We start from the raw sequence: 71811 nt of genomic DNA, 5'->3' as shown, positions 1-71811 counted from the left end.
ATCATAAATTTTTATACAACACCATTTTTAATACCTAATAGAAGATATTTCTTAAAACTGTATTTTGGGGACAGGTCTGTTCTCTGTCTTCTTTCTTTTTATTTTTGCCATTGAATGTAAAGAGAAGAATATTTCTTATTCTTCCTCCCTCCTCCCCATCCCGATTTCTACCATTTTATTCCATTTCCTTAGTTCTGGTTTGGGGTTTGAGGGGGTTTTTGGCAACGTGAGCTTTTTCCCAAAAATTTGTAACCGGGTAAAAGCCACTACAAGGCAAGGAAACAGAGGTGGGTTGTTTGGGGTTTTTTTTAGAACACTGAAGAAGATCAGAGTGGAAAAGAAATACAATGCTACTCATGTTGGGGAAAAGTCCTAGTGAACCACTCCTAGCTGTAGTCAGAAGAAAGGTGCCTAAATCCTGACTCCATTGGTTGTTGACAGAGAAGGAAAGGAGAGACAGATCCAGTCACAAAAGAATCCCCAGACAAGATGATAAAAGTCTATGGCCTGACAGGGTCCTGATCTCAGCCTCTCAGCCTTTAGACCTCTTGTACTGTAGCTAGTCATTAGTAAACAGATTGCTAAGAAGAGGCAGGAAAGGAACACAACCAGAACAGGGTTGCAGGAGCCAGAAACACCATGATTAATGATGTTCTGCAGACATGCAGAAGCAAATGCACTCCATGTCCACGGCATCAAAATCAGATGCAGTCTAACAAAGATTTCTTAATTGTTTTCTTGGCATACGGCACATGATTCTTCTTCTAAAAATAATTTTATATTAAAATTCCTGGTGAAACTTTTATCCAGACTGGAGGGAACTAAGCAGTGAAGCTTGTCCTGGGGAAAAAAAGAAATAACTTTGAGCAAAATGGATGAAGTGATGAAGGAGAAGGGTCTGTCTGGAACAAAGACTAAATGCCAAGCTATAGCCAACTGCACCACTTAAATCACTTGAGGAGTAGCACAGTGAAAGAACAGTGAACTTCACACATGCCAGAGAAAATTTGCCTCTGGCAAGAGTGAAGTTTTCTCCTGAGGCAAGTGTGAAGGGTAAGGCTACAAGTGGTAGGGCAGAGCCTGAGGTGTTCTCCTGATCCTCAGCCGGTAGACGTGCTCCTCTGATACCAAACCACAACAACCTTGCTGCACTGCTAGGTAGAGGCAAGGTCTGCTTAGCTGCCCCAGGGTTGGGAGAAAGAATAAAATGGTTTAATTTTAAATGCACATTCACCCTTCCCCAAAACCAGAAGCATCAAAAAAATCTTGCTTTTTTTGTTGTCCTTTCAGCAGTCACATGCCAGTCTATTAAAAGTTGATGTTTATGGCAGAACATGTACTTCGTTGTTTTCCTGTCATAATCTTGGCTATCTCACTGTGAGTTTAAGGCATCTGAGTAGTTTCTTCTGAAAGAATTAGTTGATAGCCCTATCACGTAGCCCTCAAATTTGGAGCCATTTTTACCTTTTGCCAGCCTAGCTCTTGGAGCTCCCACCACCACAAGGTGCAATACAAAAAGTTCCCAAATATTCTGAAAACAATCTAGATGCAAAACAGTCAATAACTTAAACCTTCAACTGAATGATTATTCACTACATATTTTCAGATAATATAGCCCTGGTTAAAGACTACAAGAAAAGCTTGCAGTTCAATCTGTTGTGTTTGGAAGAGGTTTGCTTGGAACCTCTTGGATCTCTTCTGCGATACTTTGTCCAAAGATTGCTTTCAGGGTCTCTGTTCTACTGTTTCACCATAAAAGCTTTTCTGTAGGTTAACTTTTCCATTTCTTAAAGCATAATTTTGCATTGCTCTGCGCAAAACACAAAGTTTAAGAGAGTCCCTGAGTTGGATTACAGAAGTGACATACAGTTGCTCTTCCTGTGGGGTTGGTTACAGACGGAATGGGATAAAGTACATCTCCACCAGAAAGTGTGACCAAATGCTCATCTCAGAGAATGTTATTAATGGGAAGGCCGTAACTGTACCAAAGCTGTAACTGCAGGTAGCTGCAGGCAGCAGAGTTGGTCTCTCTCGCTAAAGTTAGACAGAGCTGCTCAATTCTCTGCTTCTTTGAGGTGGATGCTTTGTTTTGGCACCTGCCTCCCTCTTGGACTGAAAAGGCATTCAGAATCTACTTTCCAGGCATGCTGCAAGATCTGCCTAAGCTTTGGGAGGGCAGTGATAGGGTCTGGAATGTACGGGTGAAGATAATTACAGTTTGGGAGTGATTTAATCTCAGGCTCCTTTGTTTCTTAAACTCATTTGGGAAAGAATAAAGCAGATGACTTTTTCTTCTATGCTGTTTTCTTCTAGTAGTATATTATAGAAAAGGGCTTACAAGTCAAAAAAAGATCCTTTTTCTTATTGAAAAGAAAAAGGTAAAAAATGATAAAAAGGCAAAATTTCCACTCTATTAATTAGTATTTGCAAAACAAAGTGAAATACCAACCAGTCCTGCTGTAGAAACCAAATTTCCATCCAAAGCTCCTTAATGAAAATAAAATCCAGTGGCCATATACAACTTATCAAATGATATCTCCGAGCTGCAATCAGAAGTTCTACTTGGGTAGCACTTGGTGGCACACTGAGCATTTGTCTGAGATGTATCATCAGAACCTCTCATTTAACACACACACACACACACACACACAGAGACACACAGAGTAAAAAGCATTCATTAAACAAATAAGAGTAGAAATGGGAAGATTTATTCTGGAGACTGTTGAAAGCCCAACAGGAAAGCAGATTTTATTCTTATCAGCTGGGAAAACAATTGCAAAACATAATCTTGTTTTGTCTGGCATGCATTTTGCTCTCTTTCTGTTTGTTTTTAAGATGAGACCAGCTCTGACTTCTGTGCAACTTTTTCATTTGTTTCACGGTCCATTTTTTTCATAAACTCTTTCACTGGCAGCTACCTTTACATCACTTTTAATTTCAAAGTTGATGCTTAAAATCTCTTCTGTGTCACCAATACAATTAGTGGCATGTTGACTGATATTCCTTCTGGTTTTTAGTACTGTATCAGACAAATTTTACAGTCTTAACAAAGAATATAGAGCTAAGGATCTTTTTACAGTACACTGGAAGAAGCAGATTGTGAGCAATGTTACTGTGACAGCATATGTACTGTAATATTAAAGATGTATTTTAAACTGGGAGTAGTTTGCAACCAACATGAAAGGTAAATGTCTCATACCAGTGAATGTTAGTTGTATGTAATTTTAACTTCTGGAAAACATTTCTTAGATTATGCACAATGCAATTGCAAAACACAAAAAAAGAATCTCTTGAATAAGTAAAAGCTCATTTGAAAAGCTTGTTGCTGCTCCTTTGGCAAGTACTGCTAAAGCAAAAGCAAGACCCAGTGTGCCTCAATGTGCAGTTCATTGCACTACACTGTTCACAGCATTACATGCCTACCCATGTCTAGATCAGAATAATCATCTTAAGTTTAGGGAAAACCTTAGCAATGTTGGTTGAATTCCATCTTATCTGAATCAGGTGGGCAAGGATTTACATTTAAGATGTACCCTTGTCAGTGACTGCCTGCATGCTGATATCAGGGAGAAAGGCATGGGCTCTACAAACCAGAGCAGAAATCCAACCACTGCTGTAGCAGAGCTATACGCTGTTGACATTTTACTAAGGTCACTTATGGTGTATACCCTTATTGGTACAAGAAATGAGAATCATACTTTCTATAAACAAGAAATCCAGGTCGTGAGTTTACAAGTTAAATAAGGAGTAAAAAGGACTGGAGACCTCAGTTTGGCCTTGCTATGCTGAGAATTGACTAAAATTTCACTTACAATGCAGATCATCCCTATTCTGCCACAATCCTGACTGCCTCTTGATGCCAAATACTGTTTTTAGTGGTTTACCAACTTTCAAAGTACACTAAGACTGAACTATTAATCTAATTCCTATGCGTTAGTGTGAAAATAGACCTTCAAGTCATGTTTCAGTGCCTGAGTGACTCCACTCCAAACAGCAAATTGCTCCTAGGCTGGTAAACTTTCTGCTTTAAAAGGTCAATGTTTGTCGGCAGGTAAACAGGGCAGCAGTATTCACTTTCTGGTATTTTTCATGCTGACTGCGAGATAATCTTCTGTGGATGTAGTAGGCTTTACTGTAATTCAGTAAAGCCTTGGACACAGTTTCTCACAGCATTCTGCTTCAGAAACTGTCAGCCTCTGGACTGGACAGTCGCACACTCTCCTGAGTGAAAAACTGGTTGGGTGGCCAAGCCCAGAGAGTGGTGGTAAATGGAGTTAACTCCAGCTGGAGGCCAGTCACAAGTGGTGTCCCCCAGGGCTCAGTGCTGGGTCCACCCCTGTTCAGTGTCTTTATCAATAACCTGGATGAGGAGATCGAATGCACCCTTAGTAAGTTTGCGGATGACACCTAGCTGGGTGGAAGTGTCAATCTGTTAGAGGGTAGTGAGGATCTGCAAAAGGATCTGAAAAGGTTGGACCAATGGGCTGAGAACAATGGTATGAGGTTTAACAAGGCCAGATGCTGAGTCCTGCACTTGGGGCACAACAACCCTATGCAGCGCTACAGACTAGTAGGTTCAGTGAGGTTATTCTGCCCCTGTACTGGGAACCGGTGAGGCCGTATCTTGAATACTGTGTTCAGTTCTGGGCCCCTCACCACAAGAAGGATGTTGAGGCTCTGGAGCATGTCCAGAGAAGACCAATGAAGCTGGTGAGGGGGCTGGAAAACAAGTCTTATGAGGAGCAGCTGAGAGAGCTGGGGTTCAGCCTTGAGGAGGCTGAGGGGTGACCTTATTGCTCCCAAAACTACCTGAAAGGAGGTTGTGGAGAGGAAGGAGCTGGCCTCTTCTCCCAAGTGACAGGGGACAGGACAAGGGGGAATGGCCTCAAGCTCCACCAGGGGAGGTTCAGGCTGGACATTAGAAAAAAAATTTTCATGGAAAGGGTCATTGGGCACTGGCTGTCCAGGGAGGTGGTGGAGTCACCATCTCTGGAGGTATTTAAAAGACAGGTAAACAAGGTGCTCACGGACATGGTTTAGTGGCAGATAGGAATGGTTGGACTCGATGATCCTGGAGGTCTTTTCCAACCTAGTGACTTTGTGATAATCCTTAGGAATTTTTAGCAGGGTCTTTTAAATCTTGAAGCTATGCCAATGTACAGTTTACAGGTGGAGAACGGTTAGGAGTCCATGCAATGATGGCAGATAGCAAAGGAAGATACATCAGAAGAAGACATTTGGCAGCCATGCACTGAATATTGAGAGGTATTATGCAGTTAAATGAAGTGCTTAGCATATAGACACCGGAGATGTCAACTCGGGACAATTTCCGTTGTGTTTGATTGTCGTCAGTTCACATAACAAGCTTCAAATTTCAAAAACATAGGTTTGAAGTCATTGCAGGGGGGGGATTTCAGTTCATTTCCAGTAGAAATCATACAGTCAACTGGAAGAAAGCACTGATCGCTTTGGGTAAGCCAAATTTATTCATGATATCACATTAAGTATGTTAGCATAGTCTTGAGGTCTGTCTTAACATGGAGAAATTATCTACTTTACACGACTAATTGTTGTCACAATATCACTCTGAAGTTTTTTTTCAACTCATTAGAATATGTACTTGTCTGCAAAAAAATCTTATCTACCTGTGCCATGAGGACTGTGTTCAAACACACAGTTGATATTCTTCTTTCGTAAAATGCTTTCAGTGATTCCTAGGTCAAAGAGCCAGTTTACTTCATTCATTTTTCATGAAACAAAAATACCTTTGATCACAGCTAAATATGTCTGATTCAAAATACCCAGCAGTAGCCAAGAACTGTATAATGAGGAATTGCTTCTGCATTATTTAAGTATGCTTTTAGATCTTTTTATTCCTTTTTATCTCAGCCCTGAACAGAGATGGGAGGACTATCCAGAAAGCAGTTCTGAATCATTGATGATCAGTGCCTTCACTTTGTGCAAGGTAAAAATGTGAAGAACTGCTTACATTTACATCACTGCTACATTGTTCCCTTGAGGGAACATTCTTTCTGCCATTTTCTGCCTAGATCACTCTGAGAGCACTACTGCCAGGTATCAGCTAGGTGATAGAAGAGGTTGTTGTGAGGTAACAGAAGTTTACTTCAAAAAAGTCACAGCAGTAGAGATCCTTCCTGCAAAAAAAACCCCCATATTTTATGTATCTTAACAGTGTGAATCATTAGTATGCACCTGTCCCTTGACCACAAAGAATACTCCGTCACACTGTTATGTACACCTCTTTATATCTGCACAAAATGTTAAAAAAACAGATTTCTACCTACGCTATGAAAGTTACTGAAAGAATTCTAGTACATAATGACTAACTGACAAGTTCCTTATTTAAAAGGTCTATGGAGATCCTGAATTTCTTCCACATTCTGACTTTTAAGTGGTCTTTGATAACCTACCTTGAAAATAAAAACATATTATGACTTTTTTTTATTTTCAGCACCATATAGTACTAATACTGCTGGATATCTGCTGAAAGGGCAGCATAGCAGGGTGCAAGAATCCAGGGAATTTCTGAAGTTTAGTAAAATTCTTTAATACAGATGCTGGATGGGTCAAGCACTAGATGTGCCTCTGTTGAATTCCCTATTTATTGATAAGTAACTTCCAGCTGAAGATGTGATATTCAGTGACAATCTTGGCTGTGATTACCATAAGACAGGGCTTGAGATCCCATCAAGATGGGCAAGATGAGAAACGGGGCAGCTACTACCTGCTACTCAGCCTAATGCCAGCCTCCACAAATTTCATGGAGCAAATCCTCCTGGAAACCACATCCAGGCACATAAAGGCCTACCATGCGGTATCCCACAGTATCTTTCTAGTGAGACATAGACTAGAGAAGCAGGCTACTACATGGTGGAACAACAGGAGCCAAGGTTTGTGATCAATGGTACAAAGTCCAACTGGTAGGCTGTCACTTAGGTGTGTCCTACAGGAGGGACCTGAGGCCAATACCAAGATCAATACTATTTAATGCCTACTAAAGACTTAAGCAAGGAGATATCATGTACCTTCAGCAAGTTTGCAGCTGACAACGCATTGATGGGCAGATGGGGCAGGGAGGGAAAGCAGTCAATGCACTGGAGGGCAGGGCAGCCATTCAGAGGGGCCTCAATAGGCTGCCATAAAAGTCATGAAGCTCAAGAGAGAAGAGTGCAGAGTTCTCAGGCTCTGCAATACAGGTGCTGCAGAATCCTGGGTCTGGGCTGGCTGAAGAGAAGCTCTGCAGGAAAGAACCTTCAGGTACTGGTTGCAGCATGAGAAACAGGCATGAGTAGTGCATCAACATTATGATGGAGCATCATCCCTTAATGTGCAGTATTACTGTGCCATGGTCAAGGGAAGGGATTCTTGCCTTCTGCTTGAGACTTGGGAAATTATGCCTGGACAACTGTTCCTCAGTAGGAAAGCCAAAACTGAGAAAGTATCACAAAGGGGCACCAGGATGATTAAGGTGACAGACAGGAACAAGGGACCTGTGTTTATTTGGCTTGATGAAAGGAAGGCTACAGAAGTATTTAATTTCAGTCTTTAGTTACAGAGAAGTCAGCTCCATGCACTGTTGGAGTTGCCTATGGAGAGGCTGAGAGACTATAAATGAGTTGCAGGAAAAAGGAGGTAAAAATGAAACTGTATCTGCTATTTCTAAACCACTAGTGACATCTAGTTCTCAAGAAAAATACCAGCAGCTACATTAGCACTGTAACTGACAAAAATGCATCATTCTGTGTTTATGATGCTACAGATTCAGTAATTTGCAGGTGCCAGATAGCATAACCCCAAAGTAATAGATCCCAGTAATAAAAGCATGTTAATTAAATCTCTGCTCCAATGAAGAATGCAGAGCTCACAGGTGTGGCCTCTCGATATGAGGCACCAATGCTCTAACACATTAGAGATGTTTCCATGTCTGTATCTGTGCTATCAGGCTAAATCATTCATTTCTCATTAAGGACTGACTCTCTCATTGTCCACACACTGCACATGTTGATGGACACTGAGACAACCTCTGGAGTGCTACCACCTGGCTCCTCAGGTGGGAAAACTTGAACTTGGAAGTGGAAGCAGTTTATTCATGTGCAACTCCTACTCTCACAAGCAAAAGATATGCAGTGGAGTCAAATCTGGTTTGAGCTGCCCTGCTTACAGGACTCCAAAGACATTAGAGTACTGCAAAGGCCGTGAGCCTCCTTTCCCTCACACTGGCCCCAGTTCAAGTTAAAATAAAAGCAAAGCAAATGGTCACTCTGGCTACTGGAGGGCTATCCAGGAGCAGTCACATGCTCTTTTTTGGGGAAAGAGTAAATCTCTGGCAAGCATGTTGGTTTGGACATTCTGTTCCTTGCGGACAGAAAGTCACCGGTATGTGATACAGCATACAGGTCCTGACAGCCGGAAGAAGGGAAATACCAGACGACAAGCCTTTGGGCAGTCAAGATCTCCCAGAGTCGACAGAGGACTCTCAGTCACAGCATCTTTAACTTGCTTCCAAACTTCCCTGCCTCCTGCTCACCATCTCCCAAGAGAAATAAGAACCCGCTTCCATGGGAATGAGGGGCATGTCACAGGATAGAAACGTCTCCTAGCGGCAAAGCATATGGTGGCCTGAACCACTACCAGACAATGACAGCATGCCTCGCCACCACTTTATAGTCAACAGACATTTGAAGAAACATGGACTTTACATTGCATTCATAGCTAACTCATGCACACAACTGCTTATCCATCACCAACTCTGGAAAGGGAAGAGACCAGCATGGCTGAGTTGAGACCTGCTGGTTAAACTAAAAAAAGAAGGAGGAACTGCACAGGCAATGCAAGCAGGGACAGGGAACCTGGGACATGTATAGAGATTGGTTGAGTAGGGATGAAGTCAGGAAGGCCAAGGCGCAGCTGGAGCTGAACTTGGCAAGGGAAGTAAAGACTAACAACAAGGGAAGTAAAGACTATACATTACAGGTATGTCAATCAAAAGAGGAAGATCAAAGAGAACGTACCCCCACTGATGACTGGAAATGGGGATCATGCCCGATGACCTTTTCTGTGATAATTTTTTTCTTTTCTTGTTCCTGAAAATGTTCCCTTCATGCTTCTGAAAATGCTGGAAGAGGAAACTAAGAAGTCCTACTGCCTGCGCAACTTTCCTTTCTACATATGCTCTCCTCATTTATTGTTCCTTCCTCAAAAAGGAAACATCTCTGGTGAATTGCCACCCAATTTGAAAACAAACAAACATCTCTGGTGAATTGCCACCCAACACTCAGGCAAGTCTCTGGTACGCTTTCAGTGTAAGGAAGAGAAAAGAACTAGTATGCATCAAAAAATGCATGGACTTTATTATGGACTACTTATACATTTGGGGAAACTGCGGCTACTGAGGTAATTGATGTTTCTGACTACATAATTGATGGCTAACATGTAGAAGACATGGCTGATGACTACGTAGTAACAATTCTAATAGTAGACTTTTCCATCTCGCTCTGCCTGCTCACTGATTAGCAGGAGTTCAGGAATAAGGACACTCCAGAAGATAACAAGTACCCTCTGTACTGAAGGATCACACTGACATGCAAGTTAACCTGAAGTGCACTACATGATAGAAGAGGAGTAATGTTGCGGACAACCTCTCATGCTATTTGGATCCAACTGATACGAAAGCAAGGTAAGCCCTACAATGTACTTGCTTGTACAAGTATAAACCAAGTTGTACAGCAAAATGTGAATAGCATAGCATACAGACATAATGCAGAGCACTACTCCACCATCCTCCTGCTCAAAGCAGGATCACATATAAGGTCTGACCAGGGTGTTTAGTGCTTTATAACCAGCCAAGTCTTGAAAAGATGCAAGGACAGAGACTGCACAAACTTTCTGGGCAACCTGTCCATTGTCTTACCGTCCTTGTGGTGAAAACTTCTTCTTTGTATCTAGTTGGAATCTTCCTTTTCAGTCTATGACCACTGTTTGTCAGCCTCTCATCACGCACATATGTTAATGGCTTTGTTTTCTCAGTAACCTCCTCATGCGTATTGGAAACTGCCATTAGGCTGCCCCAAAGCTTTTCTTTCTACAAGCCAAACAAGTCTAATTTCCTCTGTTTCTCCTTCTAGGTTTTGTGCTCCACCTGTCTGATCTGGTGGCCTTGTGCTGGACTTGCTCAAGTTTATAAAGATTTTTCCTGTACGAGGTGAGACCAAAACTGAATGCACTGCGGTTTAACGAATAAAAAGGTGAATAATCGCTTCTCTCTATGCTCTTGCTACATCTGTGGTGGTACAGCACAGTTGCTGGCAGCTAACCCCTCCAAAACCATGAGCTGAGTAGACAGTAACAAAAACCAGAGTCTGCTTCCTACAGCTGAATGGTTTCTGGGACATCATGTCCTCTACTGGATCATAAAGGTGAATCAGCTCATTTCCTTTGATTTACAGTAAAATTCTAATTTGCATTTTCAGAAATTGCAAGAAAGTTCTTCATGCAGTGTATCAATGCATTGCAGGGTTTTCATTTTCCTTGCAAAGATAACACTATTTATTACTAGGAATGCGCTTTATTACTTTTATGCCGTGACTAAGAGATTTATACACTCTCGGGTATGTATTAATGATCCATTAATATACTGCTCAGATGCTTAAAATTACTCAGCCTTTCCGCACACCTGAGTTAATACATATCCTGGAGTGCTTTTTTGCCTAGTTGCAGCACTCTCTCTACTAAGGAAAACTGGGACTTGATTGCATCCGTATATTAATCACAGTGTATGTTTACATAGTACGACTTCACTTAATAGCATAAGGATGAAGAAGCCAGATGTACATAACTGCACTTAGGAAAAGGGGAAGGTTTTCTACAAACATCTTTACATCTCCACAGAGGGCCAAAGAAATCACAGAAAAGCTAGAGAATTTTTTTTTAGATTGTATAATCTGTCTTTCTGCATAAAATATGGGAATGCCTAGCTCGATATGTATACGCATCTCAGTAAGTGGGTTTTGCTAATCTCCTAAGTAGTAAATAATTTCTGCCTTTAATGAATTACATTAAATAGTGAAGTGCTCAGTGGCAGGAACTCATGTAAAAGAACCATTCTTCATCCTGAGGTTTTTGGCTCCAGTAGGCAGCTCCTGGAAGTGACTTCAATGAGCTTCTTCCTTCCATTTAATCTTTCTTCTGTTCTCTGCCTGCAGAACTTCACACTAATCTGACTACATTTTTATTTATTTATTTATTTATAATTTCTCCCAGGGATATGCCTTCTTTTTACACAGGTAACAAATGTTTCTGAAGAAATGACTCAGATGAACTACCATTTCTCAGTGAGGAATCATTTAACACTTGTGTTTCGGGATCTTCTTTTTGCATTTCTCCATTTTTCATGCCCTTATAGGAATATGGAAGTAGGATCATTTGCACTGAACTAAGACATAAGACACACAAGCATATTGTGAAAGACATAAAAATATTTTTAAGTATAAAGCTTCAGGAACTGTTATACTGGATGCATTAGATACTTGGAATAATAAAAAAGAACTCATATACCACTACTGGATTTTGGAGATCCAGGTAGAAATTGGTATGCTGACTAACACAAATTCTCAGACACAAAACAAAACTAGAGAAACCTCATTTCTCCTTTAATATCATTGCATCCCCTGGGTGGAACTCTTTGAGAAAGAGCGACAAAACAAAGATAAAAATTACAAAATGCTGGCCTCGTACCGAGAAATATCTGCTCTGTTCTATTGTAAGCACTGGCTTCAGCTCAAATCCCAAATGGCTGATGAACAATGTTTAGCAAACCAGTATATACACAGATTATTTTACTGCTCTTTGTAGTGGTGTAAAGTAAGCGTTCTGAAATAATTCCAGTGAAGCACAAAATATTTCTAAGGATAAATCAATTATCCAGTTACATCTCTGTGCTTCAAAAGAAAATGACTTCTGAAGATAACAGTATCAGACTGGAGTGCCCTGAAGGAAACAATTAAAGTTAAAATTGACTCTGCGACTAAGGTATGTCCACATCAACAAACCATGCAATGAGATATGCAGACTTGGTGAACAGCATGTAGTCAGGTGGTGTATATTTTTAATATAGTCTACACTTTTTTGACTTTGCAGGCAGAGTACTTTTCTGTAAAGCAATAGCAGCTAATTTACACTGAACTACATGATCACTGGAGCACAGACAATGGCCAGTTCAATAGGGCTTTGCCCATTTTGCCTCTCTGGGCACTCTGTTAACCAACACAAACTGCCACCTTTGCCATTCCTTTGTCTCTGTCTGAAAAATGAGGGATAAAGATTCAGTCTGTCTTAACACAGATCTCATTTTACATTTTGTCTTTTCTTACCAGTTCCAGAAAAAATACCTGAAGCTGTATTATCTTTCGTCACCTTTCCTTTAAAATGCTTACTGATAAAACAAACATGCTTCTCTCTTGTGGCAGTTTTCATTTTGATCACGACTGCAAGAGTACCAGGAGCTAAACCCAGCCAGATTTGCTGAAGAGCAGTACAAGAAACAGTATTCAATGTTCTGATGATCAGCTGGAACGGTTCAGGCAGAGAAAGAGTACTCATACAGGCTTGTTGATTGGAACAGATGCTTTTCAGTAGAGTCAAGCTGTTGTGTGCCCCAGCACCTCAGTAGCATCAAACCTCCTCTTTGAATTAAGACTGGATAATAGAAATGCTCAGATATTTGGCAAAAATAAAATAAAATAGAATAACTCAAAATGTAAAGATGTGGGTTTTTTTTTTCTTTAACCTTTCCCACAATGCACCATTTCAGCATTCTAGTGTTCACCTTTCTCTTACTTAAACACTTCCTAGGATTCCTTCAAGAAAACAGAACTTAAAAGTTTCACTCGTTACTAGGATTAAATTCCTTTCTTATGAAAGGTTTTATGTTGATGTCTGAGGGAAAAAGAGAAACAAAAAAAATCTGCAACCAGCACATGAAATGTAAGGGTGCTATACAGCCTCTCGGGGGCTGCAGTCTAAAATATAATTGCATCCTCAAATTACCTAGACCTTCCCAGTACTGTGTTCTACAAAAAGATCAACCAAGTAATTTATTCATATTGTCTAACACTTGCATGGGGCTCCTTTCTCCAGGAGCAGAAGAACACAGCAGACTACCGCTTACCCACAGTGGTCAGACAGAACTCTGCAGAATTCTGTCCTTAAAAGTTCAGAGAGAAGATGTCATTATAGCTTGAACACAGGAATAGGTGGAAGAAAACTTGCCGTCTGGTGGCACCTCCTCACCCCTCTGGATGTGGGTGAAATTTTTAAAGGCAGGTGAATAATGCATGAATTCAATCTGAATGAAAGCAGAGGTTTTCAAAGCTCCAGAACAATGAACTCTCCACTGTGAATACTTCCTGTCTGAGAGTCACTTCACTTTGACTAAGTCTCATGGTAAATTTCCACTCACTGACTGGATAAGCATAGCTTTTGAAATTAGATTACTGATGTAAACATCTATGATTACAAAGTTAAATTGTGCAAAAAAGATTTATGAGGAAAGTAAAATCTCAGTTTTCCTGTATATTATACACAGATGATAAATCACTCTCACTATTTAAATATATTTTTTTACGGAGCAAATACATATCGCAGAGGATTTATTTTTGTTTGTAAAATTTTCTGATAATCTGGGATGAAAGATGCAGAGGGAGCAGCAATGCATGTTTCTACAATCATTAAAAAATTCTCTACCAATTGTCTCTTTTTCCTTATCATTTTTACTTTAACATCTGCATTTCACCATTGGTACTTTTTAATCTAGTCTTATATACGTGATAGATGTTCCTTTTTTCATAGTTGCCCACAAGTTTCTCCTGCTAACATCAGACTATATGCCTCCAGAAAACGGTGTTTGAATGTTAGTTACTACATTATCATTCATATTTAATTTTCCTAACGCTTGCCTCGTGTTGGCTCTGTCTTAATTTTACTTCAGTGGCTAGTAGTACTTAAACCCAGAGTGTCCCCTGCTGTACACAGCAAAAATAGCAATATATTACAGGTTCTTCCATTCATGATGATCAAAATGCAGTGAATTGATAGCAAACGAGACTGTAGAGATCTGTGCAGCTTCTCACTTAAATTTCTCTGTCAAAGCATTTTCACAAAATCCTTTCTAGCTCTGCAAAATTCATCCATGCTACAGGTGATTTTGTAAACAGAAATCACAACAAAACCTACTAGCACTCCCACCTCGCCTTCACCAATGTTTTATGCTTCAAGAGAAGATTTCACTAAGAAACACTATTACAAAAATATTCTGTGAATGTCAGGCATGAAATACGGATAAAACTCTGTAAGATGTAAAAAACTTTACAGAAAACAAACTGGATGTGTGAAAGGTTATAGGAACATTCTGTTTAAAGCGTGGATACTTAACCACTGCCAGGATGTCTCAAGAATAAGGTATATGCATATTTTTCTAATAAATACACATGATTTTACAGAAATACTAAAAATACTATGATAAAAACATTAAAAGTGATCATAAGTATTAATTACAGAAATAGGATTCAGGATAGACCTGTAGGAGTCAAGGTGGATAGTTCTCTGAAAACGTTGGTTAGTTAATAATATTTAAAATAAGAAGTGATGTGTTTTTCAGAAAAGCAGCATGAAGGCTACTAATGCTCACATTAAGACTAGAAATGCTACTCACGTTCAGCAGCCTAGAGCACCTTCCACGCACAGAAAACTGATTTGGATCCTTCAGCATCAAAAATCACCAAAGGTGATACAACACAAAATCTGTGAAAGAATGCAAGGAAAATGAGCAGAGAATCATTTCTATTCACTACTTCCACAACAGCAGAATAGCAAGGTTTCCTTAAAGCTTTGAGGGAACAGGTTTGAAATGGCTAATAGAAAACACTTTTGCATATCATCTTGTCATTGAAGAGTAGAATTCTGACATAATTACTGTCAGCGTCAGATTTTTCAAAAAGAAGAGACAGCTTTTAAAATAAGGCCAGACACATTTGTGGAGGATGCGTCTATCTGCAAATATGAAACACCACTCTCTCAGCATCACACTAAGTTCTTTAATCCTCTACGTGAAAGAAACTTGTAGGCCAAATTGGGGACTTATTTGTGTCTGGTTTGTTACGGTAGTTCCCAGGACTGGAGGACCTCCTACATGAGGACAGGCTGAAAGCCTGGGATTCTTCAGGCTAGAAAAAGAGAAGGCTCTGGAAAGACCTTACAGCAGCCTTCCAGTTCTTAAAAGGGGATTGCAGGAAAGATGGGAAGGGGCTTTTTATCAGGGAGTGCAGGAATAGGACAAGTGGGGAACGGTTTTAAGCTGAGAGGAAATTTACATTAGATATTAGGAAGAAATGTTTTGCTGTGAGGGTGGTGAAGCACTGGAAGAGGTTGCCCAGAGGAATCATGGATGCCCCATCCCTGGAGGTATTCAAGGCCAGGCTGGATGAAACTTTGAGCAGCCTGATCCAGTGGAAAGCGTCTCTGCCCATGGCAGGGAGGCTGGAACTGGATGCGCTTTAAGGTCCCTTCTGACCTACACCATTCTATGATTCTATGAAAACACTGATGTAGCTACTCCTCTTGTTGTAAAGGCCCCATAACTGTTTCAATGCGCAACATTGAACATCATGCAGGGCTCATTAGGAAATCTCTCCAAAGCTACTTGGTAACGCACTATTGGCACTAAAAAAAGTAGTTACTATTACAAAAAGTGGAATATCCTTGATTTAAGCAGAAGTTGCATCTAAGCAATTGTATTTTTTTAAAGTTAGACAGAACGTCTGACAGCACGTTTTCTGTAAAACCATATTTTTCCAGACACTGTTCATTATTTGATGACGATTACACGTTGTGTGCAGTTGATCTGTGTTGAGCAGCTGGGCCTTCTGCTGTAATCACCTGTTTGCAGCCTCTCCCAGTCTCCAGTGTGAGGTCAGGCAGAGTCAGAGCCAAAGTTCCATACTAGAATATGAGCACTTTGTGTTGGAAGGGACCTTACCAAAAATTAGCAAGATAAATTAGCAATAAGTTTTGATTGTGGTGAAGCTCCTAATAACGTTAAAACTAGACCTTGGAGAATAATAGCATGCACATAAGGTTTCTGGGAAAACTGACACACATAAGTCGGATATCAACTCTGTCACAGCTCTCGTCTGGCTGCGCACATTGATGCAGATGGCTTCTCACGTTGCCCAGCCCTGACACGGGACGCTGCTTTCTACAACTCCAAAACAAGCCTTAGAGAGTTTTATTTGCTGCCCCTCTGGGTACTCTTGCCCCCCTGAGCCAGCCCAGCCGCAGGGAGCTGAGACCGGTCAGGCCCCCTGCGCCCCTCACGCCCAGCCACACGCCCGGGGCCGCGCAAAGGCTGCCGGGAGAAGCCACCGCCTCGCAGTGAGCCCGAGCCGGAAGTGAGCGAAGAAAGAGAAGGGGGCGTGCGGGCGGCTTCCCGCGAGGGGCGGTGGCCGCCATTTTGTTCGCGCCGGGCAGGGCCGGGGCGGACCGGGTGGGGAGTGATTGCGGCTCGGCGGCGCTCAGCGCGGCCCGGCAATGTCGGCGTTCTCAGAGGCGGCGCTGGAGAGGAAGCTGTCGGAGCTGAGCAACTCGCAGCAGAGCGTCCAGACTCTGAGCCTGTGGCTCATCCACCACCGCAAACACTCGGCGCTCATCGTCAGCGTGTGGGAGCGGGAGCTGCGGAAAGGTGAGGCGGGCACGGGGCGGTGAGGCCCGCGGGTGTGCGGCTGCTGAGAGCAGGGGATCCGCGGCCTGGAGAGTCGGGGGAGTAAGGGAGGGAGGGAAAGGAAGAAGAAGAAAAGGGGGGGGAGGAGGAAAGAAAAAGAGGAAGGGAGGAGAGCAAAAGAGGAAGGGAGGGGAGAAAAAGGGGAGGGAGGGAAAGAGGGGAAGAGAGGAGGGAGAGAAGGAGAGGAATAGGGGAGGGAGGAAAGGAAGGAGAGGAGAGGAGGGAATGAGGGGAAAAGGCGAGGGAGGGAAGGAAGGAGGGGATAAGAGGAGGAAGGAGAGGAAAAGGGGAGGAAAGGAAGGAGAGAGGGAAGGGAGAGAAAAAGGGGAGGGAGAGAGGGAAGGAGAAAGGAGAGGAAAGGGGTGAGGGAAGGAGAGGAAAGGGGGTGAGGGAAGGAGGGGATAAGGGGAGGAAGGAGAGGAAAAGGGAAGGAAAGGAAGGAGAGAGGGAAGGAGGGAGAGAAAAAGGGGAGAGAGGGAGAGGGAAGGGGAAAGGAGAGGAAAAGGTGGAGGGAAGGAGAGGAAAGGGGGTGAGGGAAGGAGAGGAAAGGGGGTGAGGGAAGGAGAGGAAAGGGGGTGAGGGAAGGAGAGGAAAAAGGGGGGAAGGAAGGAGAGGAAAAGGGAAGGAAGGAGAGGAAGGGGGAGGGAAGGAGGAAAGGGTGGAGGAGGGAAGGTGAGGAAAAGGGGGGAGGAGGGAAGGAGAGGAGAGGGGGAAGAAAGGGGAGGGAAGGGAGGAAGAAAGGAGAGGAAAAGGGGAAGGAAGGGAGGAAGAAAGGAGAGGAAAGGGGAAGGAAGGGAGGAAGAAAGGAGAGGAAAGGGGGAAGAAAGGAGAGGAAAGGGGGGAAGAAAGGAGAGGAGGGGGGAAGAAAGGAGAGGAGGGGGGAAGAAAGGAGAGGAGGGGGGAAGAAAGGAGAGGAGGGGGGAAGAAAGGAGAGGAAGGGGAGGAAAAGGGGAAGGGAAGGGGAGGAAAAAGGGAAGGGAAGGGGAGGAAAAGGGGAAGGGAAGGGGAGGAAAAGGGGAAGGGAAGGGGAGGAAAAGGGGAAGGGAAGGGGAGGAAAAGGGGAAGGGAAGGGGAGGAAAAGGGGAAGGGAAGGGGAGGAAAAGGGGAAGGGAAGGGGAGGAAAAGGGGGAGGGAGAGGAAAGGGGGAGGGAGAGGAAAGGGGGAGGGAGAGGAAAGGGGGAGGGAGGGAGAGGAAAGGGGGAGGGAGGGAGAGGAAAGGGGGAGGGAGGGAGAGGAAAGGGGGAGGGAGGGAGAGGAAAGGGGGAGGGAGGGAGAGGAAAAGGGGAGGGAGGGAGAGTAAAAGGGGAGGGAAGGAGAGGGAAGGGGGAGGGAAGGAGAGGAGAGGGGGGAGGGTGGGGAGGGAGGAAAAGGAAGGTCGGGGAGGAGGGCTGACGTCTGCGCCTGGGGAGAATGGGGCTCCTGGAGAAACTGTTAAAGGCTGTGTTTCAATTTCTTGAGCACTGTGGTCTGGGAGGTGTTTCTCCTCCCTCCTTTTTTTTCTTTCACTCCTCTAGCTCCTCTCTCCTCTTCCCTCCCCGACTCCCACCTCCTCTCTCTGTGAGATGCGTCTGAGGAAGCTATTTCTCATGTGTTACCTCCTCATCTTTCGGAAAGAAGAGAGGAAAGTAGGGAAAGGGAAGATGGCAGGCATGGGGTTTAGGGCTTTTTCTTTCAGTACGGGTAGTTAAATCTGTTATAAGACAATCATCTTTAGGCACTCTTTGATCATGTAGAACAATAATTAGCTGTAATACTACTTGAATTTCCTGACACGGTGGCTTTGTCTACTTATGCCAGCAGTTATTCTTGCAGGGCAGCTGCGAGTGGGAATACTCTGTGGGAAGAGCAATTTCATGTGTCCAGAGTGTTTGGTTTTTTTTAATTCCTGTTTTTGCCAGCTGTCTAGTACCACTGTTGGCATAATACAGGTGTGTGTTTCTTTAACTGTATTGAATATTTCATGTTGAGTATGCAGACTTACGTTCTTATGTGACTTTCCTTTTAACAAGAAAGAGCTTGCAACTATAGCCAGTAGTTCAGGAACTCAAAGGCAGAAATGGTTTGTGGAGGTTTATTTGTCCTGACTGGAAAATAACTTGATCTTAAGTTGATTCTTCTAAGAAAAAGAAAAATCACTTGCTAGAGCTTCACCTTTCTCTCTTACTGTCTTGCAGTAGCTTCCTTTGGAGTGGAATTATTGAGGAAATTATAAGGCTAGATTTTCAAGTGGAGAAGGGAAAAAGCATTAAGCCATTAGAGGGCTTATGAAGGGGATAACACTCCTAGTTTCACTCAAGTAAGAGGAATAGTTGACTTGGAGAAATTATGTCTGATGGAATACAAGAAATGCATGGCTGGATCACAACTACCTCTTGGTTAGGTACTGTAACTTCATAGCAAATGGATTGAACCGCTACTAAAAATCTTGAATATGAAGTAATACTGAACTTTACAGTATCTTCTTACAAACTGTAGATTTTCACGTGGCTAGTGTATTTTTGTTTAAAACATGCTTTTTTTGTGTGAAGAGTTACCTTTTGAAGTTCCAAACAGGAGTTAAATCCTTTTTTATGTTGCCTAACAAAACATTTACTAAGTGGCAATTTTAGTCTTATGAAATAAATACATCTTCACTATATGTTTGTTGCAAGTGTGCTTTCTTCTTCTGAGAACACACAAAAGGATCTCCCTTCTGCATCTGAAACTTCACATTTCTGGGTCTTCTAAACAAACAAATGTTTAGTGTTCTGAATGATACCGGAAGGGTACTTTAGAACAAAGACAGAGTTTTCATTGCTTGTCTTACTTAACAGGCACAATATTAGTTCATAATAATCTAAAATATTAATGGTCAGTCCTTAGCTTTAGTATTAGCATAATTTTCCTCTTGTGCTGTTTGGTTAATAGGAGAAATGAAATGTTTGGAATATGGGCTACATGTTTGAACTTGTCGTTTAGAGGCAGGGATAATGTTCTTTTAAGAACGCCCAGGAATACTTTATTTTTTACTCAGCTTTCAATGTCTGGCTTATACTTTTAAGCCTGTTTTGAGGATGTAGCTCAGGAGCTTGGATCAGCATAGCTGCTATAGTTGATTTTGTCTTTGGTTTGCTGAAGCTGTCATTCAGCATTTGCTGCTTCAAAGTAAGCTTTTTATTTTTTGGTGACCTCTTTTGGGAAGCCAGTTTTTGAGGATCTGTGGAAAGCATGTAATAGTCTACCTGCAGTAGGAATAGATTAGTTGCTTTCAGGGTCCTGCACCTTTTCTTCTGCACTTTTAGGCCTTAGGTGAAGTGTTTCTTCTTTCGTATGTTGCTCTACTGCTTCATTTGAAACTGGCATAGTTAAGATGCAGGGAATGTATTTTAATTTTACATCGCTGATGATAATACCCGAGCTCCATAAATGTTAGCTTCCATTGGCCCAGTACTAACTCTTTACTAAATGGCCCTTGCGTCGGATCTGCTTGTGTGGACCTGTCTGAAGATGTCTTTCATGAAAACAAGTGCTAGGATCACAGCTCTTTTTATTTCTAAATGCTTGGTTCTGATTCTTTTATTTTTAAGACAGTCAGCTTTATATCATGCTGGAGTACAGGGGAAGAGGCAGCTTTTCAAATGTGCCTCTAAAATAGGCAACATAAAATCTTTAGACCCTTGCTGTTTACTTGAAAGAATTGGTAGTGTTTAGACCCCTTATTAGGGCATCTCTAGAGATCATGGATTCCATACACCTTCATCTGCAGTTTTTCTACCATGGAAACTTTTCATTGGTTCTTTTGGTAAATTCTTGCACTTAGATATAACTTGGAGGATGAGCAAAACTTGCATATCTTTGTCATAACTCAGAGCAGTTATGTAACACTTGATTTGTCTTGAACTCCAGTGCTGCTAAAGTTGTGTCAGGATGGTTATTTAACTCTGATTACTGAAGGAGTATGAGTACATGCATTTTCCCTAATAACTACCGTAACTTTTATATCTAGTTCTTAAAATACTGGCGTGTAGAAGTCATTCTTAGAAATAATAAAAAATTGGAGCAAAGCCAGTCTGTTGTGTTTTAGAATTGATCATAATGTGAAAGTGCTGATAATTCTGAATTGTCAATACACTTCTAGTAACTCTCATAAATATTTTAAAAAGGGATGTTTTCTTATACAACCAGTAGTTTGGTGAAATTATGATATGGAGTTGCATGTTATTTGCTTCAAGAGCCTGAGTGTAGAAATGTGCTGTTTGATGACTGACCTCAAATATGTGCTAATGAAAACTGCATGGATGAGCTGTGCCACAAGAGTGGGGCTGTGGCAGAGTTAGTGCCCTGTCCAGGTTAAGTATTCCTGATTCTACATCTGTGCAAAACCACTCGGGTGTCACTCTAGATAGTCCACATTTTAATATACGTAGTGGGGATTTTTTTGCATTATTTGTTACTATGCTTAGTGGAGAATAGATTCTGTAGTTCATTGATCTTTTGGTCATTGATGTGTAAAATGATAAGAAGTTAATTGAAAGCCTTTATGTTAAATGACAACTATAATGAAGGTTTCTCCTGTTTTGACAGATAAGCAGAGATCTACAGTGACAACAGAACAGCACCTTTTCTGCTCTGCAATTGGTTAAATATGTTTTTAAATATTATTGATGCTTTATTTTTTGCTGACAGTAATTTGTGCTCTGCTGCTGCTGGAAATCCAGCAAAACCATTAATTAGTTTCTAAATAGATGAGTTCCCTGATGGAAAGCTGTGCTGGCACAAAGGAGACTGTGAGGATAGTATTGTCCTGTTAGGCCAAAGCGTGTTAGCACTGGCTTATGCTAATCATGAGTCTGCAGTCTTTTTACCTTGATAGTTGATTTTTGAATGAATAATTTTGTGAGAAGGCTACTGTTTCAGTAGTTTGTTTGTAGTAAATGTTTTATTAACGTGAGAATAACATGCGGCTTGGATTTTTCTTCTAGAAAAGTGTGGCTTTTTTTCTTGGGTACTTGTTATATGGCAGTTTCATGTTTGCTTCAGAGTAGAGGTTAGGGGGAATTTTGTAAAGGCTTTAAAAATCTGCACCAAGGAAAAAGATCCTGCTTCAGCTAGCTTTCAAATGTATTAAATACTACACTCCAAGCTAAATAGTTCATTACTTTAGTAGTCTTAAGCAGTATTTAAGTAGTTAAGCAGTACTAATCAACTAACTATAATGTGAATACCTTAGTCATTCCCAAAACGCAACTGGTGGGCCTGTTAATACAATTTAATTTTTCTTATCTATTGAGGGATTGACTGACAGGGTTTTTTTACTTAGTAGCGACATTACACACGCAATTTTGTTGTGTAAGCCTGCACCCACTGAGTGGCTGCTGAGAAAGCCCTTAGGAGCCCACTTGAAGAGGCTCTTCTGAGATGATGTCTGTTGAGACTTACTTTTTATTTGCAAGTATTTTTTATTTGCAGATTCTGTTGCATACATCTCTTGCTCCCTGGTTTCAGGATTCTCTGCAATTGTAGAGGTTTGTTGTTTGTGCCTTTTTTTTTGTTTTGAAACAAATAAATTCAATTCCATAATTCAAAGCATCAGCCTTCAAGTGTGAATAGTAAGTGTTTGTTTGGTAGGCTCGATGTGGCATTTGCTGTACTGAGTTAAACAGTGTTGTTTTTAAAAGGAAAAAAAAATACTTGCTAAATGTTTGAGTTTGATAATATGGGACATTTTATTTCAAGCTCCATTTAGTTCTCTGTCACTTGTTTGGTGTGTACATCCTAGTGATATTTTAATGGTTGTGTTGTAGTTTTAAACCTAATTTCAGATTCAGGTATCTGTTTCCATAGAGCCTGACATGGCATCTCATAGATTAGTCAATCTCAGAAGCTGATGCTAAACAACACGCACACACCTCAGTCACTTGACCTCTTGTTTTAGCTGTCACCTGTCACCCTACATGGGCCACACTGATAGTTATCTTCACTGCAAAGCTTATCCAGGCTAGCAGATCCATTGTATATCATCTTTAAGACAGCTACACTTGCATAAGTACATCTGGGCTGCTACAGTTAGACATAATTTTAGCACTTGACTCTGACAGTTTACTGGCTATTCCAGTTTGTTATCCTTGAATTTTTTTTTATTTGTTTTGGGGTGTTGAAGTCCTTCAGTGGTTTAAGAAGTGTATATGAACTTTAATTGAGTCAAGCTAGAGAGACATATTTGATACATATTTGATTTATAAAACCACTTACAGTTCAGGAGCAATGGACTGGCAGTATAAGAATAATTTAAAGTAATCACATCTGGATTGTGTAATCCAACCTGACTACTTGACTCTCTAATATTAGTCTTGGAAGAATGCAATGCATACGAATCTATGTTCTTTTATTGCTGTACCCCTTGGGTTCTGGTATCTTACCTGTACCTGCCTGTCTTTTGTCATTCTTATTCTGGATGCTTAAATTCGTGAGTTCAATGTGTTTTTTAACCTTAAAACTGTTGTTGTTGCTGTTGATTCATATCTGTCTTGGCATTGTACCAGCCAGGCCAGGCAATGGAAGGAATTGGCTTGTTTCACATGTTCAGGTGATTCAAGATACAGTAAGTGCTGTTGGAAGCTTCTGCAGAGTAATTGTTAGGATAGTTTCCCTGGTTTGTGACCGACTTTCTTGCATCCCCATGGTAATTTGATTCTGATGGCCCCTTGCCCAGCAGTGGCTTTATGCCTTGTTCCCTTCATCTAGTAGCCTCCATAATGAAAGTCAAGATACTTGGACCCTCAAACCCTGACTCTGTGGGCAATCTCCTTCCCCTCTTTGAAAAGGAAACACACTGTTTCTCAAACATTGGTAAAATTCACAAGGAGAATCAGGTGACCGTGCAGTGTTGAACATATCCTTTTAACTTTTTTGTAACAGAAGTTTAATGAACTCTAAGGTTGTTTGCTTGATGTACAACATGCCTGGTATGTCTTATAATACGTTTGAATTGTCCTTTCTGGTAGTAGCCTCTCCAGTGACTTTTTACAGATATACTTAGAGTCGTGTTACTGAAGATGCTGCACTTAATCAGCTTGCACAAAAACGCAGGTTAGCTCTTAGTGTTGAAGGATCAGTGATCTTGTGCTCAAGTTTCAGTGCTGCTTGACTTTAAAATGATGAGCTGGGTATCATAATAAAAAGCTTGAAAGCTTGTCAAATGTTTGCGAAGATGTCATGTAACTTCTCATGCAAGATATCAAGTATGCTGTGACACAGGAGCTGTCCCAGGGATTTTGGGAAAAGTGCTGACAGTCATATACTCTGCTGCATGTATTTAGACTTAACAATTCAAAAGCAATTGAGCCCAATCTTTACTTAAATCCATATTAGGGAACTTAAGTAAAAAATAAACTGTTCAATGCTGATAACTTTTGTGGGATTTTGACTTTCTGATGCTCGTTTTCATTCAAGGTCAGTTGGCATAACAGAACCAGCCTGTAGAAGGTCAAAACCTGATGTAATGTTGTCAGATGGGTCAGTAGCCTATTCACTTGTAGCGTGATATAAGTGAAATCCCATATGCCTCTGTGTTCCTCTGTAGTTTCTTCCTGGATGCCTAAGATATCAAGTAACTCTCAGGTCTAGAAAAGAAGTGTAGAACAGCAAGAAACTAATGGGCATGTTTCTAGTAATCTTCATGGGAGCTTAATTTCCACTGCCAGGAGGTAAACTTGGGGAAGCCTAATGTGGGTGATTACACTGGCTTTGATTGCCTGGGCTAATGTCAGTGGAAATAACATGCTTGCTACCTTCCAAGGTAAAATACTAATTTTTTGCATTTAAGTGGTGGCTCTTCATTGTTACAGTTCCTTACGTATTGTGGACTCAAGTGTACTATGTCCCGGCATCTAAATGGGAGTCCAGGAATACTTGGACTAGGCTGACAAGTAGGTGTTCCTAAGAAGTATAGATTGCCGAAAACTAAGACTTAAAAAGGAGAACGCTCTACCACAGATACATGGTTATGCTAGCTGCAGATGAAATACCAGCAGATCATTCATTGGCGTGTAAATATGTTGGATAAAAGTCTGGTACAGACTTAATTTCATTTGTGCGATGCCAGTCCCACTTACTCTCATTGTGGTTGCTTTTAAAAGTAACCTGCAAAATGTGGGCCTTATACCAGCCAGCACTGTTGATGTGTTAAAATATTTCAGAATCCAGCACTTCAAGGAGCTGCTTTGGTGACTGCTTTCATGTATGCTTTCTTAGCAGTTTTTCTTTTGCAGTTTTGCACCAGAGATACTGTGTGCTAGCAACTTCTGAAACTATGCACTCTGGCAGCACGTGCCTTTCAGATCCTTCTTTGACCTAAGATCATACCTTTTTTCTTTCATTTTATTCTGTCAGTAAGAGTGCTTTTTGCCAATAGCCTGGCCATACCTTCAGAATGCTCTTTAAAATAGTCTAAATGTTCTTTGATCCATTTTCATGTTCTGAGGTATATCTAAAGTCCAGGGCTGGAAAGTTACTGTCACTGCTAACCAAGGAGAGATGCTTTCAACAGGTTTATTCTGGAAAAAAAAAAAAAAAAAAAATCTATCTTGTCTGGAATTTGATTTTGTATTTCAGACTTCAACAGTAAATTTACCAGTTATGGCCAGTATGTAACTCCTGAATATTTGGAAAGTGAAAGGGAACACTTCTTGAGAGTAGGAATAATTATAGAATTGTTTTAGTTGGGAGGGAACTTAAAGATCATCTAGTTCCAGCCTCTCTGCCATGGGCAGGGGCACCTTTCACTGGACCAGGTTGTTCAAAGCCTCTGCCAGTCTGGCCTTGAGCACTTCCAAGGAGGGGGCATCCACAGTGTTTCTGGACAATCAGTTCCAGTGCCTCACCACCCTGAAGATGAAGAATTTCTTACGTGAATCTAATCTAAATCTACCCACTTTCAGTTTAAAACCATTACCTCTTGTCCTGTTGCTACATGCCTGTGTAAAAAGTCCCTCTCCAGTGTTCTTGTAGGCCCTGTTTTTAGCTTTGGAATTTTTAGCAGAGCATTCTTACAGCAAAGGAATTAAATTTTACTTCACAATATTCTTTGTGAACGTGAGGGTACAACATTAGATGAATTTCTAACCAAAACCACAGATAGCCTAATAGTATTTTGAGGATTTTTGTTCATAAAATGCAGCTTTATTTCTGCTGAATTGTAGTAGTAAGCTAAAAGGTAATACTGGAGGAAATTAATTTGGATGTGACTTAAGAGTTTTAGCATGTTTTTTCGGAACACAGTGTGTTGATCTGTTTACTGTAGTGAGAGAATGAACGTCAACTGACTTCATAGCACTGCATGCATCTCCTGTCTTTGCCAGCTCAGATGATTTGATTACTTGTTGGAAACGAAGAAGCTGAGGTCTGTCACAAATGAGCTATGTCACTGAGGATTAAAACATTACTCTATTTTTTTTTTTTTCTGTGAAATGGATGGACAAGGACCGATCCTGCATGCAGTTCAGAGGTTGTAGTATGGGGAACAGTCTGCCTTATTAGATTTCGAGTCCTAATTCTGGGCTCAGTTAAGAAATCGGAGGGCCGAGAGTGGCAGGGTCAGCTTGGGCAAATGCTAGTTGATTTTAGTGCATGAGACAAGGCATGTTCTCTGAGATTCTGTCTTTGAATGATTTAATCTTTCTATGTGTCAGAAGTATGATTTACCTTAAATGTAGGTAGGAGATGTGTTGCTGTAAAGTCAGTCAGGTTTTGGTATAGAAACTAAGTAGCATAAATTTATAAAATCTACATTTTAGTTTAGCCAGTTTTTGGCCCAGATAGATTAGTTTCTTGAGTGTTTGCATGTTGCGATTTAACTGTCTCGAGCAGACTTTTAGTAGATCAACCTTATGTCCAGCATTTCCAAAGCAATTCTTTTTTTTCCACATTTTAGCTTGGCTTAATTATGAGAGTTGCATTTTTACTTCTAATGCAGGATTTTTTTTTCCCCACTTAATCCAGAACTGTCTAAACTTGTTGATGTGTCTATCCAGGAGGATGAGAAAAATTCAGTACTCCAAGGAGAAATCCCTCAGAGGAGTCTTCATCTAGTGGAAAAATTCTCAAAAACGTTTCCTTAGAATGAAAACGTATCTGTTTGTATGTGAGAGTGGTGGTTCTGTGTGTTTGAGAACACAGAAAAAAACCCTTATCTTCCAAGAGAAGCCTCTTTTTAAAATCAGTGTGTAGTCATGAATGAAGATAGCTGAGTGGGTACACTTAGAAAACCCGGAATAGATTTTCAAAAGCAACTCATAAATTGTAAGCTTGAAACCTATTGCATGTTAATGAGAATGGGGTAAGATGCTTAATATGCTTGGAGAAGAGATAGACGACAGCAGCCTGAAAGTGATGTTTGGAAGTGTTTGCTTGATCTTACAGCTGCCATCATGTAAGTCTTTTAACCATTAGGAAATGAGGGAGGGGAGTATCCCAGTGATACGGAGAGACTGACCAGGGATTGGCTGTTCGGTTTGCTTGTATTTGAGAATAAGAGATGGTTATGTAAGACTGAGCAAATTCAAATGGAAGGGAGGTTCTACACGTGAATTACTGTGGATCTGTGAAACTTCCAGTCAGAGGACTTCATGGGTGTACAAAATTTATGCAGGCTCCAAGGGAAGCTGAAGTACATGGAAGAAATCTGAGAGCTAGCAAACAGATAAATTACGTCAGACTTAGGTAGACACCTGAAAATAATTCAGAGCTGAAGGATACTTTGGAATATCATGGGGGTTTGTGTTTGTTTTTGGAGATGGGGGCGAGAGGGAACTTGTGTCCTATTATGAAGGTGGAAGCCTCAGAGCAAAGGTTTAGAGCAGATGAGAGAAAAGCCAATAGGTGACCAAAGTCTCCTCACATTTCCAAGTACAAAATCAGAGTGAAATGTTGTAATAGTAATGAGAATAGGAAAGCCACGGTTCATTTGTATTTTTTTTGCATTTAATGTAAATGTGGATAGATGGATATTAGTTGGAGGAACTTAAATTTCTAATTGTTGTTGTTTATCGCTTTTCATTAGCAAAACCAAACAGGAAGCTGACATTCCTGTACTTGGCCAATGATGTCATACAGAACAGCAAAAGGAAAGGACCAGAATTTACGAAAGACTTCGCTCCAGTAATAGTGGAGGCTTTTAAGCATGTTTCAAGGTACAGTGGACTGTTACGTACAGTGTCTTTTATCATACTATATTCGAGGGGGATTTTTAGAATCTGTCTTCAGTTCATCTCTTCTGATCCAGCTAATCCTTGTGTGCTATTTCTGTGTTTGGAGTCTTGCTAATTTAATTTCAAGTTCTTTTGATCTTGGATAGTTGTAATGCTGTTAGATGAAGTTATGTAGTAAATTCATCGGCATTCAGTCCCTTTTGCCTTAGAAAGCTGTTAGCTATGTCTTAAATTAAGACTTGCTTTCAGTCTGCATTTATGTGCTACAATAGTTAGATATGACTCATCTCCATTGTTGCATGATTTGTTTTTTTGCCAGCAGCCATTCATCTTGGTGCATGAGAATGCTCGAGTGTTGAAACAGAGTTTTTGTCACATGGCACACAGCTGTTGAAGCAATAGAAACCTATGTGCAGTGTTTGCGTAACAGCATTACAGGCTACAGATGTATGGAATGAACAAGCAGATAGAGGGAATTGGGCGCTGGCCACTCTTTAATGCACTTGCTAAAACATCTTGAAACTGATGTTTGCTTTCTTTTCTTTAAAACTTCATTTTGTTATTTTCTGAGATTATTGGACTTCTGGTACTTTGATATTGATGAAGTATGGCAAGGTCCTTCTGTGAAAGATAATCGTACGTCACTGCTGTGCTTTTGCCTGTTGCTGATTTTTGCTTTTTTTTCTCATAACAGTGAGTCTGATGAGAGTTGTAAGAAACACCTTGGCCGAGTGCTTTCTATCTGGGAAGAAAGGTCTGTTTATGAAAATGATGTATTAGAACAACTTAGGCAAGCTTTGTGTAAGTATTTTGTGTGTATATGAAGACTCGGTCTCTTGTTTGAAATACTGTTTCTCTGAATCCTCTGTTTTCATTTAGATGGAGACAGAAAGGGCAGGAAGCGCACATATGAACAGATAAAAGTTGATGAAAATAACTGCTCACCTCGAGGTTCTCCCACTGACCCTCCACAGGTAAAAGCACTTTTATAAAAGTCTATGTTTGCCTTTGGTTTGATCCAGAATTTTTCAGTTACTCTTGATTTTGAATTATCTCCTTTTTTCTTTCTGATGAGGTGCCATTTCTGAGCAAGGGTGACTACACCTGACACTTTTCTTCACAGTACTTTAGATTACAAGTGGAGCTAAGAAGTTGAGCATGGTGTAACTTCAATCAGTTTGACGCAAAACCATATAGTATAAACTATATATCCAACTTTGTCCATATCAGGATTTCAGCATTAGTTTCTACAATGTTTTGGGTTCTTATTTGGTTTCTGGGGTGGTAACCAGTGGCACGAGTTAGAGTAAGATTATTATCAGCTTATCAATAAAATATTTCACAATCTTGCAGTTATGATGGTGGGGAAAAGTTCTTGTCTACCTTGCATTGTTATGGCTTTTGTAATTCTTGTGGGTATTTTGTTATGGTACTGTCCTATCTTGAAAGACATTTTATTGTGTCAAGAAATGACTGTCCTCAAATAATCAGTATGTAGTATGTTTCTCTGTAACAGACGTCTGGGCTTGTGTGAACATCAGCCCTACTTCCAAAAAAAAGAACACTGCTCTAGTCTGATGTGATAGTGAAGCAAAACTACAAGAAAAATAATTTCAGAACTGTGTAGTAAAATGAATGATGCTGTAAAATAATCAAATGTCAAATGTAAAAGATTTATAATAGTCCTGTACCAAGAATTAAAATGAAACATTTATTTTAGGAGAGTGAGCTTTAAAACTAGGAACACTGCAGTGTTTTTCTGAGAATTAATGGCTTGGTTTTGGTTTTCATTCCAAGAAGGTGTAGAACTTTGCTATACTACTGATACAAAAAATGCTTTTAAAATTGCGATCAAATTGATGCCATGAGCTTATTGTGAAATACTGTTTTGTACTAGAATCTGTTTATTTAAACTAGTTCTTAATTTTGCATGCTTTTTTCAGACTACAGATCTCATTAGAGCATTACAAGAACTAGAAAATGCTGCCTGTGGGGATGCAGCAGTTCATCAGAGAATAGCTTCTTTGCCTATAGAGGTCCAAGATGTGTCCCTGTTAGACAGAATAACAGGTGAGGGTTGGGGATCCAGTTACTGAACTACTGTTCTGATAACTTAACAGTATATAATGAAATCATGCTTTGTTTCTTTTTCGCTTGCTTTTTAGATAAGGAATCTGGAGAGCAACTTTCCAAAATGGTAGATGATGCGTGTATGTTGCTGGCGGATTACAATGGCAGGTTGGCAGCTGAAATAGATGATAGAAAACAGCTAACTCGAATGTTGTCGGACTTTCTCCGATGTCAAAAAGAATTCCTTGCAGAGAAAGAACATAAGCTGGAAGTGCGTAATGTTTTGTTTTAGTCCATTCTTCACTAAAGTTTGCTCTTGCAAATGTTTTTAGTTTGCCTAAACGAATTTTCTCTCCAAAGGTAAACATTTAATTGCCACTGCTAGGTCTTTGCTTCCAGCACATTTTTAATGAGACTTTTTTTGGTTCTGGTGTTCTAAATCTGTTAAACCAGCTCAACATTAGGTGATTCTGCAAGTGTAATCACTTCAATGTTTGTCTTTTTGTTTCTTTAGCCTATTCAATCTTCGTTATTTGTACAGGCTTAGTTTTATTACTGCAGTTGTAAAGTTTTATCCTGGATGGAACTAACTTAATTCTTCAGTGTAAATTTTTTGTTATTTCTTCCATTCATTTTTGCAAGGCTTAGTTACATATTACATTGTTTAGTAATACTTTTTTTGTGAATAGAATGGTCTTTCTTGTAATTGTAGATTTGTGAAGCCACTTAAAGGATAAGAATTTACTGGTTTCGGCAGAACTTTTTCACCTGACTTAAGCATGCTTTAAACCCAGTAAAATGTAGTTTTAGATTCTGCAGCCTTCTAACACAGCTAGCAAGCAGCATTTGTAGCACTAGCACCATTAGGACAGGACAAACCATTAATGAAAGAAAGATGTAGAGTGAACAGCTCTGTATGAGCAAATAGTCCCCCAAGTTATTCTGTTCTTCACTATTACCAGTCATCTCTTTTCCTTCCCTGCTGCATAATACTGCCAGGCCTCCTGTTGAAAATCACATGTATCCTAAACAGGTCTATAACTTCATGTCTCTTGCTTCCCAAATCCCGTGACTCAGCTTTGAGACCTGGGTTCCAGTGCCACCTTGAGTATTACAGTAACAAAACTGAACCTGTATCTTCTTGCAAGGGGGGATAACTGTATAGTTGTGGTGCCCTGTAACTGGAGCGTATGCATGTAGTCCTTAATTGATGCACAAATGGATTGCTCTTCAAGTTTCATATCATACAGGCCTGTCAAGAACGTTGTCTTCACTCTGTGCTTTTTTTACCCTTTTATAACTTCAAAACTTGAGTTCAGATTTTGTGGTGTCTTTGTTCAGGAAAATGCTATTCAGTTTATCTGAGGTGATCATTTGTATCAGTTATGTCATTCCTAGACTACTCTTCCTGCCTGACTTCCTTTGCTCTATGCCTCACAGAAAAGCAGTTGATGAAGGTTCTTCCTATCAACTTCACTGTGTTTATCCTGTGGAAAGAATATCAACCACCTTCTTGTAAGATACATGATCTACACGGTAGTGCTAATTGCAGTATCAACTGATCCAGCCGCACAGTGGAACCTAGAAGATTAAAGAACAGGAAGCCTTAAGCTTTTAGTTGCCTGCCCTGCCTTCCCTCTGTGTGTGTGTGTGATGTGTTTGAAGGACAAAATCCTGCAGTACCAGTGTGGGACTAATCATCTTGAGACACTCTATTCTGTTGTAGATCATTCCCAGCAATTAGACTCCACATATAGTAGACCACTGGGATAGTGAGTTACTCAAAATACAATGACTTAGTCATTCAGACAGATTTATAAGTCTATAAAAAGCCAAGAGCTTAGTCAGTCAAAAGTTAGAAATGGAGGGCTGCTGTGAATAGATTTCATTCTTGTTTATTGTTTTCAACAAATATAAAACCAGTTTAATTTCCAAATATTACTAGATCAAAGAGTTTATAGCTGCAAGAGAAAGGAATTACTTATTCCCAGACTGTCATGGTGTTTAAAACTGTGTTTCTTGGCTGACTTACTTAAACTGTTGAAGAATCGAATTCTAATACAGCACGCTTCCAGCGTTGTATGGGTTTCAGAAGTCTGTCTTCAGAAAGCAGAAGCCAGTTTTCAGTATCTGTAGCGGTCTCTTTTAAACAGATGAAGTCCTAGGATGCTGAGGTATACTGTAAGAATGTTTATAGGCTGATCAGTGTGGAATAAATGCAGGTTACTGATAAAGAAATGTGAGGCAAGATGGTGTAAACCCAAGATAGTAATAAAGAGCTATGAGCCAAATAATTGTAAAGAACAAGCAGTTTCTAAACTTTGTGTTGAGTGAAATGACTATGCTCGCTACCTATAGGTCCTTTTGATTTGGAAAGTGCAGGCTGCTAAACATCCTGAAGTTTTGAAATGTAAGGTCACGATGTCTTCGTAGTACTGTCTGCAGAGCCAGCTGATGTAATTTCTCGTTCTAATTTTTTTTTTTTATGTATTATTTTTAAGAAACTGGCATCTTTTGGTGTAAATCCCAAATATCTGTTGCCAGATGTATTTGTTTTGTGAAGCAGGGACTCTGTTTTTACAGTCTTGGGAAATACCATACCTCTGATTGAGCTTGACCTCTCATGTGAAATAACACTGGGAAAGGGCTGGTCACCTAATTTTTTGAGAATGTATTTTCAGAACTATCTATCCCTAGGCTTTGGTGAAGTTTGATTTATAGTGAAATTAATTTATTCTTGACAGGCTTGTTTGTTTTGGTAAGACTTCTGGCGATTGACATTGGTTTTTAATAGAACACCATCTCTGGATCATACCATATCATGTCTTCATTTCTTTCTGAATTAGTGTAACCCATTGTGAGTATTTGATGAGATCCTAACTTATTGCTTTGTCAACACCCAGATATGGTAAGAAACAAGTAGTTTTATTTTTAGGGGAATGTTTAGAAATGTTACCTGCTGTTGAACTGGTTTAACAGTATTAGAATTTGAATTCCCAAAGAGTTCTTGCTAACTCTAAAGTTTGGATGGGAGCTTTAGACCTAAATTTGCAGATCTTTTATCTTCTGAAGGAAATTTACAGGTAAGTTAACCTTGAATAACTGATCTGTCCATTAGTACTTTTTAAAAAAAAAACGTTTCCCTGATAGTTATTTCTGAACAGAAGGGCATGATTCCTATAAAAAGCAAGGTAATGTGTGCATCGAATCGTGACAGGAAATTGTGACAACAGATAAATATTAGTAATATGAGTTGTCATGTCTGCATCCAAAGCTAACTGTACCTGCTTAGTAGGCGACTCTGCTCTGGGTAAGTAGTGTCATGTTTAACTCTTATATTGTTTTCTTTAACATCTGTCTAGCTTCTGTTGCAGGTGGTGGACATGGACCTATCTTCATGATGTCACCATCCATTAGTACACACATCCTGCTAAAAATAAATTTAAGAATAAAAATCTTGTATTGTCTCTTGTTTTTGAAAACTGAAGAGGAGGAATTCTGTAACTACTCATACCAAACCTCTGCTATTTTCATCTGTATTCTCACAAATGTTACTGCATTTATTCCTGAGGTGAATTTATCCAGTGTCATTCGTTTTTCTCGAAGATTAAAACTTTCACATGGTTGTTCTTAAAACTCAAGTCCTTTCATTCAGAGTTTCAAATGCAGAAGTTTGGGTGTCACTTGCATTGAAGCTGCCATTACCAAAAGGAAAGAGCTGTGAAAACAAGACTTTTTCAGACTTTTGCTTTTTTAACTTACACTCTAGTTCTTGAGTTTACATGAACATCAGAAGTGAGAAGTGATGGATAGATGTAGAACTTGTCCTTCACAAGCACAATAAAGAACTTTCATTTTTTAATGTATATCTATCACACATTTAAGTAAGTAACATATATTTTATAATTGCTCTTAAGCCCTTGTAGAGGCCCCCTCAAATTTAAGAGTGTTTTAAAGAATATTTTCACTGTTTTTAAGTTTTACTGTAGTATAAATATTTAAGGCTGAGTGTATGGTAGCTGTATCTGGAAACTTGTATGGGATTTATAGATAGCTGTGATTCTACATGTTAGAGAAAATGGGGGGTTTTTTCTGAAGTTTTTGTAGGAACCCTTTTTACTCTCATAAGTTTGAGGACTGACATTTCCCTGTTTTCTATTGCTTTGGCTGACTCTTCCTTTTCTGCTTCCTTCTTGTGTCCTCGTCCTGCCTCCCTGCCTCTCCCCTAGTTTTTGAACAGAAATATTGGTTGATCTGTTGATCTCACTGAAGGCTGATAAAAAACTGTGTTATACAGGAAAAGAAAGTTAGATATACATAAATTAACTCGTCTTGTTGTGTTAGAGACTGTTCTGTAGACATTCTAGAATTAGCGTGACCTTAAAAATAGAGGGGTGAAATGAACAGAAGTACTTGATTTCCTTTTTTCTCCACATTGCTTTGCCTCTGCCTTTCCCACAGTCTTGCTCACCACAAAGTAAATACTCCTACTACGTTTCAAATAAAGGCTTCAATAGTTTAAAATCTTACAAATGCAACTTCTTAATGAGTGTGGGCAGGGGATACTATCACCTTTTTCTAGAAAAACAAGACAGCCTCCTCTCACTTTCATTTTGTTACTGTAAAACATGGCATTGCTACATTAGAAACTGGGTCATCCAGTCCACTTACATAGTGTTTATACCAGTGTACCACTTTAAATTAGGGAACATTCTTGTCAGTAAATCCAAATCTTTATGAAGGAAATGCTGCTCTGGGAGGCCTGCTGTGTTCTTGCAGGTTGTGTTTAAATAAGACATTTTATTGATGCATTACTTATTTTCTGCAGCTATATAAATAATAGTCCTATCCTTGCACTTGAACATCTGGTTATAGTTGTTTGTCGTTTCTTAGCACATCAAGAATATTGTATATTTAATGCATTTTCATTTCACAGTTGAGCTTTATAGCTCAGTATGGCTTGACTTGTCTTCCTAAAGGGTTTAATTTTGTCGTGGGATTTTATGGGTAAACAGCAAGCAGTTAGTCTTCATAGTCTGTATCTCTAAAGCCGAAGGCTTTTTTTTTTTCTGTTCTCTTCCAGCTTAATGGTTTCAAATGGAGATAAAAATGTTAAGCGAAGAATTTAGGAATGGCAGTTGTGTAACAGGCCTCTTGTGTTGGTTTTGTTTCCCAGTGCAAGACTGGATTGAGGCTATTGTCTGCTAGTTTTTGTCCATGATAGGTGCCTTGTAATCACAGGGTGTAGTGTTTTTAATTGGTGAGGTTTATTTTCTTCGGGTTCCTTGTACTTGGCTAGTACCTTTGTATGTCAGGTTCTTTCGAAGTGCCAGGTGGACTTCAAGAATCACATTCAGTCACACTTCATGCTTTTCAAGTCCACTTAAAATAATTTGGATTAATTTCTTCATAGCCTTGCAGCTGAGCAGCTAAAGTATTTTGCTGACCTTTGGTTGAAGTGAAGATAGATTTCTAGCATCATTCCTACACTGCTTTTTATTACAGGGTGGAGTTTGCGGCATTATAGGTGATCTGACGCTCCCTGAAAGTGGCAGTGCCACAGTAACTCAAACTAATCTTGAATTAGAACTGAGTTGTGCTGTTTCTGCTGCTAACAGTGCAATGATTAGAGAACTGGTAGCTGGAAAATATCAGGAAGGAGGCAATGAGATTCATCCATACTCATTAGGAGTATTACGAGTATTTAAGATCATCTGATACATACTAGGCAGCAGAAGACTCTCATGAAGTAGTGATACCAAATGGACAATGTTGTACGGTCTCTTTTGATGTTACAAACCATTGCATTTGTTTCTGTTCAGGGTTATAGCTTCAGAAATTGAAGCTGGGTTGACAGTGCTTCCAGTCCAGGGTAGTATATGACTTCCACTGAAAGAAGTGTTTAAATTGATTATAGATTCTTCGGAGTGCACAGATGTGGATCTCTATAATAAAAAAGGGAGGAGACCTTTTGTCAGGATTATTCTTTTGTGTGAGCCAATTTCTAGTAACTTCCACTGTTTTTCAGAGAAATGTATGTAGCGGTAAACTGTCAGGAGGGGAATGTAGGCTAAGGATCTGTGATCGGTGAATTCTCTTCATTCTAGTCCTCCCCATACCAGCCTGTACAAAATGGAACAGGATTCAGAAAGAGTGCCCTCTGCTTGACCATTTGAGAGTCAGTTTAAAGCCCTTGCTCCTGGTTGGCTTTTAGTGGCCATTTGACACTCTTTGTGTAGTGTAAATGTTGTACTTGAACATAAAGTTAAGTTCCTTTATTGAATATTGTCAGCTGGTGTGTGTGTGTGTTTGTTTTAGTTTTTTAATTATTTTTTAAAAATAACAAAACCAACCCATTTCTCAAGGCCCCTTCCCCAAAACAAAAAAAAACCCAACCAACACCAAAAAATCCTCAACCAAACTTCAGTAAGCTCAATAGTTTGAATTCTCTACCTGAAGATGACGAGAGAATTAAGCAATCCCTGCACTCCTCATCACTTTTAGAGTTTTATTATATAAGAACTTAAAGAATGTGAGGGGACATTGAAATTGAGACACAGGTTGTATCTCTTATCTGCAACAGAAGTAGGCTTGCTAAGCATGCTTGCAGGTTGCTAACCTATCTTGTAAATGTAGCTGTTCTTTTGTTTCATTTTTTTTTTAGTACCAAAACGTGGCAGTAGATACAGTTGTATTGGCTGTGTTACCTAGAAGTACTCTGCTGGATTAGAGTGAAGATGAGCAGCCCATGTGTCAAACACAGCAATGCAAAGTCAAGTGGCCAGTGCATTTTATTCCTTTGTGCTGTACCCTTTTATGATAACAACGCTTATTTGCCCCTTTTCTTACAAAAAGTTTATAACCTCCCTGTACTTGACTAATAAATATCTCTTTTTTATATTGTAGCTTAACAACTGCAGCCTTAAATACCATGGTACATAGTTTCTCAGGCTGTACTTGAAAGAGAATTAGACTTGGTAGCTCTGTATTGTCATTCAAAGCAACAAAACCACTTGAGAGCTCCCACTTTCTAAATTGAATTACCAGATGCTTGAGTATAAATCCTGGCTTTTCTAACAGATCAGATGGGTAGTAGGTTGCTTTTGGCTCATCCTTGTAAAGTAAGGATAACCTTTTACATCAGTTCATCATGTTTTAAAGCATTACTTGTCACCTTGAAGGTGCTCTGTTTTTGAAACAGGGTAATAAAAATGTTAAAACTTTTTTATTTATAAGACTACCAATTTCACTTTTATTCTTTGTGAAGAGTGGGGTTTTTGTTAACCTTCACTCTGCAGCTTATCTTTATTTGAAGGATTAAAAAAAAAAAATACAGGATACTATGTAGTTTAATACCCTTGAGGTACATTTGGAATTCTTTATTATAAAGGTAGCAAGAGAAGCTACTGATCTTATCTAGGTTGGACTTGTTCATGAGACTTTTAGACAGACTGTTCCTGGCTGTTGCAAGCCAAAAACTTGATAATGTTAACCAAAATGAATGGATCTATTTGAGTAATCCTCAGAAGAAGAAGTTTTGCAGGTATGTAATGGATTTGGGTTTTGTGCAAACAAACATCAAGAGCACGGGACATTGAAAATTAAATAATCAGTGCTTTATCTAGAGCTTCTTAAGGTGAGCTGTAGATTGACAAATGACTGGGCCTTTCTGCAGATGTTCCCTTTGCTTTGAACAGATGTTTGCTGGAAGGAAAAAAAATCACACCTGGATGTAAGAACTATTGAACCTGTAGCACGTATTCATATTGGCAGTAGCAATACAGTTTTTCAAGTTAAGACTATACCTTTGATACAGGCCTTAATTTCTCACAGTAATATAGTTGCTGTTTAGACTTAAAAATCTGATGTTTGTGTCTCTAAACCTATTTAATTTTAAGGACGTATTTTTTAATCTTTATTGTGAATACAAAGTCAGGAGAACTGTAAACCCTGCTGGTATCCCTCCTGCAACTAGAAACTTACCTTTGGAATTGTTATTTGTTAAAGCAACTGTAAACTATCTAGAAACATAAGATGACTATCTAGAAACATTCCATGACACTGGAATGAAAAGCAGCTCTGTTGGGGAAAACTACCAGTGAAATCTAACTACACAAACTAGACTAGGTTGAGAGTTACAAAGGAAATGTTTGTAATCAAGTTTAGAAAAAAAATCTGAAGGTTGTGAATGGAAAGGAGGATTGAAAGGAAGGTGGCAGGAAGCTGTGCTGTACAATTTGACTGGTAAACAAACTGAATGAGTATTTACTGCTTTTAGCTTATGTCTTCTGGTGTTTTCATTTAACAGTAAAATAAGCCCACATGTATTCAAAAATAATTGTGTTTGACTCAAGCGCTGTGCTCTTTAGTGTTCTCTTTACATTGTGTCCTAATTAAAGCCTGTGTTGTTGGGCTGATACTCAAAAGTTACACTGGAGAATTTTTCTGCCTTCGTTAAGATCTAGAAACTTTATTGGTCTAACGAGCTTGTGTATGAGTTGAGAGGGAAGCACCACATTCAAGGTACTCTTTACTGTGACCTATTCATGTAGTAAGAATTTTTGTGGCATTTACAGTAATGATTTGAATGGTTGGAAGGAAGGGCTTACAAGGAGTGCTTTTAGGAGTCTGACAAGAGAGAAGAAATGGCTAGAACATCACCTTGTTTTTTTTCTCTCAGCCTGACTGAAACAACATGGCAGATTTCATTCTCAGTTACAAACTTCTGTTTCCACTTAAAACCATCGTAGTATTGGAAAAAGTGATATGTGTAAAATCTGATGTAAAACATAGTAGCACTCACACATTTGTGGACATGGATGATACCTTTTTGATGAATTTGAATGTGCACAACAAGGAACCAGTGTACAAGTGGACAACAACTAGCTGTTTATGAGACAGTGTTTAAGGAAAATTTGTATCAGATGTAGTGACTGTAGATCTTGAGCAGAGTGCTCATATTTACCTGTGTCCTCGAGTATGCATAGGAAAATAATTCATCTGTAACAGCCTGAGGCAGAAAATATTTTCAGACCATATTAATGGAATGATAAATTACCTTCTATTTTTAGTTGTATTTTAATGTCAGCATAGGGGAAAGTACAGTGCTTACTGGAAGAAGTGTTAACTACTCTGAACTAATTAGTAAGTCTTGGTGGTGTCTTTATGACAAAAACCTGTTTGCATAACATAATTTTTAGTTTTAATAATTATGTTGTCAAGTCAAAATTACTTTACTTCATATGAATCAAAATGAATGAGTTCATAGCTAAGCTGTTTTAAGAAGGCACCAAAACTGTTCTAGTCCCCTACTGTAAATAAATAGTGACCTTCTGTAGTGGTACTACTAAACTACTCACAGGGTTTATTGGGTTGGGACCATTTCTGACATCTTTTATGGTCTGTGTGCTCTTTTCAAATAGCTACAGATGAGCTGAAGGACACCTTCAGCTTTGTTGTTAATTACAAATTCTCCATCTAAAGTTCTTAATGAAGGTACAAGTAAGAAGGCATACTTTAGTCAACAGTTAGAGTTTTAACACATCATGGTAGTGAGGTCACCTTGTTTGACCAGTGGCTCTCCGATGTGCTCTTTTTTAAGTAATCTCTGCTTAAGTAGCAGATCGTGGAAGTTTGTAACTTACTTTTCAGCTAAGGCTAAATGTAGAGGATAGAAATACAGTTTACTAGGACTTAAAGTAAAACTGAGTTTTATCGATCGAAACCACCAATGTCTAAGTTGAAAGTATAGTCAACCTGGGGAATTCTGCTTCAAAAATTAAATCCAGACATTTTGTAAAATAAGCTACTCCTGATTGTTAAAGACCTTAAAGAATAGTAGGCTGCTTCATGGAATAGAAAAGGCCCACCTGAGAAAAGATGAAAACTGTTAAAGAAGATAATGCTTTTCTTAGCTAGGCTGTGGCTGAAGAATCCAGTTATTAAAAATGGCCTTTATCTTTCTGTTAAAGCACTCAAATGAAATGCAGAGTTTTGAAGAATGTCTGCAGTTAATTAATGCTAGTCTGATTCTGAAAATTAGTGTCTAAGAATAATGGTAGCTTATTTCCCTGGAGAAGCTAGCCTGGAAGGCTTACCTTCGTACCGAAACGCACACACAGTGTATACTCTAACGCACACACAGTGTATACTCTGAATCAAAATGCTGAAGGAGGAATGGGAGGAAGAGAACTGCAGGGCTTTTACATGGTGGTACAGCTACCTGTTAGAAGCATACAATCTGGCTTTGATTAGAATTGGGAGCTGAAATTTAAGTTCATGTATATGCTTGTACACACGTTTTTGTTATTTTTGTTTTCCTAGCATCTAATTTCAAAATGTGTTGTCTTAAAAGCTGGATTATTTTCTTCATACATAACTTTCTGTGAGCAGGAGAGCTATGGTAGAGATGTCTGCAGGGGAAACAGTTTGAATCTCTGAATTAAAACATGATTGAGGACAATGTGAAAAATGCAGCACTCCATACTGACAGCCTCTTGAAGCTGTGTGCGTTAATTATTCTGGAGGATGTATTGGAAAAGTAAGAGAGCAATTAAGGGAGCTATTCCATCAGCAATGAGGAAACAATGTATTCCATATCTATTGTGCTTGCTGAGAATTAGTTTCTTAGCTGTGGAAAGGGAGAAATGGAAGTTCTTTGTCACAGGAGTGCTCACACGGTAGGGGTGTGAGGTGGTCCTTACACATCCCTTAAAATGTAATTCTAGACCGAAGGAATGGCCAGAGTTTAGTGTATTTATAACTGTGTTCAGCTTAAAACAGTTGTGATGTTTCGGTTCTGCCAAAAGTTAAAATTTTGGATTAGTCTACTTTGGAGCTATTGATAAAATTTTTCCAGTGCCAAAATCTGGGATGCTTTGTACTAAAACTGGTGGAAATAAGGAGAAGCAGAGAGCAGGGAAACAACTCAGGATGATGTATAAGTCTAGTAAATGAACTCTTGTCTTTGAATATTATTCTGCTAACGTAGTATGAAGATGTATCTCAGAGATAATAAGTGCATTAAGTTGGCTTGATTAGAGAGAGAAAAACATTTTTTTTAACATGTATCAGCTGCTGCGGGCAGTGATCAGCAGAATAGGGGAGAGAGAATTCCTATTATAGAAGGCTTATAGGTACTGTGCGAGTCTGATTTCTCATGAGACTCAACTATTGCAGTCGTGCTGCGAGTCTATCAATTATTCTTCCACTTGAGAGGGAAACACATAAAAGTAATTCAGTTCCTTAAAAGTCTGATAAAATCAGTTTTGTGAATAAGTGGATATAAGGGAGGTCCAAAGAAATGCTTCAGTAACTGTTCTATCCTCAGTCTACTATCCGCTCAGCCTGTGTAGCATGGAACTGACCATGGCCACTGCTGCTTTTTGCCAAAACAGTAGCTGGGCAGTGTAGAAGATGTCAGGGGATACTGGGATGGGGAGGGAAGAGTTGGTGGGGACATGCTGGGTGGGAGTTAATGTGAGACGGAGAATTGGGCTAATTGTGGGATGGAGTTAGGACATTTAGCTGGTCCTTTACAGGGATCTAATAGCATTACTATTCATTGAACATCCTTTTACCACTGTACTGCCACATCTTTAATAAATTCTACTGTTGGGTGTAAAATATTTGTATGTGATAACAGGATCAAAACTGTATTTCTCTGAAAGTATTAGTTGGAAGAGCCAGTGTTTTGAGCTGCTCTCCAACATCAGTAGCTGCTTTATTTTCTCAGTTGATTCACTATTATAGTACATTCTTACTTGTTTTTCACAAAAGCACCTTTTTGTTTAATTTTCCTCATCTGTGAAACTGATGTCACAACAGGTTCTAAATTCCAAGTGGCTTCGTAAAGTAGAAATAGATTATGAATTCAAATTGATTAACCCCCCCCTTTTGCACAGCTATCAAATGAAATACACTGCTACATCAAGAAAATGAAGAAAAATCTGCTGTCATAACTTTCAAATTGAAGAAGAGCTTCATCATTTGAAATGGGATGGTGTGTATTTAAATATGAATGTTTGGAACACTTTGTTGTCTTAAGTCAAAGAGAAATGTTAGTTATTTGTTTTTCCACATTTTTACGTTACCAAATTAAAAAAAAAACAACACCACCACTATTTTAGTCCAATGTGAATGTTATTCTTGAACAGGAGTGTACTGTGACATTTTGGGTAGGAAATTTAATGAACACGAGACACATGTTATACGCTTTTATTAGTGGACAAAATAATGACTTGGAGGAGATGAATTATTTTTAACAGCATTATCTGTCCCCAGCCTTGTCTCCCTGAATCAGGCTGGTTTCTCAGTGCAAAAGAGACCAATTCTCCATACCCGTTTGATTTTTTTTTTTTTTTTTTTTTTTTTTTTGCCATAACGTACACATGATTTGCTAGTTAGGGTGAAGGAGGAATCTGAGAAGTAGGAAGAATGCCACATGTGTTTTAGAATAATTGTGGAAGTTACGTAGATTTGCACCAGAGGACTGGAATATTAATCAATTTTTTGTGATTTAGCACAAGTCCTGAAGAATTTGAAGCTATTTTGTGATTCTTCAATTTAAGTGTAGGCCACTGTTAACTGACAGGTAGAAATCACTGTAAGATTAAGCCTTTGATATGCCTGTAAGCAAAAGGTTTCCCTTTGTGGTTTTGGGTTGGTTTTGTTTGCTTGTCTGTTTTTCCCTCCTACCCATGTATCCCAACCAGATTTCTGTATTCTGTTCCGTCTTTGAGGACCTATAAAGCAGATTTGGAGATTCAGTTTTCTAGTTAGCACATAAAATGGTTTTAAAGCTCTGCTGCATGCAGAGTATGAGAGTAGGAGATGTGTAGTGGTTGCTTTGCTAGTTATTACATTGTAAGAGGGAGAGAAGTAAGTTTCGAAGACACAGAATTGAAAGTTGGAGATAAGCATTTGATTTTGGAGTTCCACCATTGAAATGATTTTTTGTTTAAGTCAATTCTGAAAATAGCACAGCTATGACCTGTCAAAAATAGCAATAAGACAATGCGAAGAAGACTGGAGAGCCAAGAGTTACATCTTAACTGTGATCCTAGAGGTCAAGTAGATACTTGCATCACTCTAGTTCCTGAAGTTCTCATTGCCTCTTTCCATTCCTAATTATTTCATCTGGTCCTTTTGTTTGTCTTAAGTCAGTAGCATTCAGATAAGGTTCATTTTGCTCTGGCCTGTTCATCAGACGGCAAAGGAAGTAGAAGGACAATATTGCTTGTTTATTGCAGAGTTGTGCTTGTAAATGAGTGCTTGGATTTTGTGTGGAACACTGAGCCGCTTGTAACTTCTTTAAAAAACAAGCCTCAGCTGTCCTGATCTCAGTAAATGTGCCACCTTTGATCGTGAAGGTGGTAGAAGGCAGAAGGCTGAGCAGATGGTATAACTCCTCCAAGTCTTACACTTGGCAATGTTTCAAACACACAACATTTTAGTGTAATTTATTTCTAGGTTGCTAGTAGCTACAAGAGTAGGAGGAATGATTCTGCAAGGGCAGGAGATAGGAAATCAGTCATTTCCCGCATCACATCACAATTCACTATTTGTAATCTGACCCATTGCTTTATTTCTTTGCTTCTGCAGTGTCACTTATGCTGCTTTGTCCTCAAAGCACAGTCACTAAGAAAACACTGAGAACATTGCATTTGTATAGAATCTCCTCTTTCTATCCTATGCGTCAAGACTCCCAACAGTAAAGCTGACTCTGAATCTGGTGCTATTTGTTGCCTAAGAGTTCAGAGTATCGAGGTGAAATGTGGTTAAGTTCCCATTGCGTTCTAGACACATCCTAAAATCTCCCATTTTAAGTTACCTGTTTTCTGATGGAGATAATTGACATCCATCAGCCCTAATGAACCATGGTCAAAACATGGTGACTCATTTGTAAGGTTAATATATTTGACACGAGTTGAATGAGCTATGCCATCATTCTGCCAACTTTATTCTGGAGTAATTGGCCTCCCTAATGCTGTAATCATTTGGCACCCAGGAAAAAATCAGGAGTTTTGTTAGAGTGATACTTGATTGGTAGCTTCCAGCCATATCTTTTCAGCCTGCACTCATATATGATTCCATAACAATAACTAATGTAAGTGAGACATACTGCATGGGCACCAGTAAATTATGTTTTCCTATTTCCCCATTTTCTGCCATCTAGGAAAACATCTTTTTGTTGCTAGTTGTGATTTTTGGTGCTGTTGGTTTTTAAACCAACAGTACAGTAAGCAATTTTTAGTTTTAAACAGTTTAGATTTAGAAGCTGTGCCACAGTCATTAATATCGTGTACACTGACTCTTTAGCAAAGCAATTGAGCATGCCATCTTTAAAAACAGGCATTTCTTACGCTTGCTGTCAGAGGTCGTGTAGTGAATTGAATGCTGTTTCCAGAGGAAATGGCAGAGAAACCCATCATTTGGCATAGGTTCATACTAGATGCAACCTCTGCAGAGAGAATTAAATTCTGTCCATGTGTATACCTATTAATTTGCTCTTTTGGCCATAACACAATTACTGTGCTTAGCTATGCCAGTATGTAAAGATGTAGGAGTGGAAAGTCCCTGTTTATAATGTTCTTATCTGTGGAAGAAAATAAGTATCCATGCTCAGCAATGTTATCATAAAGCCCTTCTATTGTTAAGGCTGGAAGACTGTGGAACAAAGCACTACCAGTGATGTAGGTACAAACCCAAAGCAAAAACTACAGTCACTGCACATTGCTTTGGTGCTGATGAACATGCATGAACTTTTTCCGAAAACGTGTTCCTCTCAATAATTCCTGATTTTCTGGATTTCTTGTTGTGCTATAGTGGTGTCTTAGAACACATGCAGCAGCAAGAAATCTTATGTGACTAGGCTATTCTCCAGAAAGTAAACTTTAAACCACTATTCGTTTGATTTCCTGGGTAACCTCACCTGTAATTTGTCTGGATTGCCAGTGCATTCTCTTGGTGCGATGCCTGTAAGACAAAGTTATCACAATGCCATTGAAAGTGTAATGGACTGTTCCTTCTGCTGCTCTTTTGTACCAGTGTTCTCAGCATTTCTAGAAAAAAGCACCTTGAAAGTTCTTTTTTTTCATCTTCTGGCTGATTAGTGTCTTCTGTCTTACACAAAGAGAACAAGACAGGCCAGTTTTGTGGAACATAGAGATTTTCCTTTATTGCCAACCCACTCTCCATTAGAGCTGTTTCACTTAGTGTTAACCCTTGAATCCTAGAGAGGTTCTGCTTTATTATCAGACTTTATTACAAGTATTACTAAGATTGTACTCCAAAGCATCATGTTACTGCTTTTAAGCCAGGTTGCTGAAAATTGCTATGATGTCTGTGCAAACATAAAATTATTGTTAGTTCGGGGTTTTTTTGTCAGATCTTGTGGTATAGAGAAGCTTCGTGTCATTGTACTGAGTAGGAGCATCTTATTTATTCTCTTTGTGTGCTCTGCTCACTGTGTATGTACGTACAGCTTGGCAAATATTCTAGTGCCAAACCTTTGAAGCCATGCTGGACAACAGCTGCTGTAGTCAGTTGAAAATTAATGTTCTTTCCAAGCAACATAATCAGAAAAATTGTACACACTCAATAGCAGTTCTAGGTTTTAACTTTATGCTTCTGTTAAACAGTAAGCAATAATTCTTACTCTTCTGAGGGTAATTCTGCACGTGGGGTGTGGAATAATCTTGATCACTTAAACTTCATTTTGGAGTTACCTGTAAGTGTTCATTGTCTTCTGGTGTCTGAATAGCTAGCATCCAGTTAGGTAATAACTAAAAGAGCAAGAGAGTTTACAGAAGCTACTATTAAAAATACTAGAAGTAATGAAGACTGAGATGTATATTCTTTAACTATCTTCAGTTCTAAAATGCTGAGCACAAACTCCAGATTTGTATCTTTCAATGTAATTGAATAAGACCTGGTATTTAAATATGTATTTGTTAATTTAAGAAAATATAATTGTATTCTGTGGTTTAAGATTTAGAGCAGATTTATTTTCTGCATGTGAGCCAGAGCTCAAGTTTTAGTAGGAGAAAGTTGCAGGGATATACTGAATTTTGTTAAGAGATTCAATAAAATGAAAATGGGAATGGCCTCAGGCTGATCCATGGGAGGTTCAGGTGGGACATAAGGAAAGTTTCTTCTCTGGAAAGGTTATCAAGCACTGGAATGGGCATCCCAGGGAAGTGGTTGAGTCACCATCCCTGGAGGTATTTAAAAGACAGATACATGAAGTGCTTAGTGGACAGGTACAGCTGGGCTTGATGATCTCAAAGGTCTTCTCCAACCTTATGGTTCAATGAAAAACAAAGCTATCAATGAAAAACATAAATGCACAGATGAACTGTTGTGAGGCATAGCACGCAGGCTTTCCATGCTGCAGTGGGAGTGAGGGGTACTGTACAGTTCTGACAACTCTGCAAGGTCCAAACTTTCATTAAAGCAACTTCTGCAGGAGACTTTTTCAGGGCACATGTGTGTTGAAGAATATTTTTTCTTCCAATATTTCAGTACCTAGCATACTTTTATGCTACATCACACAGCTTTTGCCGTGTTGCACAATGAGCTTTCTCTGCCAAAGTTCGGTTGATCTTGAAACATAACGGAATATGCCCTACACAGTCAGATTTCAGCCTACATATGAATGACTGTGGGGAGGGATATTTTCTGGTTTTACTTGTCTCCGTTGTCTTGACTGTTCTTAATAAGGTAGCTGCAAGCAAGTCACTTTCCCTGAACAGTAACTAAAAGCATGGTTTTTCATTTTGTTCCTTTTAGCTATGAAAGGGGGAATGGTTGTGCTTTGTGTGCACTATCAGCAGTTACTTGCCCTGTGTCAGTGGAGGCTCCTCTTGCTATGTCGTTGCAATATCAAGGACATGCCAAAGCTTGCTAGGAGTCTCTGAGGGACTCGTTTGGACTACTAGACCCCTTCAACTTGCAGTGTCTGCCTGGCTTGGTGTTTTTCACTCACAAGTGGGTTTGAAGGGTGCCACTAGAGAAATTCCCCTTGCCTTTCAAGGCAAACCCTTTAAAATTTATATTTTTTTAAAAAATCAATGCATGGTGACTTTTACAGTCACTTTTTAAGATGATATCTTAAATTTGGGTGCCAGTCTTTATTATAATTCGTGGTTAAATCATATATTTTTAACATAAGAATACCTTAGCTTAGTGCTTCACCTCCTAAATGGCGGAAGTGAGGCAGTGCAACCGTCACGCAAAAAGGCAGAATGAAAGCAAAATGAAGTACCCAGGCCTAATACTCAAGCCCTCAACCTCGTAGCAGGCTGGAAACACATACCCAGAGGGCATTTTTATACTGTTCTTCATAAACACGTGCCCTGCCCCACAACTGATATGTCCAATAGATCAGAAATCTTAAGACGTGTCCTGGCAAGCGGGCTTTGCTGTGCCAGTCAGTCAGTCCAGCTCGTACCTAAACTTCAGATGCCGATTCAGATCTGCTGGCTTTTATTCCATTGGAGGAAGTCCCTGTTGTCAGATGCTAAGCAAAGGTTATTTTCATTTTTTCTTTCAAACTTGATGTTTCTGAGAAATCTGGAAGCATGAACTTATGAACAGACCAGTTTTTAACAGTTTACTGAACAAGTAGGGAAGAGATATACAACTATTTTAAGTTCTTAAATTGCCCTATAAGCCATGTATATTCAATTTGTATTTAATCCAGTTTGCCACAATGGTAAGCCCTTTTCTGAAGCAAGAGTACAGTCTCCATTGCTACTTCAGGTCTTGTTTTCTCAGGGAATTTGAAACAGCTCACCAGCAGAATAAGACATAATTAGTTTGCAATTTGGACGTCAAATCTGATAAACCCCGTGTACTTCCCTGTTTTCTTAAGGTATTGTAAGGAAAAGCAACATCTTGAAAGGTTTTAGGTTTTTACTTTAGTCTGTGCAGATGGAAATAGAGCCTGAGTTTTTCTCTGGAACCTTTGGTGCAAATCTAATTCAGGTTTATGAGAGTGAAGTTTATGTGAATGAGAGAAATTTGGAGGATCTGTCACAACGAAAAGCCCAGAGTAATGTAACTGGTGAAAATGTACCTAAGTGACATGCAAGAAGCACATGGCAAAACGGAATTTCAGTGATTTACTGCTTCATATAATTCCATTTTTTTCAACGCTATGGAACACCAAATAACTAGTTTAGGAAATACTGTGAAGGAACTGATGAGGAAGAGTAAGTGTGTATTTTATTACTGACTGCTGAATAGTTATGAATCTCAGACATTAAAATTTTTATTAGGAATATCTGAAATGCTGTGTTGGCAAACAATGGTTCTTGTATTCTCTTCAATTCCAAAATGACACCTTTATTAAAAATCAGATGAAAAGTGAAATAATGAAAGAATTTTTTAGATTACTTGCATTTTTCTTTCGTAACATTTCTAATGAAATAGTCCTGATTTCATTTGTAAATACCTTATTAATAAATTACTTTAACAACATTTAACTTACTGCTTTTTCTTGATGACCCAATCTTCCAAGGTAATTTCATCCCCAACTGTATAGCAATACCTACAAAACAGAAGACCCTACAGGTACTCTTACAGCTTCTATATAAACCAGGATAATAATTTTAAAGACCTTTTTAATGGAATACAGTTGGCTTGAATGGAGGAAAGATGCTTTAAAAAGCTAGGACATTTTAGATAGAAATGATTGCTAACCTCTGACCCATGTTTTCTTTTATCAGTAGTTCACAGAAGGATGTGTATTAGTGGGGTTATTGCAAGCCCTAGGCTTTTGGGATGAAAATAGTTCATAATGGAAAAGAGAATATCAGGAAAAACACTGTAAATGTCTTTCCATGTTCTTTTTAATGCTGTTTCCTTGTTCTGTGCTCTGCTTTTTCTCTAGACTTTTACTTCTCTGGTTGCTCATAATTTCTGCCCTGACAACCTCTTTTTACACTCTTTATTTAAAAAAAACCCAACCAAACGCCTAGCTATTTGAGCAATTCAGAATTGGGTAAATACTGTAAAAATGAGTACGTGTGCCAGATTTGCTGTGTAAAATTGGTTGTTTGATAGGAGACATTTGCATTGTGAATTTTTCATGTAACTACTCTGTGCTGTCTATTGGTATTGCTTCCATTATGCATAAACATTCTAATCGTAATATTTTAATACTAAAGCTTTAGGATAAGCACTGTTTTTTTGAGGTTTTTGTTTTGTTGTTTTGTTTTGTTTTGTTTCTCTATGTATTGTTAGGAAATTAAGTTTCCGCTCCCTCCTGGTTAGTTGTAGAAGGGGTTTGATTATTTGCTTGCTTCAGGCATGGTAGAGTTTTTGTTGGAGATATTCCCAAAGGACATAAGAGAGGCAGTTTCAAGAAGTAAATCAGAATATCTTCTGCTGCTCTTTAGTTCTACCTTTCCAACTTTTATCTTTCTCATGCTCCCAACCCCATCACTGAACGCTGCATTTGGAGTATCTATTTCACACTCGGCAAAAGGAGAGAAAAGCAAAATTACCGTGCAGTATATCAACAATTTGTCTTATGCAGATAATTATCAGTCATCTAATCTATGGTTTCAACTCTCAAGTGACACTGAAAGTGATACTTTCAACTCCTGTTAAAGCAAATCAGGCTTGTGAATGCTTCTTTTTGAGCTGTAACTAAATCCTCTTCAGAATCCATGTCTCTAAAATGAATGTTTGAACCTGCTTAATGAAATTGTGAGAGTAAGTTGACAAGTGTAATGTGAAACTGTCTAGCTGCTGATAGAATTGATTAGTGTGTATATACATTGTATGAGCCCCTGGCATTTCTTGTTTTATTTTGAGAACTATTCTTTAAAAATCTCTTCAAGAAATAGTCATATGCCCTTCAGGTAAGACTGTTATGGGATTGTAAGGTAGTGTCCTTCACAGCTGTTTCTTCAGGCTGGATAGGAGTCAGTTATGAACTGAGAAAATAAAAGACAGGAATAAATATTTTTTTAAAAAAAACAAGATAGTTTGAAGAGCTTGTTCAAACTGTCAAAGACCAGTTTTGCACAGATGAACCTGAACTGATAGATTACTTAAATAACAGCATCAACAGTCTGGGCTCACTGGTAGCAGAAAGTTGAGGTCCTCTACCTGTAATTCTTTTTTTTATTTCACTTGAAATATAGCTAATACCCAATCTCTGGTCAATAAAACACTTTTGAATCAAACATTTCTTATTAGTTTTCTTTCTTGCTCACAGGTTAACAATGAGTGCCTCTATACTGCAGTTGCAAAAGCTTATATTCATTAGCCTGCGTTAAGCTTTTTGCTGCTTTGTTTAGACTGCTACTTATACTTTGCTTTGCTGCAATATATCTAGGTGCCATGCTTCTGCTTTATGGAGATCTATCTTTGACAAAAGAAAAGAATCCGAGATGATTGTCTCTGGGTTGTCTATAGATAAATCCCCTACCTAGTGACCTGCAGTATTACTTTCATTCTTAGATTCACTTTTCATTTTCAAATGTTACAGGTAGTCTTGGCTTTACAGGGTTTTCATACTTGCCGCTATCTATTTGTCTCTTTTAGATAATGAACATCGAAGTCCATGTTTTTATGGTTTTACACACACAGCGTTAGCTTTAGAAAGATGAGTTGCACATGCAAAATCTGAAGTTGGACCTGAGATTGTTGTAATGACCTGCAGGTGATGGTTGTGTAAAATGAGGAATGTGCTTCTCTTGTACACAACTTTTATAGTTCACCTGTTAAGTATAGTAAATATTTGTGCCTCAAGACTTCACGTTGCTTTTCTTAAATGCATTGCTAAAGGCATGTTTTGCATAATAGACAATCAAAATTTTTCATTCATAGATTTCCTTTAAAATTGAACTCTTGATATCCTTTAACTTGAATTTCTTTCAGATCATTTGTGAATAGATGGAACTTTAAAGAAGCTATCTGAAAGCCTGCAGCCATTTAATTTTTTATTTTTTTTTATTTTCAAAACTCTTCGGTTTTATCCCTTGTAAGTGTGTCTGTATAGGGTATCAACTTGGATATTTGTTTGAGCAAAATTGCTCAGGGTAGTTCTGAAGTGCCTGATTGCTTGTCATCAGAAGTTCTCCAAAATTTCCTTCTTTTAGCCAAGATTTGAAACTTAAGAGTTCAGTGTAATTTAAGCACCTTTTGGACGTTGTAGCTTTGAGTTTATTATAATGGCTAAATTTTCAACCAGATAAAAATGCTGTATCAGATAAAAAAACACAAGGAGACCACAGATTTAGCCTAAAGAAAGCATTGTTCATTCGAGCTGCTGCTCATGTCTGCCATATTGAAATGCTTTAAATTAAGTCATTGTTCCATAGAGATTCTCTAATGAAATTGATGTCTTTACATAATTATTTTATTAATTAATGTGCATCACTATAGACCTTTTATGACTGAATGGAGGTAAATATAAATCAAGTAATCCTAGTAGTATTCCTGGTAATTAAACTTATAAGTCCCTATTTTCTTTTCTTAAGCTTTCATAAACATTGACCAACAAAACGGAGGACAGGTTTGTAATAGCACAAACTTAAAAAAACGCCTTTTCTTTGAGATGATGTAATTCATGTGCTCTCTCAAAGCATTATGGAATGGGGAAAGCCCTCTATCTGTGAGGGCCATGCATTTTGATATACTAATGAAAATTAACCTGAATTTAATGAAATTAAAAGCCTTTGGAAAAATCTTACTTCTAGTATACTCATCAGAGATTTTGTAAAATATAAGTAACTTCCATGAAGGGCTTCTCTGCCAGAGAGATTTCTAGCTTGGGCCAAAGAAGATTTCTTCTGCAATTACAACTGCATAAAGTTGTTCTCTGGCCTGACCACGAGTCAAGCACCTGACATGAGAGCAGAGAACTTCTTCCATGGTGAGTTGTCCATGGCTGCCACAAGTTTAAGTAGTGGGGAGGTAGAAGCCAATAAGTTTGAGTGCAAAACTTGGACAGATGCCAATGGAACTTGACACCAGAGGCTGCAGAGATTAAGAAGGGATCCAGAACAAGACATCACAATAAAGAATGGAATAGGTGATCGGCTGGCTGAGAAGAAAGGGAGTGACCATCCAGAAAAGCATAACATCATGTAGAACTAAAATGGAAGGAACTGGTATTCCTTTGAACTAAGAATGAAAGCAAAAACTGGCATAATGAGATAGAGAGATCTAGTGGAGGTATTATATAGGCAGAGAACAGGGAGAGTTTGAGTAGAGGACTGGGGATAAATAGGAGGAACTGGAACCAGATGCAGCCAAAACTATAGGCAAAGTAATGAGTGCAGACCAGAACTAGAGAGGGGGAGGGCTTCAGATATGGAGCCAGAAAGGAAGGAAATGGAAACAGGCAAAACCCAGCTGTGGGTGTTTGTATCAGATATGAATACAGGCATGATGGGAGTCTGAGAGACATTGAACAGCCTTCCTGGGCAAAGAGATTGGTTCTAGGAACAGTGTTTGAGGCATAGAGATGAAGATCAGGAGTCCACATGGGGTGAACGAGACTTGAGACCCAGGTTTAGTATAGAAGGAGCTAGACAAAGGAATTGCATTTTCAAGGAATGGGAAGAACAGTTTGTGACCATTGTGAAGGACTTCACATTTCTGATAATCACAGTTCAGATAAGAAATGTTCTGGTACAATGCTTTGTTGCTGTTCGCTACTGCTGCACTCAGGAAATTTTGGGTTGAAGATCTGCAGAGATCTGCAGTGAATTCCTGTTTTCACCACAGAATAATAGTTGATGGTAGGCAAAGTCAGTTAAGCTTTCCCCAGATGGTTACTAGTTTCATTTGTGGGTTTCAGACTTCTGAGTTTATTGCTTGCTGTTGCTTCATTTGCAGACAGGCTGAGAAGTCTCTAATATTTTAACTTAATTTAGATAATTTGCTTTGAAACATTAAGTTCTTGGTAGTTTCAAGTACTAAGAAAAATAGGATACTCAAAATCAGAGGGTGCATTTCATTTTCATCTGTCGTCTCGAAGTTTTCTGAAGAATAAATTGTATTTTATAATGGTGAACTATGCTGTTAGAAAACCTATGAGAATATTAGTAAATCTGCACACAGGGTAACGCATACAGTAACTGATGCATGGGGCAATGCGTAGAACGATAAGGAATAGAGCAGTCACTAAGTAGGTGCTCATTGCTTCAGTGCTATTTATTTTGATCTAGATGCGGTAAGGTCTAGTAAAAGTGTTATCATATTTGCTAGCATACTGAAAAGTTAAAGCTTTCTTCTGAAAATCTGTCTTCTAGTAATGTGTAATGGAAGGTTAGCCAGTTCAGTGCTGTCCTCACCGTATCATAACTGTCCTCAGTTTTTCAACGTGTGTGTGATGCATATAGATGTGTTCAGATTCTGCTCAGGGCCTTAACTGAAAGTTATTTCAGGGTTTTGTTCTTTAATACTGGTAAATAGGCTGAGCCTTTAATCATACTGGTGAGGAATATGAACCATGCCAAATTTTTAAAGGCAGCACAAAATTTAACCCTTCTTATCTGTTTCCAGAGCAATGGTGAGGCTTATGAGACTCCTCTAAGTGTTTCTTGCAGAAAAATATGCAGACTGGGTAAGGCATTAGATTTTAACAGGATGGAATCGATAAACAAATACTGTGTCTCTGAACTTCAAAATCTGTATATCAGGGTATCACATGTCTTCTGCCTTTGTCTGACCCTTTAAAGATTTCTAGTGGTTTCTGTGAGAAGCCTTTGCTCTGTGACAGAGCTCCAACATCTGTACCTGAAACTGGGAGGTTAGAGTAGACCTAGAAAGGCAGAGATCTCAGTTTTAGATATGCTGTACATACAGGCCATGGATGCTGATGTACACACATGCCCTCAACACCTTAAAAGCCACTCCAGTCTTTTGGGTGTTGTTTTTCTGTATTGAGAGTATTCCACCTTACCTTTCTTTCCATGGCTAACACAGGTACAGATTAAATATTTGTGTTTACTGAAAACCTCTTATTGTGGCTTTGGAATCAGACTTTGTTTCTTTCACTTTGCTTTACATTTTCTGTCATGCAGTATTTTGATGCATGCCATAACCTTAGTGTTCAGATGAGGGTTCAAAGTCATATTAATGTTTTAAAAGGAAAGCATTTCTGTGGAGTTTCAAGTTTTTTTAACTGTACCACTTCCCTACGGTAATTGCAGAAGCTATATTAAGATCTATTTCTGTTGGAAGGGAAAATATCCTCTGCAGTGCGCAGCCTGTTTGGCTTGCCCATGTTTTTATTATTCATGATGATTGTAGCATCTAATAAAAAGTTATTTGGCTTTTTTGCCTACTATATATTTGATAGAGAAGTACTATTAAACTGAGTGTGGGATCCATATATTGTTAGCATTGCTTTCACAATATCTATATTCTACACTTTTGAGTAACAGAAACTATAGTAATCAGTGGGATTTTAATGAGCAAAATAAGTTCTATTTATCTCATAAACCTAGTTTTATGAGTGGAAGTAGAAAAAATATTGCTTGAAAGTAGTGTTATCTTAGGCCACTGAACAAATTGAAGTGACTTTAATTCCATACATCAGGTTGCCCTTATATCCCAAGAGTACGGTTCTCCATAGGTAGCAAGCAATGCAAATTATGCTCAGGGTAGCAAAAGAAAATATTATACTTCTGCCTGTCCTTGACTGGTTTGAAGTAAATAGCTTGAATATTGCCTTATTTACATGGGGGTAATTTGAAGTATATCTGAAAATCAACATAATGAAAACAAAATTGAACTTCTCCATGAGGATTTCTGCAGTTAGGATTGTTAACATGGGTAAACTGTTACTTGATTGTATAGCAGTATATAGCATTTCTAATGGAGCAACCATATCAGAAATAACACCTAGATATCCCTATTCCTGCTCCTCTGCTTTAATTAGGTCACACCATCAATATATACACTGAGGAAAAAGGTTGTAGGCACATGGGTATGCTCTCATGATAAATAATGAAGGCTGTACATATAATGAGTATTGTTAATAATGAATACTTAATACTTGTATTCCAACAGTCCAGGACTACTACGGTAACACCAGGACTTATATTAACAACCTTAAAAATATATAAGCAACCCTTAGAGTCACTGTAAAAAGCAGCCTCCCTGAAGGTACTTCGAAACTGCTAAGTCACTGTACTTCCAATGCAGCTGTCTTTTGGACTTGCTCACCAGTTATGAAAACTGAATATTTCTAGAGATTTCTAGAATGGTTTGGGGAGTGTCATGGAAAACGAGGTGCTCTGGATAAGATTAATAAGATTTCTACTTGTGGGGGAGGATTGCCATGGACATTTAACCTGTAGTTGCAGATCTCACGTATTCTTTGAATTACCAAAATTGTATGAAAATTGGATTCCGTAGCTTATACCGCATCCGTAAAATAATGAACTGTAAAACCTTATGTATTTTTTTATTTACTCTAGTTTTATAGTAAAAACCTGCAGCAAATTTTCTCAAAGCTCTCTATTTCTGAGAGGCACAAGGAAAAAATGTTGACTCCTTGTGAGCGGGCATTCTGCTAAAGGTGTTGGTGAGAGGAAGAAGACTGTATTATGTGGAAGACTGAATTTATGAGAACATTTTCCTTAGCGAGAAAAAGGAATCTACTGTCAGTAAAATTGATCAAGCTGGTATTCACTAGGCAACAAGTCCCAGGCAAAATTTATATGGAAAACGTTGGATGTCAGAAATGTGGTTACTATGGAGATGATTTGTTATCAGCTAAAGGAAATTCTAATGGACTGAAGCAACTGGTAATCTAATTTAAGGCACATTTCAGGATTTGGAATAAAATCTAGAGAGGACACAGCTGCTAAGTGTGATCTCTGTGTGTTTGCATAGCATCACATTTGAGCTTATGAAGCGATACTGATCTGCTGCTTCACGTTCCTCATTGACAGTGATTCAAACACCATTTACAAGAATTTAACTGCTGGAATGGCTTTAGAGTTAATTTCTTTTACTTATTTTGTGCCTTTTGAATGTTTTGATTCTGCTTACAGTTCTACTCATCTTCTTGTACAGCAGTACGTCTTTCACAATAGAGGACAGGTCTCCTAGCTTCAAGCTTACTCAAAGCCCTTGTTGCCCAGTTCTCGAACTCCAGCCATCCTGCTTCTCAAAATAGTGGTTCTCGTTAACTAGTGTGCTGTATATTGCAAAACTGCTTCTTTTATTTAGTGATGAAGCTTACCTTTCCTCTGCAATCTGTACTAAAACAGATCCTGAAAGGGCAAGAAGTACTCTGTTGTTGCCTTTTGGATGCAGGCAAAGGACTATGTCTCTTGCACAGAATCAGCTCACCGAGGCCTTTGGATACTGCTGTAATTTTAGATTTGAAACAGTGAAGTATTTGTGGTCTTTCGGCATTACTGTAAGGTTGTAGGATCAGGATACAGCCCTTTGTTTCCATAGCCATGTCCTGAAGTCACTAGCACCAGATGGTGTGTTTTGGGCAAGTGTGAGCAAGTGATGGTTTTCCTAGGACCATGGAGATTGCAGTTGTGAGACTTCTTTGGCGTGACGTATTGTAACAGGAAAGCTGCTTTGCCCTGTGTACCGTCACCAAGTGCTTAAAGTTCTGCTGACTAGGTATCTGTAATTTTCACTGTGTTTAGTATCTTATAAGACTCTGAACTGTGTGTAATATTTGGTTTTTAAATATAAGTTACATCGAGGAATTGATGATCCTAATTCAGGGACGCTTTTTTCCTCTCTTTCTATGTAAAGACTTAATTATTATTTTTCTTAGCGATGGGTTACCTTCCTATTAAGAATTTAAGATTTCTTATGGTTCTTTAACTGCCTGCAGTAAGAAGGACATACTGCTGCTAACAGTCTCAAACTTTGTTTTATGTGTGTTGGACCTTGTCCAATAATCTCAACCATTTAACATTTGTATTACTGTATTTAACATTTGTACTACAGTATTGAGTTCTACAACCAAAAAGTCTTTTCACTGTCCTTCCTTTTTTATTCCATGCTATTAACAGTATGGAAAAATATTTAAAATTATGTTTAGACCTTGTAAATAGCATGATTGCTATCCTTCATAGACTTTTGTGCAGCGTTTTTATACTTGCTAGAACTTTCAAGTGTTTACATTTGGCACATTTACAGGATCATGTAGATTTTTTTTTTCCCCCACTGTTATTTAGAGTGGTTATAATCATAAGATCTGGTTTATCCATGGACTGATTATCCAAGCTGTAGGTTAAGTTTCTTGTTGTTTCCAGACATTCCTAGGCTGCAGCAAAACCTGCAACCACACTAGAAATCATCTGCATTTGATGTGTTGTGAATTACAGTATATTTTCACAAAGAACTGCTTTGCCTGCTAATGCTTTGTCTCTTCTGCTCTCCAAAGAAATGTTTCCAAGTTTTTGAAATGTAAACATTCCTGTAAAATTTAATTAAAATTAAATAAATTTTAAAAATTTAATTAAAAATACTTATATGATTGGTCAGCTTGGTGAGGCTGATCAACAGGCCTGCTTAAGTAGAATTTGATTGATTTTCATTCTTTTATCAGTATGAGCTGAAATTAACTTCTTTGACATCAGTAAGTTTATCCGCTCATACTCTCTGAGTGCTAGTAGAGTATATGTATTGATTATCCTTACTACAGTTTCTAAGAATAATCTGGGTTATCTGGGATTGTCTTCCTTGTTTAGCATTTCTGCACTTACAATTCAAAGCAAAATAATCCCATGGCTATGCTTCTGAACTCAGATGCTGAGAAAATGCTGGTACTGGTGTCTCTACTGGTGTCTCTTCTTCCTGTATACCCAGTTCTCTGGGTTCTCACCTATTAAAGGATGTGTAGTCATCTAACTGACAGAAAAAATTCTTTAGAAAATGTCAAATGCAACAAATAGGATTATATTTGCAAAAGAATTTCATGTTGAATTCTTCTGCATTACAGGAGTACAAACGCAAGCTAGCCAGAGTGTCCCAAGTACGGAAAGAACTCAGGTCACGGATCCAGAACCTGCCTGATCTCTCTCGACTTCCCAATGTCACGGGCAGCCATGTACACCTACCGTTTGCAGGAGACATCTACAGTGATGACTGATTACAAGAACATCCTTCCATAACCTCTACTTTTCTGTGAAATGGGGGGTAGGTCAGACTGATTGGTACTCTTGCAGTATTATTTTTGTATATTGTTGGAGAATGTCAGTAAAAATACTCTAATAATTTATAAAAAATGGTTTAAAAAGTTGATTTGTTTACTATTTTATTGGCCAGTGAACATAAGGGTACATTTATAAAAGTGGCATCTCTGTCTATTACATTGAAGAATGGAAAACTATATTATCTTTTGTAAAGATTTTAGTTGGGTGCCCTGTAAAAAAACATGCTAAGATTTTTCTTACGTATCCTATATTTAATGTAGGTCAACATATATAATCAACACATACTTCTAACTAGAGGCATTTCAGTTGCTAGTGAGGGAGTGAAATGTGGAAATCGCAAGCTTATGTTTGCACAAAAGTTGATGCAATTTAACGCAAAGTTAAAAGTGATCTCACTGTCTGTTACATTGAAATTACACACTTCCAAAACAGGTCAGGTGGTTTTTGTTGAAGTGAATGTTAGTAACCAATTTTGTATTGGAAAACCTGTCATGTTACACTGAGTAGATCTTTAAATGACTCAAAATACCGCAACAGTTTAATATCACTTAAAAGTCAGCATAAGAAACTATACAATTGATCGGTTTAATTATGTTTCAGAATTGTAACTTTCCTTTTACAGCTGCTTAATTTCTAAATTAAGGGACCATTCATTTGTACTCGAATCCCTTTTTGGAACATCCATCTCCATCTAAAAAGGTTAATCTCAGAAATGTGAAGCCATTCTACAGCTTTAATTAAATTGAAAGGTCATTCTCTAAACTGTCCCTGTTGTTAAATGTCCATTATTAGAATTTGACAGTGCTATGTACCAGGATGATACAGCCATGCGGTACATCCTCTTCCACTGAGAAACTCCAGTGGCCAGCACTGGCTTCCAGCTTCCCACCTCCACCCACTCCAACAAACATTTCCATTTCTTGATTGTCTTTTCTCACAGAACAGAAGGAGACAGTTCAGGCCAGTTTATATGTTAAACAGTGGAAAATTATTACTGAGTCTCTGTTTTTAAAATTCCCTTGGCACAAATGGCACAAATGTATTTGTCTGCAGGTAGCCGAGTTTGGGAAAAGTCCTTGTTACCGTACTGTGCACCAGCTTTTAAGTTGATTTAAAAACTTAAAGGTGCAGGCAGGTATCTAGCAGGTTGCCAGAAAGTTTAAGCTTTTCATTCAATTGCAGCTAGGTGTGTAATTGTTGAGGAGTGATTTAAAAAATGCATTCTTGTCCCTTTGGCATTTAGATAGGCTTCAGCTGGATATATCATTAGAGTGTTTAATGATAGCATTTCGTTTATGGATTTACACTTGTCAGGCATTGCTTTGTACCAGTTGAGTACCCAGTTCACAAGCTTAACACTCCTTCTCATGTGAAAGCAAATTTTTGTAAAAAAAAGAATATTCTTCCTGTTCAAAAGTCAAAGTGATTCAAAATAGCCCTGGAGTGAAATTGTTGAAGGTAGTGATCTGGCACTTGTAATTGACTTCTTTAAGGCTAATCGCTAGAATACTTGTGGGATGTGAATGGAGAATTGTCCTTCTTTTTAAAATAGATACACTTGGACATAAGCACCTCAGTCCAATTATTTTCTCCTATGGAAGTTGCCATGAATTAGACCTCAGTTAAGCAGGGAAAAGCCCCCAGAAGATAAATATACAAGCTGTTGACATAGCATTCCATAGCATGCATTGCAGAACATTGATTTAATAAAAAAATTGGACTGATGGATAAGAAACCTGAAAACAGTTCATCAGAGCTCACTAGCTGTCCAAAGATTTGTAAGTTTTGAGTGGCAGTTTTCCACTCCATACATAGAGAAAAAGCCCTAACTATAATGAATAACAAATAACAACACAAGAAGGGTAAACAGTGAATTCATTGTTAAATCTCATCTATGGAAAACTTAATTTGTACTTAATTTGTAAGTGCAGTGGCATGGATTGTTTGGAGTGCATTGAAGGGTCTAAGTCTTGGTGGATACTCAAAACTATAAGGAATTAAGCATAAACGGTCATTTGCTACCTTAATTAAAAGTAATAATAAAGTTGAATGCTATATTTACTTGATCTTTCCCGAGTATTTAAAAAGACATGACACTTCCTTCACTAGACTTGTTTTTTGTATTCATAACTCTTGGTGATAATGTTGTTTATCTACAGATAATGTAGAACTGATAAAAGAATGAGGAAAAGTCTTACCTTATTCTTGATGTATATAAGTTTTAATTTTGAGAGTGTGCTATTTTCTGGATATGTTTTTCTCTATTTTACTGTGAATTTGTTTACTTTGAGGAATATTTAATAGCTGTTTTTTTGGAAATGATCCCTCAACTTCTGTTTGGAAAAGAGGACTTCTGGAAGGTAAAGGTCACTCATACCAAGTGTCACATAATAGGGGCTGTATGGTATGTTGCTTTTTATTTATATGGGAAAGGCATCGTGTATCAACTAGATAGAAAATTTTGTATTGTAGCTGTAATAGCATTGCAGGAGATAACATGCTATGATACAAATGCAGCCCTCTAATATTGAAAGTACCTCCAAATTCTCAGGTTCCAAAGCTTAACATACGTACTTCTGACATCTCAGGAAGAAAAGAAGTTGGGTGGGGAACAGAAGAGTGCCTAAGAGCTAAAAGGGAGAACATGCCTGAGTGGAAATTAAAAGCAAAACAAATATCAACTTTTGTCAAAACAGAAATAACAATGTGAAACTCTGGACAGCGCAATGTTTTAGTTGTAGGTGGAGTTATACAATAAAACTGCTTTGGGGTGTTACCATCCTGGGAATGAAAAGATGTGGGTATACCCCCTCCCTCTAATCTAATGTGGTCCGACTCTGCTCAAACCAGAATGCCCACTCTACAAAAGGCACAATTATAAATATCCAAACATTTTTCATGTAATAATAAAAGCAGAATACTTGGATTACTTGCTTCGCTATATTGCACTTTTGAGCATTCTCTTAAAAAGAAACAGAGACAAACCTGCAACTCTGCTATGTGAGAATGCTTAACTTGGAGGTCACTGGGACTGCTTGTATATTCTAGTGTTTACAGGCAAACACTGTGTTTTTGCAGAACATTTTGAAAGGTGGCAAGAATATTACCCCACTTAGTGTTTTTAGAAATAAATGTGAAGTCCTTACTTAGAAAAATTACCATTCTTAGAAACTGTGTTTCATTACTCTTCTTGAAAGTTCAACTACAGCCTGCAGAAACATTAGCTTGTCTGTTTCACTCCATTAATGTTTGTATTAGTATATTAAACCACCTCAGTTAGTCCCTAGCAACACAAGCCAGTCTACGTGCTTATGTATTTTATCTGAGTAGTCTTCTGAATGTTGAACTGTGAGCTTTATGATAAACTAACATTCCTATTTACCTGAAGCTTAAAAGGCAGTGTGTTAGGACTTCCACAGACACATGTCATGGTAAATCAGTTTGGTACTTTAATGTTGACCCAAAATACTTATGTAAGATGCAGTTGCCCCCTGCACAGATGACCATGGAAGACTTGGAAGTCATGCATAGGCTTTATTTGCCCTCTACCGAGCAGCTGGATTTCAATCTTCTGAAACATAGGGAAATACATTCATAGGTGTGGGGTTTATTTCAGTGGAAAAACATGTGAACTAGAAAACCAGCACGTCTAAAATTTGACCATTACATTTATAAATATTTAGAGCCGGTTCTGCTTATTACTCATGCATATAATCACAGTGACTATTCCTGCAAGTAAAGAAAGCAGATTCAAATGTAGTTTCTGAAGTGGAATTTCTTTTAAATGAATGACCAATTTTGTCTCAGCTCTTATTTCAGTGTAACATTTATCTTGATTAAGTAGTAAATCTCTTCCATCTTGTTATTTAGAAATCTAATTCTGATTTCATCTTTACAATATTTAAAGTATCCTAATAAGCATGGTGTTTTTGTGGGAATTTGCAAAACTTCAATAGCACTCGTTACTTGTTTGCAACAAAAATAGGCATTTGTTAAAAGCTAAAAAGAAAAGTTTGAAATGTAAAGATGTTTCATTATTGTGCTTTTCTGACAGAACCTGTAATTCTTGTGTAATTTATGTCCTCAGAATAACACCTGTATGTAAGCTATTTCATATTTAATAGAATAAAACCTTGTTGTAAAAACATCTTTGAAATCATTGTTTATTGCTTGCCTACTCAATCTCATGGTATGAGAAATGGCCTTTGTGTAAACGGATCCCTGTACTTAGGAGTCAACCAAAATCTCATAGTGATGCTGGGGAAACGATCAGTACCAATTCCGAAGTTTATTATTCCCTATATTTGTATTTTCTATAATAAAGTGACGATTTTCAGTGAGGAACAGGTGTGTCAAAAAGTTGGAGGTCATGTCTCTAGAACTGTAGATTTCTTAAAAAGAAATAGTGTTGATGTGTTCATAGTTTGGCCAAAATCTATGTTTCTTCAGAGAGGAGGCTTGAGTGCGAGGGAACCTGTTGCAATATGCCAGCCTCAGGTTCCCAATGCTCAAAAATGGGAAAATGGCTCAAACTGATGTTTCAAAATAAAACGTTTTGGCTGGACTGGTTATTTTAAGGTACATTTTGTAGCATTTTTAATAGATGGTACGATGCTATTACTGTCAGTGATCTACATACCATTGCATAGGTAGAACTTGTATGAGCTGGGAAATAACTCTTACTCTATAACTAAACACCTGTGCCCAGGGGCGTGTAGGACTGAGAACCTTCTTGGCCTTGCTTTACATAGTCTGGTTGAAACTCTGGCCTCATTAAAATCAGAGAAGCTGTTTCCTCCTCTTCCAGCTGTTCAGATGCAAACCAGTAATGCTGCACAGCAGAGGTTTGGCAGGGGGCTTAGCAATAGTCTGTTACAGCCAACAATTAACCTTCAGTGTTTCATCAGAGTACAGAAATATGCTGAAGGGAAGACTGCATAAGATGTGTATATATGTGTATATGTACATGTATGTAAGTATACGCATCTCATGTGTGGATATGTATGTATATAAATATATACATTATAGAGATATGTATAGACATATATAGATCGCTCTCTCTAAAAATATATATGTATGCATATATATGTTTTTTCAATACACTGATTCTGTGGAAGTCCAGTAACAGGAAAAGACTGTATTAGAGGCTTAGGAAGAATGTAAAAGCACTTCAGATGATAGAATGTAACAGCACTTTCAGCATTCTGAAGCACATGTGTAAAACAAGAAATGGCACATACTGAGTGATTTTTTTTTCCCCTATTTTTTCCATGTGAAGCCTCACAGAACGCACAGCAGTGGAGTACCTGATTTGTGTAATTTTAATATAAAAATTTATTGCGAAACTAGTTTTTAAAATACTTTTTTTCTAGTGCACATTTTCCATCAACAAGATTGAAGTATATTTTACAGAGACATGGATCATAAATACAGCAACAACAGATGAATTAATGGTAATTTCTACACTGGAAAAGGTGTAACTCCAAGGTCCATATTTTGATGAAAGAATGACAGTTAATTTGATCCTAAACATACGTAAGAAACAAATGGCAGTGACCCTTTCAAAGCTATGGTGCAAGTGCTGAGGAGATATAAAAAGGTTACATGCCAATCTTCCAGACTGTAAGTAGAATTTGCAACAAACTATTCTCCTCTGCCCTAGATTGTTTTCAAGTCTGCCAAGTTATTTTCTGGCCTCATTTCTCCAGTGCTGTTCATTGAGTCTGAATACACTTAAAGGAAACTATTCATTAGAACACGAAAGGAAAATAAAGACTTTTAAACCCCCAAATTTAAATGAATTTAACTGATTTGATTCTTTTTTCAGAGGGGGAAATCTGAAGCACGATTTGGAGAACTGTCACCGCAGACTATACGCACGGCAGGCTGTACTCAGTCATGAATGGTGAGTTTCTACTGTCCTTTCTCACCTCTGTGCAGAACTGAAAATGTAAAACCTAATAATGGAGATTGCTTTAGCCTTGACAATGGTCTATTCATATCAAAATACTTCAGTGCAATGTATTGACTACTGTCCAGGGCAAACCTAGATTTCCAGATTGAAGTCCAGCAACTCTGAAACCTGATAAAAATGAAAGATGTTTAAGAAAGAAATTCTCTCCTTAGTCGTTTCTTAATGATACAAAAGTGACCCATTTTTGTAGCACCAGGGTAACCAGAAAGGAAGCATTCCGTATTTTTTATGACTGTGCCACTCTGATAGCAGTAACAGCTTATGGTGCTGATAGCAGTCTAACATGGAGCTGTCAGTTGGTATTGAGAGCATCCCATGTCACAGTGCTGTTTTACAAAGTTCTGCATTATTCTGGGACCAGTATCATCTGCAGTCCAAATCACAGAGAAGATTCTTAAGAAAATGAACGAACTTAATCTGGTGATACACCGTTCTCTCTTTGTATATAAGTACTGTTTTAAAAAGGAAGCTATTTTGGAACCTTTCTAATAAAGGCTGTGCTGAAATTACCAAAGGTATCAAAAGACAGGAACACTAGATTGAATCCTTGAAAATACACCTGCAGCAAGTGCCATGAAAGTGTCTTTGTTTTACTGAAACATGCAAAGCAGGGAGCAGATAAATTCTGTTGTGATATATTAACTTAAAAACAGTGGGAGAGCGAGGTGGAGCAAACTGCAACCCCCAAACCCAAGACTGCTTTCAGGTCTGCCAATCCATTTTGGTCCTGCCGGACCCAGTATTATCAACTTCCTCAAAGGATAGATCCTGACTTTAAATTCTTGGGCCGTTAGAAACTGCAAAACATCTTCAAGATTCCCAAGTGTATTAGACTGGCTATTCTCTCATCTCTTTCATGCAGATAATCAGTCCCCTTAGAAATACAGCTTGCTACTAAATATTATGGTCTATGCTTTCACAGGGTACATGCTGTTAGCTTGAGTTTTAAAGAAATCACTAACCTTGTTGACTTACTAAAACTGGATCAATACCTATTGCTGGAATCTTTATTCCTTCAAAAGAATATATAACTAAAGTAAGGTCAAGAAGGTTTTCAAATCTGTCTTCTGGCTTTTTTCTTTTTCTTCTAGGCTAAGCATCCGTTTTAGCTTGGAAAAGTGAAATTTGGAGTTCCGGGGAGTCCTGGAAGCAGAGCCGGTTGTCGCCTGTCCAGACACACATGCTCTGAAAAACAAAAGACTGGAATGCATTAAAGGTGAGGAATCAGAATTAACATAAAGTAACTATGAAAATACATATATATATTTGCATGAAAAATTCTGAACATAGCATATTTTCATGTGAAAGTAAGCAGTCTCAAGTATTACTTTGCTATGCAAATTTTAAGCCAGACATTTCACGTTAATGATAGACATATAATTGTTCATTCTTCGCACATCGCTGCTTTTCATTAGAATCTCCAGTTTTAAAAGTTGGAAAGTTAAAATTGATGTCCTCAACCACACCCCTAAAGAAAATTGCTTAGGTTTCAATTTAAAGTTTATAATAAAGTGACTGATCTGAAAACAGTACACGATGTCCTTTCCCAACATGACATAATACGCTCTAATTGGCAAAATGCATCTTTAAATAGGAGAGAAAAAGGTACCTGGAAAGTGATGAAGGACTGTTCCCTTTAGATCCGAACCTATTGCAGCTTAAAGGGGTCACTTTGTTTGCAGACTGAATTTTTACATCTGGTGTCCTCAGACTCGATTTAATACTTGGAGTGCTAGAATTGTGCATCTTGGTAGCTAGAAAATCCCTGCTTTTACCATAATGTCTTGTTGTTTTGTTGCACGAGTTGCAAGTAACCAGCTAAGGAGAGAAGAAAGGAAAAATCAACCATTTTTTCAGTCTTTCCAGCTCTATGTTATAAAGCCATTGTAAGAATTATCCAAACCATTCTCCAAATAGCATGGCACAAATTAAATATTTGCTTAAGTGAAACATGAGATATTAAAAAGCAACATATGCTTTACAACTAGTATTTTCATTCAGGCTTGTTAAGCCAAATATATGCTATGTGTTTATACAGAAATTACTCCACTCCCCAAGGAACTAATTTCAGGAGACCAGTAACTCTGAATGTAACATCATACAGTGAAATACAGAAAACCACCCTGCCAAAACAGAAAGATGAAATGGCACCTGGATATATGATATCTTGAGTATACATTAGGGGTATTCATATTTTGCTCAAAACCACAACGTAGAGTGTGATATATATTGTACCCAAATGAAGTTATATTCCACACTTTCCAAGGAGTCTTGAGATAAAATATTTTAATTACCAAACCCTCAAAAACAGTAATCCATACATAGTTACAGAAAGTCTTAGTGAACAAAGCGGAGGCTTTCTATTAGTGCTAAAATAATACAATACAGAGGAGCTTCTAAACAAAGGGTACTTTGAGTTCTATCTGTTTACCTTCTAGGCTGCAGGCAACTTCCAGCAGCGCAGTATGTTGCAGAGGTGCATCAGAACAGATAATGTCAAGACAGTCACAGCAGCTGTCAGATATTCCTGATATCCCTGACTGCCATGGCAACTACTCTTATTAAGAGACGTGAGAGTAATACAGCCAGACAACTTTTTGAGGCACGCAATTACACTGACTGAAAAACAGTTATGTGATGTTTCCAGTTTAAAATAAATACTCCAAAGGATGTCACAAAAATGTTTTGAAAATATCTATAACAAATAATTTTTCATTTCAAGTATGTAAATTTACTTAAATTCAGATTGCTTCAAAATAATTACATTTAGAAATACCAAAATGAAATGTTTTCATTTATGGGGTTTGACCGTCTCTAGACATTTTGTCAGCCCAACAAAATAAAAAGGAAAAACATCATTAACTTATATACCCCAGGTACTGATATATTTCCAGTTCCCCTAAATGAAACTCAGATGGGGAAAAAATCCTCAGCATCACATGACGATTCAGCACTCCACGGAATATAAATGGAGCTGAACATCTTACAATGCAGAAGCTAGCAATGCACAGCTAGTTTCCACTGCCTGAATTGCATATACAGTTTAATTCCAAAAAGTTTAAAAGCCCTGAAGTAGTTCCTATGTTATACGCCTTTTCACGGCTGCAGCATTCTCAAATCAAGTTATCCTTGCTAAGAACGGTGTCAGAGGAACAACCTGTCATATTGTTGCTTGGTTTAATTTTCAGCCACAGTCAAATTTTCATTTTCTCAAGTCTTGGGTATTAGATTATGGGGATCTACATTGCTAATTTTGAGAGCTGTCAGTTGCTGACAGCAGTATTCTAAATACTTAAAACCAGAAATACTCAAATCATAATCCACAGCACTAACACAAACTGAACTGAGCAGAAGTGCAGCAAACTGTAATTACATCCCAAGATTAGACTATTACTCAGAGTTTAAACTGGACCTATTTAAAACTGAATTTTAAACTACTGATATGAATGCACAGTGCATCCTACGAACCTAACCAGCTACAGAATAAGTGTAAGAACCCATCAAAATTCCCTAGGGCACTGTTCATTAGTTGTGTAAAGAGACAGTTCTTAACACGCACTAGAACTTTGCGATCTTATAGCAGAAGAACAAAACAAAGATTCCAGTTTCTCAGATGCTATTCTTCTCTCCAAGCTGTAGATCATAGCTAAGCACCAAAACACAGCAAGAGAAAAGGCAATTGTGCCTTACTGCAACACATTTTTAGCTGTGACAGCTGAGAACCTCTGTGATACTTCCTCAGTTTAATTTTGTATTGACTCTTTAATTTTGACTCCGCAAATTTTACTCCCCAAACCAGCAGACTTGCATCTGAGAAAATGCCAAGCATCCCAGCAACCGCTGGGCACAATAGGGTGCCATCTCATTTATTAAGCATCCATTCACATAACCTGTTTTAATAGTAATGCATGCATTTGCAACGGTAGATTAAATGTATACTATTATCCCTCAAATAATAGTAATTAGTATATAAAATTGTAATTAAATCTTATGTTCCTGAGTAATTTTAGGAAAAAGAGCTGGAGCCCCAAGAGCAACATTAAATTGTTTAAATCACTTACATGGTTTAGTTTTTAAAGACTTCCTATAAACAGTAATATTCAGACAAATGTAAAAAATTTGATTTGTACAGAAGGTAACAATAATCTGATGTAGCCAGGATGGTCTACTGAGATAAAGGAACTAAAGCTTCTAAGTTGTAGATGTATCTATTTTTAGACAACTGATACAATTGAAAAAATCTAACAATCACTCAGGCAAACCCTTCTTCAGAGCTGAAACAGAGGCAGTTAACGTCAAGCTACATGTACTGGCCGAACAGCCTGACTTAGCTAAATGGTGTGTTTTAATTCATGGTTTTGGGTATCCTTAGTAATGTATTTCTAAGGATTCTAATGGATTTTAGTATCTATGTGGCAGTATTAAGGCTCTGCATCTAGTAGAGTTGCCTGGTCCTAGTTTTGCCATGTTGAGAGGAAAAAAGGAACAGGGAAAAATCTGCCAATCCTGCCATGTATTGCAAAGCTATGCAAAGGATACAGTAGCTGGCAATTACTTAATTTTCAACAAGATCTTAGACATCTGCAGAATCTACCTAGACTGTTGCTAAAGAAATCAGAGGCAGAATAGAGCCATTTGTGCAGCTTCTCTGACATGGGGGGTTCGGGGTTTTTCTGGAGGGCGTTACTGTTCTTGTCATTGTGCTCATGATCTCTCTGTTGTGCAGGGTAAATTTTTAAAATTTTTACTATAAACATCAGTTATCCCAAAATAAAGGAAGAATTATATGCTCAAGAGTAAAAAGAAATGTGTAGGTGTGAGCTCCGCTTCTACGAGGAAGATTTCCATTATCTTTTATGCCTCTGCAAGATTTCAGGGAAACAGCTGGTATTTGGCAGTTCCAAGTATATATCCTTACCAGAATATTTCTTGATTCTCTGTACTTTTTCAAAAGCTTTGTCTGTTTCATGTTAAGTTTATGGTTCTTCGCCTCTCGTTTAAGAACTTTCTCTATCCGTGGAGTCAATTTCATCTTTGGTTTGAGACGCACTCGGCAGGCATCGGGAACTAGGAACTGGAAGCAGTAAGGACATGTCCTTTCTAATCCACATTCCTTATCTACAGATTAATAAAGATAAAAGAGTAAAATTTAAATGAAATAATAACATTAGGCAAGCATTAAAATGGTATGATTCTTTTTTATCGTTATCTAAGTAGGTATGTTTTTATTTTCAGATGCAACTAGAACACAAGAGGAAGCCAAGCACCAGTATGTGTAGCAGTATGCGATGAGCTGAGCACAATTCATGCTAAGCTTATGCAGAGCATAAGTTTACACAGTATGTAATCATAAATTTTTCTGGAAAACTTCAGTTCCTTGCTAAAAATCTTTAATGACAGAGGCTCATAATTCTGCAAGGAACTCCATGCAGGCACACCCTTCTGCTAGAGCAGTGACACCAAAACTTTGTAAAGCTCTCTGCTCTTTTTAAGGGAAACAAGATGATAGTGTCTCAGCCTGGGATGAAGAAATAGTCTCAGAAAAATTTCAGATATAGCAATACGAGGTGTGCTCCTGCATCTACCTTATTACTTCCTGCTGCCAGACCTGGAGTGGAGCAGCTATAAACCCCTGAGAAAACACATGGGCTCTGCTGACTAGCAAGTACTCCCATTTCTGCCAGCAGCTGCAAAGCAGCGCAGGGGAAAAATGGCGAAGAAAGAAAAGCCTGCCCCTATTCTTAGGGTCACGTTTCTGCCCTGTGCACTGTTCTCCAGACGGAGGAAGCCTGGCTGGCCTCCTCTCTCCTTGGCTGCAGCCGCCCCGGCCCCACGGTGTGATCCTGATGTCCCTCACTTGCCTCGGGAGCTGTGAAGCATCCAACTGTGGGGGCAAAAAAGCACAGTGTCACATGACGGGGCATGAGGCCAGGGTCACCCGCACACCTCACCAGCTGGGCCTTCTCACTCCCCACACCCCCCAGCGCAGCCCCTCATAGAATCATAGAATCACCAGGTTGGAAAGGAGCTCTTGGATCATCCAGCCTAACCGTTCCTATCTGCCACTAAACCATGTCCCTGAGCACCTCGTCTACCCATCTTTTAAATACCTCTAAGGATGGTGACTCAACCCCCTCCCTGGGCAGCCTCTGCCAGTGCCCAATGACCCTTTCCGTGAAAAATTTTTTCCTGATGTCCAGCCTGAACCTTCCCTGGCAGAGCTTGAGGCCATTCCCCCTTGTCCTCTCCCCTGTCACTTGGGAGAAGAGGCCAGCTCCCTCCTCTCCACAACCTCCTTTCAGGTAGTTGTAGAGAGTAATAAGGTCACCTCTCTAGCTCCTCTTCTCAACGCTAAACAACCCCAGCTCTCTCAGCCGCTCCTCATAAGACTTGTTCTCCAGCCCCCTCACCAGCTTCATTGCTCTTCTCTGGGCACACTCCAGAGCCTCAACATCCTTCTTGTGGTGAGGGGCCCAGAACTGAACACAGTATTCGAGGTGCAGCCTCACCAGTGCCGAGTACAGAGGGAGAATCACCTCCCTGGACCTGCTGGTCACACCATTTCTGATACAAGCCAAGATGCCATTGGCCTTCTTGGCCACCTGGGCACATTTCTGGCTCATGTTCAGTCAGCTGTCAATCAACACCCCCAGGTCCTTCTCCTCCGTGCAGCTTTCTGGCCAGACTTCTCCTAGTCTGTAGCACTGCACAGGGTTGTTATGCCCTAAGTGCAGGACCCGGCATTTGGCCTTGTTATACCTCATGCCACTGGTCTCAGCCCACTGACCCAGCCTGTTCAGATCCCTTTGCAGAGCCTCCCTACCCTCCAGCAGACGTAACGCCACCTTCTTCCACCTCCTCCCTTTTCCCCTTCTCCCACCCCGTCCCTGAAGGCCGTAGCGTCGCCCTTACAGCAGGAATCGCGCCTGGCCCGGGCAGCTGCCCGCCAGACCCTCCGCCGCCACCTCCTGGAACCACCGCCCCATGCTGCCCAGCCGCACCGGAAGCAACACCACTTAGGCCCGGCTACCGGGAGCAAATGGGTCGGGGAAGGGGGGCGGGGAGGGGAGCAGTGCAGCGTTTCGCGAGGCTCGGCGGGAACTCGCGGGCGCAGCACTATGGTTCCGAGCGTGGTCGAGGCTGCGCTCAGCTGCACCCGAGGAGCGAGCCGGGGGCCGGGGGCAGCCGCTGTGATACAGAAAATGCTGGAAAATAAACTCTCCAAGACTCGATTTTGAGTTTTAGAAAGCAAGCATCCTTTATCAGCCCTGGGCAATACCAGGGAGCGACCTCCATCAATCGTATGCCATCAGAAAAGAGCTGGGACAGGACGTATTTCCCGCTTCCCTGCATATGGATCAATTTTCCCAGAAATCTTATGCGTATGCTATTTCTTTTCAAGGACTCGTTTTAATGTTATTATGAGTTTCACCACAGTCAGAACTCTTGCTGCTTTGGAGCCTTGGCTCCAGCTCTGCTTGACCTTGCATTTGAGATGGGGAAAGGCTGCAAACAGCGGTGATTACAGCAGGAGAGGCATCTGCTCAGATCATACTGCACACAAGACAATATCATCTCCAAAGAATGAACAACGTCTGGAAAAACACCGTTTTAAAGAAAATA

At 39.0% G+C, this 71811-nt stretch overlaps 2 protein-coding genes across 5 annotated transcripts; one reads left to right on the top strand and one right to left on the bottom strand.

Annotated features, from left to right (window-relative positions):
- The first annotated feature begins 16470 nt into the window (after window positions 1–16470).
- Window positions 16471–60275, top strand: RPRD1A (regulation of nuclear pre-mRNA domain containing 1A). 3 transcript variants are annotated; one of them, XM_054060277.1, is made up of 7 exons: window positions 16471–16753; window positions 27831–27960; window positions 28673–28779; window positions 28858–28952; window positions 29922–30048; window positions 30144–30319; window positions 58001–60275. In XM_054060277.1, the coding sequence occupies exons 1-7, from the start codon at window positions 16603–16605 to the stop codon at window positions 58148–58150; spliced, it is 936 nt and encodes a 311-aa protein (XP_053916252.1). In that variant the 5' UTR covers window positions 16471–16602; the 3' UTR covers window positions 58151–60275. The 3 variants fall into 3 exon arrangements, with proteins under 3 accessions (XP_053916252.1, XP_053916253.1, XP_053916254.1); XM_054060278.1 differs by lacking the exon at window positions 58001–60275 and adding an exon at window positions 33411–38841; XM_054060279.1 differs by lacking the exon at window positions 58001–60275 and adding an exon at window positions 33423–38841 and having other exon boundaries at window positions 16472–16753.
- A 144-nt stretch (window positions 60276–60419) lies between these two features.
- On the bottom strand, window positions 60420–71250 carry C2H18orf21 (chromosome 2 C18orf21 homolog). 2 transcript variants are annotated; one of them, XR_008448813.1, is made up of 6 exons: window positions 71101–71250; window positions 70050–70072; window positions 69107–69306; window positions 65798–66006; window positions 65151–65373; window positions 60420–64296 (listed from the first exon to the last, which is right to left on the bottom strand). XR_008448813.1 is itself a non-coding variant. In XM_054060280.1 (5 exons), exons 1-5 carry the CDS (start codon window positions 71172–71174, stop codon window positions 65220–65222), a joined length of 660 nt encoding a protein of 219 aa, XP_053916255.1. In that variant the 5' UTR covers window positions 71175–71249; the 3' UTR covers window positions 60420–65219. The 2 variants fall into 2 exon arrangements, 1 of the variants encoding a protein (XP_053916255.1); XM_054060280.1 differs by having other exon boundaries at window positions 60420–65373; window positions 71101–71249.
- Window positions 71251–71811: the final 561 nt, after the last annotated feature.

This window comes from Cuculus canorus, chromosome 2 (genome assembly GCF_017976375.1).
Source record: "Cuculus canorus isolate bCucCan1 chromosome 2, bCucCan1.pri, whole genome shotgun sequence".
Lineage (NCBI taxonomy): Eukaryota > Metazoa > Chordata > Aves > Cuculiformes > Cuculidae > Cuculus > Cuculus canorus.
Note: the sequence above shows the minus strand (reverse complement) of the source record. Positions and strands in the feature narration are given on the sequence as shown.

Coding starts and splice junctions, on each gene's coding strand:
- RPRD1A (XM_054060277.1), top strand. CDS start 16,603: ATGTCGGCGTTCTCAGAGGCGGCGCTGGAGAGGAAGCTGTCGGAGCTG. Junction 27,961..28,672: donor GCTTTTAAGCATGTTTCAAG/GTACAGTGGACT, acceptor TTCTCATAACAG/TGAGTCTGATGAGAGTTGTA. Junction 30,320..58,000: donor AGAAAGAACATAAGCTGGAA/GTGCGTAATGTT, acceptor TCTGCATTACAG/GAGTACAAACGCAAGCTAGC.
- C2H18orf21 (XM_054060280.1), bottom strand. CDS start 71,174: ATGGGGCGGTGGTTCCAGGAGGTGGCGGCGGAGGGTCTGGCGGGCAGC. Junction 69,307..70,049: donor GATGCTTCACAGCTCCCGAG/GCAAGTGAGGGA, acceptor ATTAATCTGTAG/ATAAGGAATGTGGATTAGAA. Junction 66,007..69,106: donor GAGAATCAAGAAATATTCTG/GTAAGGATATAT, acceptor TTCTCTCCTTAG/CTGGTTACTTGCAACTCGTG.